General features: G+C 33.5%; 3 protein-coding genes and 1 long non-coding RNA gene across 5 annotated transcripts in view; 1 reads left to right on the forward strand and 3 right to left on the reverse strand.

The window, feature by feature from the left end:
• Positions 1 to 359, reverse strand: part of LOC103502227 (uncharacterized) — a 5,160-nt gene extending 4,801 nt beyond the window's left edge. Inside the window, exon 1 of one of the 2 annotated variants that reach the window (XR_007816130.1) lies at positions 113 to 359. The gene's annotated coding sequence lies outside the window, so the exon portion shown is untranslated. The remainder of the gene's footprint in view (positions 1 to 112) is intronic. The other variant, XM_017047680.2, reaches the window with a different exon arrangement.
• A 15,820-nt stretch (positions 360 to 16,179) lies between these two features.
• Positions 16,180 to 28,971, reverse strand: LOC103502226 (rhodanese-like domain-containing protein 6). Its single transcript, XM_051080266.1, has 9 exons — positions 28,492 to 28,971; positions 28,109 to 28,270; positions 27,924 to 28,029; positions 22,812 to 23,010; positions 22,266 to 22,347; positions 21,901 to 21,983; positions 18,265 to 18,397; positions 17,934 to 18,062; positions 16,180 to 17,143 (listed from the first exon to the last, which is right to left on the reverse strand). The coding sequence occupies exons 1-9, from the start codon at positions 28,648 to 28,650 to the stop codon at positions 16,391 to 16,393; spliced, it is 1,806 nt and encodes a 601-aa protein (XP_050936223.1). The 5' UTR covers positions 28,651 to 28,971; the 3' UTR covers positions 16,180 to 16,390.
• Positions 28,972 to 48,364: 19,393 nt separating this feature from the next.
• On the forward strand, positions 48,365 to 49,014 carry LOC127144364 (uncharacterized). The gene is made up of 3 exons (XR_007816027.1): positions 48,365 to 48,551; positions 48,626 to 48,770; positions 48,857 to 49,014. It is a non-coding gene; the product is annotated as an uncharacterized LOC127144364 (long non-coding RNA).
• Positions 49,015 to 54,119: 5,105 nt separating this feature from the next.
• Positions 54,120 to 58,821, reverse strand: LOC103502225 (oligopeptide transporter 3). Its single transcript, XM_008466089.3, has 6 exons — positions 58,149 to 58,821; positions 57,813 to 57,910; positions 57,114 to 57,683; positions 55,383 to 55,638; positions 55,104 to 55,286; positions 54,120 to 55,009 (listed from the first exon to the last, which is right to left on the reverse strand). Exons 1-6 carry the CDS (start codon positions 58,662 to 58,664, stop codon positions 54,395 to 54,397), a joined length of 2,238 nt encoding a protein of 745 aa, XP_008464311.1. The 5' UTR covers positions 58,665 to 58,821; the 3' UTR covers positions 54,120 to 54,394.
• Positions 58,822 to 72,089: the final 13,268 nt, after the last annotated feature.

A 72,089-nucleotide genomic window follows, 5' to 3' on the forward strand; every position in this document is an offset into this window, starting at 1 on the left:
TGGAGAAATTGTTGCTTTTGGATAAAAGATAATGAAAATTAAAGGGGGGATCAAAACATATTTTGGAGAATGTTGTGCCGTGACCACTGCCTTAAAAGAAAGTTCGACTAACCGTGATGCTAATCATGATGTCGGTTGCTCCCCAAGGTTAACACAGCTTTCCAGTACTGACGTGCACTCATCGAAACAGGGAATAGAGACAAAACCCGTGTTTAAATGGTCAGAACGTGGAAAGGATAGCCAAATAAGAGACAAAATAAGAGAAGGAGAATTGGAAGAACGTTTTTTGTGTGTTGAAACCAAATGAGATCCCTCCAATTTATAGAGAAGTGAAGGAGGTAGAGAGTGGAGGAGAGTGAACGTCGGAAAAGAGAGGAAGAGAGTGACGATCGTACTGTTAAGGCAGGGAGCTAACGTCGGATGCGCATTGAACAAAACAAATGTGTGCACGTTGAACATAAAAATCAGGTCTATCATGACTGTGTAAACGATTTACACATGTCCATGTAAATTACAAAAAGTAATAAGGGATAAAAAGGTAAATTACCAAAATATAGGTAATAAAAAAATACATCCCTTTTCCGCACAAGCGCGGTTATCCGAGCCCGCTCGCCCGAACGAATGACGGCGATGGCATGCATGTGGTGACAAGATTATACTATCACCACCAACTTAGTTTGAAATCCCCTTTGAAGGTTTAAGAATATATGCCCACTTCCCACTTCAAAGATTATTAATGTGGGACAAAATACTCAACTTTGCTATTTGGGCCAAAGCCCATAAGTCATTTCTAACAATCCTCCACAAATGACTATAGCAGCAAAGTTACCGGGTAGGCAAAGAAGAATGAGATTTCGTTGGAATTTGTTATGAGCAGAGAAGAGATATTAAGCTTAGACACCAATATTCGAAGATTTGAATTGATGCGTAGTGAAGTAAGGTAACAACCTTGTTAGAGATGAGTGAATTGTATCTTGAACTCCCTGTAACACTGCTTGAGACCCTCATGACATGCTCTATCCGTAGTTACAGTTTTTGTTTATGCAATATAGATTTGTGCCTTTATGGCCATGCACATAGAATGAACCTCAATCGACGTGAGAGCTCTAGAAAGAGACCTTTAAACTCTTTCTTAGAAGGTGGCCCCATCTTCAATGTCACGTTATATGCTCCATCAAGTTTGCTAAATCAAACCACTAAAAAAGAGCTATGGAGACTTCAACATTATTCATACCAACTATGGACCCAACAAAGGTTTTTGTATCATCCATCAAGTTTATTTAAGGACTGTCCATACAATGGACTATGGACCATCAAGTCTATTGCAACAAACCACCCAATAAAGGGCTATGAATCATCAACTGTATCGCAATAGACCACCCAATTACAAAGTGTTGTGGATCTCCGAAGGGCTTTAAACCCATGTTCACTGAGAAATCTATAACCACTTTCCTTGTTAGTCCTTTGGTTAAAGGATCAGCTAAGTTCTTCTCAGATCAAACGGATTCTAAGGAAATAGTTCCTTCCTTCCACAGTTGTTTTACAATTGCATGCTGAAGACGTATATGTCTACTTTTGCCATTATAAACACTATTCTTGGCAATACATATGGCAGCTTGTGAATCACACTGTAAGGACACAGGCACAAATGCCCCCTACAATTGTACATCTCCTAGTAGGCTTTTGATCCATTTAGCCTCCGGTTCTACCAACTCTAATGCTATAAACTTGGATTCCATAGTGGATCTAGCTATACAAGTCTGTTTTGTAGACTACCAAGATATTGCTTCATCCCCGAGCAAAAATATATACCCACTAGTTGTAACGCCCCAAAAATTTGGATAATTTTTGGAAATTATTTATCTTAGTTTTGTCTAATGAGGTTCCAAATAATGGACGTTATTTTAAAGATTTATTAGTTCTTCCATAGAAATTGAAGTTTAATTAAATAATTTTGAGTGCTTAATTAAATTGGAGAAGTGGGTTTTTAGAGATTTGGAAATTTTATTTATATATGGATTTATATACATATAACTATTATGGAAAATGAAAAGGACAATTATATTTGTTAAAGTTAAATTTGTTAAGGAAAAGTTATGGCATTTTGGAAAGGAAAAGATTAAGATAATTATATTTGATGAAATATAATTATTTTAGGAAATATATTGTATTGTTCGAAGAAGATAAAGAGGTTTATTTGAAGAGTGATATTTTGGAGAAAGATATTAGAGAAAAAGAAAAAGAAATTTAAAATAATAATTATATAATGGAAAATATAATTATTATTATTATGATAAGAGATAGATAGTTGATTGGATAAGGATTTATTGAAGAGAGAGAATATTTGTTTTGAAAAAAAAAAAAGATTTGATGAGTTTTAAACAAAGAGAGAGTGTGAAATATAGTTTGGGATGAAAATAAGGAAAAAGGAAGAGAGATAAAAATAATAATAGTATTATTTATAAAAGCCTCGTTTTCCATGATCTATTCATTCATCTTCTTCATCTTTAAGGAATCATCACAAAACCCTAACCCTAGTCGCCGCCCCCTCCGATCGACTGCCGCTGCCATCGCTCGCGTTTCCTTTTTCCATAATCGACTATTGTAAAGCTCCACCCGAAACAGGTGCTGTTACCGTCGCTGAAGCTCTCCGTCGTAAAAGTTGCTATCGATCGAGCCGTTAAAGCCTCCTCAGTGCATCGTTGCTCACCGATGCATAGCTTCGTCGTCGTCGAAGCGTCTTTTGGTCCGCATCAGTCGTCCAAATCGCGCTGGCTACCCGAGCCGCTTCTTCGTGAACCGCACAAACCAAGCCACACGTAGGCGAGCAAGTCGAATACCCGATCCGCGAGCCACTCTTCGCATCAGAGCCGTGCCGCGAGCCAAACCCTCCTTGTAAGCCACCGACCAGAGCCACCACTCCCTTCAGCCGCGTGCGCCAGCCGAGCCTTTAGTCGAGCCGTCCAGCAATTTCTTTTACGCTTATTTTGACCTATTTTGGCCTATTTTGGTAAGTTTTAATGGGTTTTAGGTAATACCCATTAAATAGAAATTTTGGACCCTAATGAACTTAATTTGGATTTAATTTAGATTTTTCCCCTTTATGGTTCAGTTGGATAACACTTTGAAAAACAATAGTATGTGGAATTCTGCCAATAAGATTTCAACCTTAACTTTGGGATTTGTCTAGCGGGAAGCTTCGACTTGCTGGATAGGGAATAAACGTTTAACAAATCTCGAGGTAAGAGACTCTACTACTGGACCATCGAACTAAATCTAAGAGACTGCATAAATTTATGGTTATGAATTGATGGTAGCTAAAATGCATAATGCGATGCCATAGATCATGACTGAAGTTAAGTTGATGGCGATGACTGATGATATGTTGTTAATGATGACATGTTTATGATTATTTTGATACATGATATGTTAATCACATGCTTAAGGACGTTACAATTATTATTCATGTTATGTTATGATGCTTATGATGTTGTCACATGCTTTTGGTTCATGGTGTATTTGTTAACTTTAGTGGGGTCACTCGCACGACTAGATGTGTTCTTACGGGATCACTCGCACGATTAGGGATGTACTTGTGGATCACGTGCATGGTTAGGAGACAGTTATGTTGTGTATACGGGGTCACTCGCACAACTAGGATCACTCGCAGGATTTAGGGGTGTTCGTATGGTCTTACTCACTCAGGTGTGCTCCGTTGGACACACAACGTTATGTTTATGTTTCTAATGGAAAGTTAACAGACCACCTAGCAGAATCAGTAGCGGATCCCTTACTAAGTATACTTATATACTCACTCTTTCTTATGTTTAATATTTCAGGCTAAGGTAAAGAACTTAAGAAGTTGGCGAGCGACAACGAAGGATCCGTGGCATGCTATATGGGGATACAGTTTAGCTTCTGCATAAATATATGTCTTTCAATAAATTTTAAATTTTAACCATTTTACTTAAGATTTTGTCCTGTTTATCTGTTTTTAGTTCTTTAAAAATTGTTAGAACCCGTGGATCATGTTTTCAAATTATTTTTGTTAATTTTGAAAACCTTATGTTTTTTTTAACATCTTGATATTAATTTTATAAAGATTTTAGTTAACCTCTTTTCAAAAAGTGTCTTTTGACGTTCATCTCTTGAGTAATGACCTTAACTTAAAAGTTCGGGTCGTTACACTAGTAGAGTTAACCTCATCATTGTCTGTGATCTAGTTTGCATCACAATATCCTTCTAGTACAATAGGAAATTTATTAAAGTGCAAACAGTGATTTAACATCCCTTTAAGATATCTCAATAGATGGTGTAAAGCATCCCAATAGTATCTATCAGAATTATGTGTATATCTACTTAATCTACTGATAACATATTGCAATATCAGGTCTAGTATAATTAATTAAATACATAACACTGCCTATGATCTTTGCATATTCAGGTTCGGACACACTATCTCTTTTATTCTTCTTAAGATGTTTACTAGCATCATAGAGAGTTCTTACTAGAGAAACATCAAATGAATCAAATTTCTTTAGTATTTTCTCCACGTAGTGAGATTGACACAAGGATAGACCGATTTTGTTTTTCCTGATTTTAACACTAAGAATTATGTCTGCTTCTCCTAGGTCTTTCCTTTCAAAGTGTGATGAAAGGAACAACTTAGTATCATTTATCAACTCCATGTTTGTTCCAAAAATTAACATATCATCAACATATATACATATTAATATGCAATCAACTCCAAACAACTTTGAATAAACACACGTATCTGAGAAATTTACTTTAAATCCCTTGTTTATCAAAGTATTATTAAACATTTCATACCACTGTTTAAGAGCTTACTTGAGACCATATAGAGATTTTTTAAGTTTACACACTTTGTTTTCTTAGCCAGGAATTTTAAACCCTTATGGTTATGTCATATTAATTGCTTATTCTAAATCACCATTTAGAAAGGCAGTTTTTACGTCAATTTGGTGAATAAGAAGACCATTTATGGCAGCTAATGCAATTAAGATCCTAATTGTGGTTATCTTAGTTACATGGGAATATGTGTCAAAGTAGTAAATACCTTACTTTTGATTATACCCTGCCACTACTAATCTAGCCTTGTATCTTTCTATTGACCCATTTGGTTTTGTTTTTCTTTTGAAGATCCACTTACACCTAATTGTCTTGCTTCCCTTTGGAAGGTCCACTAAGTTTCATGTTTGATTCATGACTAGTGAATCCAGTTCACTTTTAATGACATCTTTCCTTATACTTGACTCCACAGAGTTCAGGGTTTCTTGGTAAGTTTTAGAATCCTCATCTATTAAAAACAAGTCAATTTCATTGCGCCTTTCAACTATAAAGTTGCTTAGGAAGTCTGGACCAAAACTTTTCTCAGTTCTCTGTCTTTTACTTTTCCTAGGTTCTAATTCACATCCTAAGTTTGAAGTATTAGCAGTTTCAAAAACAGGTGTTTCACTAACAATTAAGGGGTTTTCAGGATCATGCATACTTCTAAATAGGTAGGGAATAGACAGATATTGCTTTAACGGAAACACATGCTCAAAGAATTCTGCATCCATATATTCATTTATAATTTTATCATTGAAGCACATAAACCTATATGCAACACTATTTTGAGCATAGCCAATAAATGCACAATTAAAGGTTTTAGAATCTATCATAGATTTCTTCAATGCAAGAAATGGTACCTTAGCCAAACATCCTCAGACCTTCAAATAGAAGAGATTTGGTGTATGTCCTTTCCAGAGTTCATAGGGAGTTTTGTCTAGCCTTTTCTAGGGAATCCTATTAAGAACAAAACATGTAGACAACACAACTTCCCCCACATATTATCAGATAGACTAGAGCTTAACAACATGGCATTCTTCATTTCTTTATGAGTTCTATTCTTCCGTTCTACTATGTCATTTTATTGTGGTGAGTAAGGAGCAATAAATTCATGAATAATACCATTTGACTCACAAAAATCTAAGAGTTTTATCAGAATAATCACCACCTCTATCTGATCTTAATCTTTTCATCCTTTTTCCTAACTAATTTTCAAATTCTGCTTTAAATTTTAAAAACATACTACCAGCTTCATCTTTTGTTTTTATTAAGTAAATCTTAGTAAATTTAGAAAAATCATCAATAAAAGATACATTATTTTTACCACCTCTACAAGTAGTGTTTTTAAAATCAGCCAGATCAGAGTGAATTAATTCTAATAGATCAGTACTTCTAGATTTGACTGGTTTGAAAGATTTCTTATAGAACTTACTTTCTACACAAATAGAGCATTTACCAATTTCATGCGATTTAGAAGTATTAATAAGTCTTAAGTCTTCAAGCTTCCTAATTGATGCAAAGTTCACATGTCCTAGTCTACCATGCCATAAATTAACAGATTCAACTATGTAGGCGGAACTAGAAACATTTGTATTCATGGAAACAGTGTTAAGTACAAATAGACCATTGGACAGATACCCCTTACCAACAAATTCTCCGTTTTTGGTAAGAACAACCTTGTCACCTTCCAGTACAATCTTAAGTCCTGCTCGATTTAATAGACTCTCAGACACCAGGTTCCTACGTGGGAAGGGATATATAGAACATTATTAAGAGATAGAGTTTTTCTAGAAGTTAACTTTAAAATAACCTTTCCTTTCCCGATTACTCTTGCAGTGGCTGAGTTCCCTATGAATATGCATTCTCCATCTATAGTATCTTTGTAATCATGAAGAAGTTCTCGATTGGTGCAGAAGTGTCTCGAGGCTCCAGTATCGAGAATCTAATCAGTATTGTTTACTATCAGGTTGACCTCCACAATAGCTGCTATGACCTCATCGTCTTGTTCTGCTAGATTGGCTTGAGGTGTTGGTTTCTGGTTTGGTATCCCTTTCCTTTGGTTACACTGGTATGATTTGTGTCTTTCTTTTCCACATACATAATAAACTAGCTTCTTCTTCTTGATTTGTCCCCTAAGAGCCTTGAACTGTCTTTTCTCTGAGTTTTTCTCCTTATGTCCTTTATCCTGCTTGATCATGTCTCTATTTACAATAGAAGATTCAACTAAGTTAGCATTAACTAAATTTAAATTTTTGGAGGCTAACTTATCTTTCAGTCTGTTGGCTTCTTCTCTACGCATGTGACTGATCAGTTCCTAAAGTTTCAGATCCTTCTTCTTATGCTTAAGGTGATTACGGTAGTCATTCCATGATGGAGGAAACTTTTCCAACGGGCCATTTGCTCGAAGTACTTCAGACATCTTCATGCCTTTAGATAGAACGTTCACCACTAGGTTCTCTACTCATGTATTTGTTCCACAACTGGCTTGTTGTCTGTCATTTGGAACTGCAGCCACTTTCCAACAACATATTTTCTGTCCAGCATCATCTCCTCTTTATCGAGATTCTAGGGTGCTCTAGATGTCCTTGGCAGATTTTTGAACTACGAACAGGTCAAACATTAGGTCTGACATGTGGTTCAACAGATGCCCACAAATAGTCTTGTTGTCCTTTGCATACTTATCAAGATCGATCATTAAGTCTTTCTTCACTTGGCCAATGGCAATAGCAGAAGGTCCTGTGGATGATTCTGAATCAGAAGGTGCTAGAGTGGTAGCTAGAGGACCAGACGACAGATTAGTGGTAAAGACGTAGTCGACTTCTAGTTGTTAAAAAAAAAAGATTAGCAATTTTTGGGACCAACGGCGATAGTTCGTTCCGTCAAGTGGCTCTAGCTTGGACAGGTCGATTAGAATTTTGTTGGACGTCTTGATCGACATGCTTGCTTTTAGTTGTTGGAAATTGGAGATTATTGATTAAGATAATTGTTGTACCGTGACAAACCACTACCCTGAAAGCAAGTTCGACTGATCGTGGTGCTAATCGTGATGTTGATTGCTCTCCAAGGTTAATACAACTTTTCAGTATTGACGTGCACTCGTCGAAACAGGGAATAGAGACAAAAACCGCGTGTAAATGGTTATAACGTGGAGAGGAAAGCCAAATTACAGACAAAATAAGAGAAGAGGAATTGGAAGAACGTTTTTTGTGTGTTAAAACCAAATGAGATCTCTCCAATTTATAGAGAAGTGAAGGAGGTAGAGAGTGGAGGAGAGTGAACGTTGGAAATGAGAGGAGGAGAATGACGATCGTAATGTTAAGGCAGGGAGCGAACGTCGGATGTTCGTTAAACAAAACAAATGTAGGCACATTGAACATAAAAATCAGGTTGGTCATGATTGTGTAAACGATTTACACGTGTCCATGTAAATTATAAAAAGTAATATGCGATAAAAAGGTAAATTACCAAAGTATAGGTAATAAAAAAATACATCCCTTTTTTGCACAAACGCGGTTACCCGAGCCGGCCTATTCGAACCGATAGACGCTGGTGACGCTCGTGTGGTGACAGGGTTATACTATCACCACCAACTTAGATTGAAATCCCTTTTGAAGGTTTATGCCCGCTTCCCACTTCAAAGATTATCAATGTGGGACAAAATACTCAACTTTGCTATTTGGGCCAAAGTCCATAGGTTATTTCTAACAATTGTGTACCAAAAATAAGTAACAAAGTTGGAAGTATTTCAAATATTGAACTTAGGAAACAATTATAGTAAGTTTTTTATTATTGAACAAAAACTTTCTCAAGAAAACTTGTAAAACTTGGAGAAATTGTTGCTTTTGAATAAAAGATAATGAAAATTAAAGGAGGAATCAAAACATATTTTGGAGAATGCAATCTTTCTTGCTTTTTCAACATTGACTCAAACATAAACACAAAAATATTTACATCGTTAGAACAATTTTAAAAAAAGGAAAAAGCTCAAAAGCCCGCTCACAATATGGAATAGAAAAAATACACCATTCAATCACACACACATGAAAAAATGATTAAAAACAATTTTGTACCTGATAGACATCCTATTATCTTACAATATTATAGAATGAGTAAGAAAAAGAAAGCACATGTGAAGGGAGTGAGGGAGAGAAAAAGGGGACCACAATGAGCTAAAGTTAGTTAGAAATATGTTGTATAAGAGGACAAATGAAAAGGAAGGAAGGGTGTGCATATTTTTGGTTAAGTGAAGAGTTTGCAACATTCCTTGAAAGAAAGGAAGGCAGAGGGTTATGGTTCATTTCAATTGTTCTTGAGTTTCCTATTACTTGTTTGTTCCTTATTTGATTGTTCTGAGTTCTTACTTTACTTTGAATTGTAATCGTAAGCAACATTTTGTTGTTCTGCGAAAAGTAGTCCTTATTGTTTTGTATCTCTCAGTTTGATATCAATATATACGAATACATTCTGATGTTCTATCAAATTGTTATCTGAGCATCAAATCTGGAAAAACATAGGGAAATGGCTAAGAAGGTCGAAGAAGCTTTGAGGTCCTTAGCAGAGGAGATTGATCTGCTGAAGGTTCAAATAAAGGCAAACCAACAGTTGTTGTTAAAGTGCGTTGAAATGATGCCAAAGGAAGAAACAATGATGAGAGAAACAGAAGCTTCGCTAATGAAATATATTGAAAACGTGATAGTGAGAAATCTACGCGACGCGAGAAACGACGAGAGAAATAGAAGATTCATTCAGCCAAATAAAGATGAGTGAGAATAAGGTAGAGCAAGGTAAAGCATTGGTACTTGAAATAATTGAGGGATTAAAGATGAGTAAGAAGAATATTGAGAAGTTAGAGGATTAAATCGAGAAACAATAGATATCGGTAATGAAGGGCATAATCGACGGAGGAAGGACATCAACAAAAAGAAACTAGAATGAAGGATGAACGAAGAAAATAGAAATTGAAGAGAAGGTGAGCGATCAAAACAAGTTCAAGTTACCAGTGTTGGGTGGCAAGGCTTTCGATTCGTGTTTTCTTCGAACTAAACAAAATTTCCAAAAGTACAAACTAACTGATTATGCAAACTCCTTCCAGTACAATACAAAGTTGTACTTACACGCATGAATGGTCTCGTATCCCAAGCCCAAGTCACGCAGTTTTCATTTTGTTTCATAGAAAGAACTAGGGATAATAGTACTATACATTGGAAACACACGTTTTAACAGTTCTAATAACATGTCAAAGGATTTACTGCTCCAACCTTTGAGAACCTTAACATGCATCAATGTAACCAAAAAGTTCATGTATGAAGTTTCTAAACAGCCAAGGTATAGGTCACAATGTGCTTGGTTTAATAACTCTTGAAATATATTCGTCGTCTCCTTTTCTATACCACTATTAAACGACATGTCATTCTCCAAACCTTCTTCTACCGTATCTTCTTCATGTTCAACAAAAGTTTGTAAATCGTGCAGCATACCCAATATTTCACTATCTTCAGGAAACAAATTACTACTGGTTTCTTCATGGAAGGGGTCACTGCTAGTTCCTTCATGGAAAGGGTTACTGCTAGTTCCTTCATGGAAATGATCAGTACTAGTTCCTTCATCAAATCTTTCTATACATCTATACAAGTTCGCTGCCTCTCCATGATACACCTAATCTGTATAGGAGGGACATATTCCAATCGTTAATAAATGTCTCTCCACACCCACTAATGAGTCCCAATTCGAGTTCATATATCTCTTGCATATGGACACCTTATACGTTCATACTCATCGAAGTGATACTTTGCAACTTCTAAAAATTGGAAAACTCCCTCTCTATACTCAACCAATAACTTATTCCTAAGTTTCATCCAACCCTTGTCCATCGTTAAAGATCTAGAACATAAATACATGTAATTAGTCTTATATTCCTCCTCTCAAATGCTAACTTTACTCCATGAATAAGCCACACCTCACAAGTATTCAATATTCCAACTTTCACTATATCTAAGTTTAAACTAAAAAATCTATCTAACACTTCCAACTAACAAGCGTTAGAAGCTACCTAACACTTCGAATAAATTATCATGCACCAAGGGCTACCATAATTTTAACTATATAAAGGCTACCTTGCTTCTATTAAACAAATCATATTCACAAATAATAAACTATAGGCTACCATAACTGCAGGATAGCCACAACAAATCAATAAAATATTTCAAATTCATCAATTTCATCAATTTAAAAATTTTAATACAATTAAATCTCTTTATAACAATCACAATTATAGTTTCATTAATTATTATTACAATTTCAATAATTTAAACCATAATATATTACAATTTTCAAAATTCCATTCACACATATAATTTAATTCTTAAACAATTCAAGATACATTTTAATTCAAAAACTCTAACAATTTCAATATACAATCTATATATACAATTTAATTTAAATCCAGAAACATTTACTTATTCATGCAACAAATTTAATAATAAACATACATACAATATACAATCTACAATCTACAATCTACAGATTATACATACAATCTAATCTAAAATATACAATATATATATTAATATATATTTTTTTAGAAACAAAAAAAATACAACATTTTTACAGGTAAAGATGACGAACTAAGTGGACGACGAAATAAGTAGACGACGATAGGAGGATGGACGGCGACAGGCAAGGACTCAAAGAACAGCAGCGACGGTCGACGACGGACGGCTCAAACTCGGTCTCTCTTTCGTTGTTCTCTTTTCTCTTTTCTTTTGTCTATGTTCTGTGTTACATGAACATATAACTATAATAATAGGAGTTCTCTTGACGCATCCAAAAAACGTGATGAGAACCCCCTAATTGCGAGGCCATAAGTGACTGCATCGTTTTTTCTCCATGTAAGGCCAATGCAGTCATTTATGACGTCGTGAAAACGTTTTCAAAATCAGTCAAAACGTTACAATTTCTCATGACATTACCAACCTCTACGTCGGCGAAAGGTTAACCTATAACGGCGTGCTCATCTTTAGCGTCGTGGAAAGGTTGTCATAATTATTTAAAAGTTCAACCCTTGCCAACGTAGTCAATGCAATGTTGTCATAAACGAACCAACTGTCGATGCTATGCATGTACACGTCGCGGTTCATATCAATTTTAATAATATTTTCCACTTTTCCCGACGCCGTGCTCTTCCACTTCGACCGTTGTTGGGGCAACGCTGACGCGCGTGTACATGCATGGCGTCGCGAAAAAATTATATTATTATTTAAATGAAATGTTTCTGCGACGTTTTCGTGCATGACGTCGTGGAAGGCTTATGCTCTCTCGACGTCATCACGTCAACGTCAGCATAGCTTACCAATGTCAACACCTCCTTTACTGCATCATGATCAAAAACATCTTCTTATGATGTCCTTTATTCCAACGTCTATTTTCGCATCAGGTTATCTCCAATTTCTTACGGTGTGATATTTTCATTATATTATAAATGTCACACGTCTTCTACAAAATTACCATCCTAACTAATAAGAAGATGTGAAGACAACAGGTGTCAAACCTTTTATGACACTTGCATTGTTATTTTCTTACCGGATAACTCAACGTATTTATTAACGACAACAATAGCTATCAACATAAATTATATCTGGTCTCATAACATAACCCTTAAATCATTGATCTTCCAATATCTATATTATACAACAAACCCATCTTCTCTTTTATACCAACAAATATCACATTTTGATTCTGCCCATCTCTCAGTATTACAAGATTATGTTTACATACATACAGAAGTCTATGAAACTTGAACTATATGAAGTGATAAAGGCAGTGGCAGACTCTGGCTTCAGTATACGCCCAGAACTCCGTGGCTACATAGGGAGGGGAACAAAAAAAGAATGAATATTGAATGAGTTGGGTTATCCAGGGAGTGGTAAGTTTATGCACATAGGTTTTCTCTTTCTAAAACATCATTTATTAAATCACATTGGCAATTTACAATTAAAAGCCTTCAACATTGCTTTGAAACACACATAGCGCATTTGCCTCATTCTAATTCAAACTTAGGCAAAACATAAAGACAATTACAAGCATTCGTATTTGAGTTTAATGTAATACGTATCCGACTCTGAGTTAAGCTGTCTATTAGGATAACAAATCCTCCAAATATCTCCATAATGGTATGATATTGTCCACTTTGGATATATACCCTCATGACTTTGCTTTGGTATCATTCCAAGAGGCCTCATACCAATGGAGATAGTTGTCCTCACTTATATATCCAAGATCATCTCCTTATCTAATCGATGTTGGATTTTGGTCGGATTCACACCCTAGAACTAGTTTCCTCCTCGACTTAAGCCATATTTCAACCCCTGAGTGGAGATTCCCCGACCATAATCACAACAAAATACTACACAAACAATTCCCAAAACATTTTTAGATCCCATACTAGTCTTTGAAACCATTTTCTAACGAACATCTTAAGCACCTTTCATTTTTATTTCCATAACTCAATTCCACATACTTTACCTACACTACAAGAAAATGAAGATCATTCCACGCACAAAAATATCGGGAGATATATGAAAGTGTTAAGAAATGATCTCCTCGCACATAAATGCCCATCAAGAATAGGGATGTGTCGGGAGAGCATCTCCCAACGCACAACATTGTTGCATCGGGAGATCATAGAGAACTCATGACGTCGTATATGGACGGCTCGAGAGATAACTTAGAGACTTTACACAGAAATATATATATATATATATATATATATATATATATATATATATATATATATATATATATATATATATATATATATCAATACTAGACTTTAATTCAGCCAACTACAAATAAACACAGAACAATAAAGAAAATAGTCCTTTACTTACTTAAATTACGTACATAACAATAGAATGAATTCTCAAATTATAGTTTTTAATTGGTAGAGTCGAAAGGAAAAGATCATTTAGAGCTCATGATCAATTCCTATATAAACAAAACATACCTTTTTAGTCTTCTAAATTAAAGATGCCAGAAAACTCGTTGTTTTGACTCTAAAAAATAATGATAGAAAATCAATTACTAATGCAAATCAAGTATCTATGACATATGGGTACCATTACACATGATCTTTTATGTTCTTTGTATTGTTACTATATATAAAAGAAAGAAGATACAAAATTTAAAACCATAGAGAAACTTCAAGATGGTAAAGATTTTGTTTTCTTTCGGTTATTTTGATGGGTTTTGTTGATGAGTTTTGTTTTGCTATATTATTTATTTGAGTTACTCTTATGGGTTCTATTGATGAGTTTTGTTTTGCTATGTTTATTTTAGTTCCTTTGATAGGCTTTATTATATGTTTTACTCTCATGTGGTTACATATATCATTTCTTTATTTTTTGGATTTGATGTCTCGATGGTATTCAGAACATGATTTTAAAGTTGAACTTGGATCGAAATAGAACGGGTTTAGGTTGGTATTTTATACTTTTGTTTAAAAATGATGCTTCATGCTTCAAAGACTTGTTAGAAATTTTTGTTATGCAAACTTGTGATAGATAGTGTTGGAACTTAAATTTGTTGCAAAAAATCGTTGTAATTGACCCAAATTAACATTTACCAATAATTTAATCTGTTCTTAAAACTTGGCATTTACAGTGTCATTGTATAAAATAAATAATGACAAACAATGTGTTGCAAAAGTGGACATTTAGTAACATACTTATGTCAATAAAAGTACTCATTTAGCAGTGCGCATTCAATATGTTTTTGAAACCCTTAGCTATACGGCTCCAATGACAGTCGTCCTAGTAATGCAGAGTTAGACGATCCTAATACTCTGTGGCATTTTTATTTTTTATTTTTATTTTTATTTTGTGTTTTTAGCTTTAGCAACACGTTTATATTGTAGAAAGAGACTAATGCGTGAAGAGAGAGAGATGCATTTATCTTTCTTTTTGCCATCACAAGTTTCAAATGTGAAGGAAGTTAGAAAAACTCAGAAGTTTCAAATGTGAAGGAAGTTAGAAAAACCCTAAATACATTTTATAGTGCGTCCAAATAAACAGTGGACCGAACTGAACCGAACCAATCTGGATTTTTTGTTTTTGCTCAAAATCAACTCACACTGAACTCAACTGGTTAAGTGGTTTGGGTTAGTTTTTTACGTTCCTAGTTTTTAATTTAGTTTCTATTTAGTCTCTAGGTTTCAAAATGTTACACATCTGGTTTGATTTAAATTTGGTCTCTAGGTTTAACCATTGACATTTAAGTTTTGTTTCAATATGATTCTTCTAGATTTCAACATTTATATTTTTAACTTCAATTTTTTACTAAATACTTACTTTTTGTCTTTAGTGTTAATATAGATTAATAAATTTAAAAATAATTAAACAAATTATAATACAGTAAATACTATTTTTCAAAACTTTTAAAATTAAGTTTAAAATTTTAGATGATAATAAATTTGAATTAATTAATAAATATGATATCAATGTTTAGAAGTGAGTATTTAACAAAAAAAAAACAAAAAAAGTTAAAGGTTAAAAGAGTAAAATCTTGAAATCTATAAACCAAATTGAATTTAGATTCAAATTTTAAGGATAAAATCGTAACATTTTGATACTTGGGAACTAAATTGAGACCAAAATCAAAACTTAAAAGCTATATATGTACCATTTTGAAACCTAAGGATGAAATAGAGACCTTTAGGTAATTTGTGTAATTGAGTTTATTCTAATAGGCTATTAGTGTTGAATCCCCTAAAGAAAAAGTCCCCAAAACTGAAGCTAAAAACTCGATAAATGTTTTGCACAATTATATAATTAATTAAAACATTTAATTTTAACAATAAATTTCTTGCACAATTATGCAACTAATTAAAATTTTAATTCTTAAAATTATATGTTTTAATTGTTAAATTTCTACAAATTTATACATTTGAAAGTCTTAATTTTAACAATAGTATAGATTTGTGTATTTGATCCATGTACAACAATATAAATTTGAATATATGATTTTAAGTATAGTTTCATGGTCCAATTTCTACCATTAAAAGTTTAAAAATATAATCGTAACTAACCGGTGATTTTTCTAATTTACCCTTTGTTTATAAAATTAATATTTTTTAAAAAAATTAAAAATAATGTATGTATTATAGAGAAAGGTAAAAGAAAAAGTTTTATAGATCTGACTAATGGGCATGATTATGAAAATTTAGAACAAAAACTATGGCATAACCCCATAAAATCAGCAGATACCCTGGTATAGTGTAATTTCAAAAGGAGATTATGTAACTTATGGTCAAATAACCAGAAACTTACAGCTTGTGGATGAAGTAAAACAACAAACTCTGTAAGCCCTTCATTCTTTTAATGTCAAAAACTTATAGGTACACGAGAAATTTAATAAGTTAGTAAAACAAGTCTACAATGAGCTACAACTATGAAGCAAAAGAAGTCCCATTACAATCCAAGAGTGAACCAACCTTGTATGATCAAGTTCCTGCAACAACCTCGGTTGTAGGTCACACTCGTGAATCCAATCAAAGAAAACGCTGAAGGAACTCTTTTATCTTATCAATGTAGGGAGGTCGGGTAGGAATCATGTGACCAAGGTCATGTTCGATAATAACAGAACAACCTGCATCGAAACAAGAAGCAAGGTTTCTGCTTGTTTTGTTAGCAATCTGCCTATCGTTTCCCCCACCACTACCAAATATGTGAAGTGAGGGGCAGTTGATCAGTCCACGGTCCAATTCAGGCATTTGAAGAGGAAAACCAGAGCACAACACTGCAAATCGAAATTCTACTGCACCCTTTAGACTCGGTTTTTTCGAACAAACTGCGGCAGCCATTGCTGCTCCTTGTGAAAAACCCAAGATCCCATCAAATGGTCCTTTCTCAGAAAATACGGTCTTCAAATATGCCAATGATTTTTCAAACCCAGTGGTTTGTTTCTGGTACTGGAGTGGATCAAATGGGGCATCTGCAACTTCCCAGTTAGTTTCAGTCCTTTTGCCTGCATTGTCTGATACTAACCAAGCGAACTTCTTCTTGCAACTCTCTAATGGCGGAGGACGATGGGGCTGTACTGAAGATGTCACACAAGTTTCCCAAGGGTCACTGTCCCGAGGATGGTAAATGAATGATAACTCATGAGGTGCATCAACATACACGAACTCCACCATGGTTTTGAGTTTCTTTGCTAATGATGCAGTTCTTCCTTTAAAGCCTGAGGCATTCTGTCTAAATCCATGCAAACACAGGACTCTCAGTTTTCTAGGGTGACCTACAACCTGAATAAGAGTATGAATTGCAGATCAATTAAAGAATGAAGAATGATTTCACTTCCAACTCTTACGCTCAAAATGGAAAGGCAAGGCAGTACTTTAAATTCCATATTGGATTGCTGAATATCAGAAATATGATTTGATAGAAAACATGAACAGCACATTGAGGATTTTGTAATAAAGCAATTTGATAGAAAAATTTCCGGATCAAAACCTTACTTTCCTTCGGTCTCTTTACTTAGACTTCGGCGAAGGGGCGGACGAAATTGTCCGAACCCTTGTTTTTTAGTTAGGTTTAAGTCTGACGAGAATAATATTCTACAACGAGCAATTCATTTATTTTTAAACTGACCCATTTACTATCTATTATTTGATTGACTAATCGCTCATGAAGACTTGAAGAGCTAACAGATTCTGGTTGGGGCTTAGTGTGCAAAGACAGTAACAATTGCATCTTTTGGCCCTCATCTTCGTGTTCATTGTCTAAGAGTGAGGTAAAAGTGCTTTGGTAAAAATAAATAAATGACTAAACATTTAAAGTGCCTTGAAAGACACTGACAAAATGTTTTTCGAGTGCTCGAGTTAGAAAGATTTCAAAAGTACTTTTCAGAGGGATCAAAATGCTTTTAGCTATAAACAGTTATTCTAGAAGAATTCTCATACAAACTTTGAATCAAGGAGTTGATTCTTGTGATGATATTAACTGAACAGTGTACTGATCATTTAAATAATATCATAAAATATTAGGCCCATATATTCCTTGCGCAAGCAAGAAGTCATAGAAGAATTAACGGACCTTACTCCATGGAACAAGTTCACTTTGCAACAAGACTACTTCGGATTTTGAGCTCTGGAATTGTGAAATCACCTCACCCTCCTTGCCATGCTTCCTACACAGCTCACAAACATATAGGGTCTCCTTTTCCTGAGCCGCAATAACAGGATGCAGAAGCAGGATACCACAAATCACAAGAAAGCTAAAGGTGATAAAAAAAATGATATGATAACGGGACGGGAGAAACAAATTTTGGAATTCAAGTTGTCACTAAAAAAATCACTGCATAATAGAACAGGGAACAGCAAGCCAGATAAGAATGAGTATAGAGAGATTAACTATTATGGCAGACCTGGCAATTATCACACACCAACACGAGCATTCGACAATATTTACACCGACAGCGAGAAGAATAATCATCAAATGGGTTTCCACAAATAAGGCACGTCCCTATAATATCTGGAGTTGAGCTCCCAACTGCTATCCTATTAACCACAGAATTGAATATTAGAAAATTTCACCTCAAATTGCAACATCATCTATTTCCCCAGTTTCCCATGAAGATGCTCACCATTTACTCTTAGAATATTCAACGATTTCAAAAGTTGGAATTTACTGGAGGAGTCAAATTACGTTCATACAACATTGTTTGGTTCAATACTTCAATGAATTAATATAATAGAAAATAACGATAAGAGACAACACAAAGAACTACATGAAAATTCTAGTATAGGGAGAAAAACCACGGTAGAGAATTTCTTTTTATTTTCTTATTCAACTGATAACACAAGGGGAACTTAATAAGCAATGAGAGCCAAATAAAAAAAGAAAGAATAATTAGAGTAACATAAAATACAAAACTACCCTTGGGCTTTCAACACATAACAAACAAGCCCACTAATTCTAACACTCCCCCTCAAGTTGGGATGTAAATGTCAAGAAGACCTAACTTGCTAAAGGAAGAATCAAAACTCGCCCCTGAATGAGAATATCAACAATCTGTTGGCTTAAGGGAAACCATTGTCCAATCTTTCTTTAATAGGGTGTCTATCAATCTCCACATGTTTGATTCTATCATGTTGAACGGGTCGTTAGTGACGCTAATAGCGGCCTTATTATCGTAGAACGATTTCATAGGCACCTCATAATCCTGACGAAGATCAGATAAAATCTTCTGGAGCCAAATTTCATCACATCCCCAAACTTATAGCCTTGTACTCAACTTCAGCACTGCTTCAGGCTACAACCCCTTGCCTTACACTTTTCCAAGTAACGAGATTGCCCCACACAGAAGTACAATACCCAGAGATGAATTTTTTATCAACAAACCCTACCCAACTAAAATCAGTATAGGCCTCAATACACCTTTTGTCTGTCTTCCTGAACATCAACCCGTTACTAGGAGTAGTTTTCAAATACCTCAGAATTCTGTTAACTGCCTCCATGTGTTTTTCATAAGGAGTCTGCATGAACTGATTAACGGTACTCACAGCATAGAGGATATTAGATCTAGTGTGAGATAAGTAGATCAACTTCCCCACCAGGCCTTGATATCTTTCTCAATCGATAGAAACTTTATCAACAAAGCTTCCTAACTTAGCATTGAACTCGATAGGCATATCAGCTAGTCGGCATCCCATTATCCCTGTTTTTGTCAACAAATCAAGGGTGTACTTTCTCTGAGAAACAGAAATGTCTTCTTTACATCTAGCTACCTCCATCCAAAGAAGTTTTTTAAATTTCCCAAGTCTTTGATCTCAAACTCATCCCCCATTTTCCTTTTCTGTTGGATGATCTCAACTGTGTCATCCCCCAGATAGCACAATGTCATCAATGTAGACAATCAACATGACTATTTTCCCAGCCTCAAAGACTTTCATGGATAAAGTGTGATTAGAGTGCCCCCTGAATATACCCTTGGAACTTGACAAAGGTGGTACACCTGTCAAACCAAACTCTCGGTGACTGTTTCAACCCGTACAAGGATTTTCGAAGTTTGCAAACCCAATTGTCAAACTAAGCTTCAAAGCTTGGAGGGCTCATATACACTGCTTCTTCTAAATTTTCATTTAAGAACACGTTCTTAACATCTAGTTGATATAGGGGTCATCTTTATTCACAACAACAAACAACAAGACTCTAACAGTGTTAAACTTTGTGGTCGGAGAAAAAGTCTCAAAGTAGTCAACCCCACAGGTCTGAGTTAACCATTTTGCAACTAACCTGGCCTTGTGTCTGTTTAGAGTTTCATCTGCTTTGTACTTGAAAGCAAACACTCATTTACATCCCACACTTTTATGCCTCTTATGAAGAGCACGGATCTCCCGAGTCTTGTTCTTTTTAAGGGCTCTCATCCCTTCCATAACTACAATTTTCCACTTAGAGCACTTTAAGGCAAGATGGATATTCTAGGGTATTGTGGTGGAAACAAGGCTAGCAGTGAATGCCCTGAACTGAGGTGATAGGTTCTCGTAAGAGACATAGTTACAAATGGAATGCTTTGAGCAGGTTCTAGTACCTTTCCTCAATGCAATAGGTATGTTAAGGGACGGACCATACACATCAAGATTACCTAAATGATCGTATTCAGCCTCATCACCAACAGTTTTTGCAATGACCTCAGTCTCATCAACACTACCCTTTTCACCCATATCTTCAGGAACAATTGTATTGAACCTATCATTCTCACCCATTTTATTGTCAACATGAGAGTCAATAGAATTAGTCATATCTTGATCTCATGGTGGTTCAAAATCAGAAACAGAGCCGACTGAGCAATAGGGGACCCAATTTCCTTCTTATTCCTTCTATAGTAGGTGATCCAAGGAACTTTATAGGTAGGTAGGACCGTGTTATGAGAATTGGGGTCAGGTAGGGTGACAAGAGTAGGAGTAGAACTATTAGACTCTAAGAGGACCACATAGTTAGACTTTTCGCTCATACTCTCCTCCTGATGTAGGCCAACGAAAAAGCAAGGACGATCCTCAAGAAAAGTAACATCCATGGAGACAAAGTACTTACGAGAAGTAGGATGGAAACATTTATAACCCCTTTGATGGGGAGGGTATCCAATGAACACGTACACCTAAGCCATAGAGGTGAACATAATTTGGTGAAGGCCATGGCTATGAATGTAGGTCGTGCACCCGAACGCTCGAAGGGGAACATCAGGAATGAGATGAATAGAGGGATAAAACTCCTTAAGACATTCTAAGAGGGTCTAGAGTTGAAGGATACGATAGGGCATCCGATTGATAAGATGGGCGGCAGTAAGAAGAGCATTGCCCTACAGATAGGAGGGAAGAAAAGAAGACAACATAAGAGATGGAGCTACTTCCATAGGGTGACGGTTGGGCTTGCGGCGGTGGTTTGGCAAGACAGATAGGTAGCACAAGGTGGTTACAGATCAGAGTGTGAATAGAAAACGATGGTGCAGACATGATCGACGCGTGGACTGACGAGGATGGCACAGACGTGATTGGTGGTGGAGGGACTGCATTGATCAACGTCATCTGGAGGCGGCAAAATATGTCTTCCATGGCAGCAACAATTTCTCGTCCACAGCGACAGCACGACAGTGGGGAGGCCAACGGTTGTTCCTACAGTCTCCTCTGTTCGGGTATCATCTAGAGTTTTGTTGTTATTCCTCTCTGATATCATATTGAAAATAACAACAAGAGACAACACAAATAATTATGTGGAAACGTAGTACAAGGAGAAAAACCACAGGAGAAAATTTCTTATTATTTTCTTATTCAACTGATAATACAAGGGGAAAACTTAATAAGCAATGAGAGCCTAATCAAAATGGAAAGAATAATTAGGGTAACAATTACAAAACTACCCTTGGGCTTTCAACACGCTACAAGCCCACTAATCCTAACAAATATATATCATGTCTAATGTCTCCCTTCTCAAAATCTTATTTAAACTTTAAACTATCACATCCTAATCAGTACATGTTGATGTGAAAGCATCAAGATTTCACCTGTGATCAAACACAAAATTCTTTCCTGCAAAAAACCCGCCATCAGGAAATTGTTCCAAATAACGTTGTATTCCACCATATAACTGCAGCGAAAAGCACCCCATCACCAACATATAAAATGATTGATGTGATAAAACTAACACCAAATAAAGCTATACGCATGAACCATGAATTCACCAAAGCATTGCTTAAATCTTTAGAAACTAGATAAAAAGAACATTTTAGCCTATCCTTCATTTGTTAATATCCATAGGTCCGAAATTGGGGAAAGTGAAAATATACCCATAAATCCCAAGATAAATTATAAATGACATCAATATATATTTGAAAGATATAAAATCCATAAATATTTCCTATGATAGCACCTGAAAGACATTCTGAAATCCAGATCCTTTGGACTTAATATATGCTGAAGCCATCTCACATCTGATTCCTCCAGTGCAATACCTATTAGATAGGTGGAAGAAGATGAAACTCAAATCATAATACATGATTCTAAAATTCTGCCTTTTGAGCTATTGAACAAATCTAGTACTGTTAGTATGGACGAAAAAAGGTGGGCAACAAAGAAACAGTTTGTACAGGGACCATCTTGATTACTATTTACACAACCTAAAAATATACAATAAGTCAATAACAAAATTTGATAATATTCTCCCGAAATGGTAGTTCTAAACTTGAAAAATAAAAACCAAGCACTTTTTGCTCCACACACACACTCATATCCAAATATGCAGCCAAATGAGTGCTAAACTAAATGCCCAAAGTACAAGTAAGCCAAAATGTAAGATTAAACCACCGTAAGCTGCACGCCAAACATAAGCAATTGGTGACACTATTGTTGAGCCATGTCAAGAACAATAAGAAAAAGGCATCCAAATTTTGGTAACATATAGTTTGAGACAACTAACATAAGAATTTGTTTTCCTCGCAACTTTTCAGAATTATCATCAATCCAAGATGGCAAATCACTATACTGCCTAATTTCTGGATCCAATGTTTCAACATTTGGTGTTTGGAACTTCCCAACTCTAGTCTCATATAAATTCCTTGCATCAAGTAGAACAACATCTTTGTTATGTTCCGGTGTCTCTTCATCCGAAAGTAGCCCTGCAAAGTACGAGAAGAGTAGTTAAAAGAACTTTATTTCAAATCATTCCAGCCCCAGTTCCGCATAAAAGTCATCCCCCATTGTTAAAAGTCAGTAAAGTAACACATATAACAAATAGAGAGAAAAGGTATATGGAAAACTTTTCTTATTACTTTCACTTATTGTATTTACACATTTCAAGTTCCTTTTATAGAAGAACTTGTTAGTTTGTTTAACTAATTCACAGCTGGAAAATACAAACAGATTCAAACAGAATGTATCTGATATATTGTTGTAACTGTTTAACTGTTTTACTGTTGATACTCCCACTCAAGTTGGATGATGAATGTCAATGATTCCCAACTTGCATATTAGCTTAGACAAAATAGATGTAGGCAATGCTTTAGTGAACATGTCTGCGAGATATAGACTTGATTTGATAGGAAGAACCTTAAGGAATCCATCAGCTATCTTGTCTCGGACAAAATGACAATCGATTTCTATGTGTTTTGTTCTCTCATGGAATATTGGATTAGAGGCAATGGCAATAGCAGCTTGATTGTCACAAAACACAATAGTGGGCATTAGGATCTTGATCTAAAGATCTTTTAGGAGCTGAGAAATCCACATTAACTCACTCGTAACTGAAGCTAGTGCTCTGTACTCTGCTTCTCCAGAAGATCTGGAAACTGTGGCTTGTTTCTTTGATTTCCATGATATGATACATTCCCCTAGGAATATGCAGAAACCAGTACTGGACCTTCTTGTATGAGGACATGACCCCCAATCAGAATCCACAAAAGCCTTTAAGTGAAAGGAAGTGATAGGACTAATTAGAATGCCTTGTCCAGGAGAGTGATGAGCGGCATTTAAGTGATCTTTAGTAGGGCTTTGGATGAATTGGCTTAGCCGATGGACAGCAAAGCATATGTCTGGCCGAGATATTTGTAAATATATAAGATTACCAATCAATCTTCTATAACAAGTGTTATCATCTTCTTTTAGAAGCTCTCCTCCATTCTTTGATAGTTTTAAATTGGGATCCATGGGAGTTGTAGCTGGTTTAGCTTCAAGAAATCCAGTATCAGTATTTGGAGGCAATATTTTCTTTGAGAAATCATGATCCCTAGTTGAGATCTGGATAATTCTAATCCCATAAAATATTTCGCTTGGCCTAAGTCCTTGAGTTCAAAATGTCCTTTAAGGACTTCTTTGACTGGGCTGATTATTTTAGGGGATGGTCCGGTTAGTAATATGTCACCCACATTTACTAACAATGCTACAAAATCATGTCCATGTCCTCGGGTAAGAGAGAGTAATCAAACTTGGATTGATGGAAGCAATGTGAGGATAAAGTTGCTGCAAACTTGAGAAACCGTTGGCTTGGGGCTTGCTTTAGTCCGTATTTTGATTTGTTAAGTTTGCAAGCTAGTTTCTCACCTTTCCGTGGTACTTGTGAGGTTCGGTAGCCCAATGGCAAAGACATATGCACTTCCTCAAACAAATCACCATTTAGGAAGGCATTATTAATGTCCATTTGAGTAAGTGACCAATTGTAGGATGCAATGAGGGCTAAGAAGACTTTAACAGTGACAATTTTGGCGACAGGTGAGAAGGTGTCTAAGAAGTCTATTCCTTCTTGTTGTTTGTAGCCTTTTGCTACAAGTCTCGCTTTATATCTGTCAACTGTTCCATCTTGTTTATACTTAACTTTGTAGACCCATTTACTACCTACGGTATGATGATTCTTTAGAAGGGAGACAATAGTCCATGTATTAGTTCTTTCCATGGCTTCTATTTCCTCTGCCATAGCTTTCTTCCAATTTTGGTGATTCACAGTTTGGTGGAAATAAGGGGCTCATAGATGGAGGTGACATTTAGGATGTATTTCTTGTGGTTTTGGTTGTAACTGTTATATGAGAGGTATTTGTCAAGAGGAAAGGGGGATTTTCTGTGGGATGTGAGATTACAGTGAAAGACTTTTAGGTAAAAGGGTGGGCAATGTGGTCTTGATGACCTTCTTGGGGCTGTGGGAATGGTTGTTTGGATGGGATTATTGGTTTCTTCTGAGGTTTCAATATGAGGTTGTGAATCATCAATACCGTAGCTATCCTCACATAGGCTTTCTAAGGATTTCCAGTAATACCTTTGTTTTCCAAGTGATCAAATAGTTGGCTTGGTATGACGAACTAATCAATGAAATCATGTGAAATGTGCTTGTTGTCTTCTTTGATCGATTGAAATGGGAATCTTTCTTCAAAGAATAAGACATCCCTGAAGATAAAATTTCATTTTAGTCATATCATATAACTTGTAGCCTTTTATACCTGATGGATATCCCATGAAGACACAAGGTCTTGCTCTTGGATCAAATTTGGACATGTCGAGTGTTGGTGTAGAAGCATAGGCAAGGCATCCAAATGTTTTTATGAACCCATAGTCAACAGTTTTGTTAAACAGAACAACATGTGGAGTGTCGTTGGAGAGTAAAACCATTGGTGTTCTGTTGATTAAGTATGCTGTAGTTAGTACACATTCTCCCCAAAAAAGTGAGAAAAACATTAGATTGAAACATTAGGGCTCTTGCAACGTTGAGGAGGTGTTGGTGTTTTCTTTCAACCACTAAATTCTGTTGAGGAGTGTATGCAAAGGAAAACTGATGAGTAGTTCCTGTTTTGGCAAAGAATTCTCTGAAGTTCAACTCAAGGGCATTATCAGAACGAAAACTTTTGATTTTCTTTGAGAATTGAGTCTCAACAAGTTTGAAGAAATTGGGAATAACTTGTAGAATATCACTTTTGTTTTTCAATAGATGTATCCATGTGTACCTTGATTTATCATCAACAATGGTGGCAAAGTAGGTATGACTAGCATGTGTTTGGGTTTTAAAGGGACCCCATATATCATAGTGCACTAGGTCAAAAATATTCTCAGCAACATTATTTAAGGCAGGAAATGAAAGACGCTTCTGTTTAGCTAAGGGACAAATATGACACACTTGTTTACAATTTGAGAAATCAAAAGTCTTTATTAGTTTTGACAAATCTTTTATTCTACTAATAGAGGGGTGTCCCCATATGGTTGTGCCATGTAGTTGCATAAGCTTTACATGAAAAGACAGCAGATTTAATAGAGCAGTCTTTATTCTTTTCATCATTTACTTTCAGTAAGTATAAGTTACTTATTAGCTCGGCCCTCCCAATCGTTTTCGAAACTGACTTGTCCTGAATCATACAGTTGGTGTTAGTAAAGGATATAGAATATCTTCCATCCTTAAGTAGAGCACTCACTGATAGCAGGTTGTATTTGAACTCGAGAATGTATATAACATCCTTCAATATCAGTTGTTTTGCTATTAGAATGTCACCTACATACTCAACCTTTAAACGAACTTTAGTTGGCGGTATAACCGACATATTCTGAATGCTGTGTAGTTGTTTAAACATAGATTTATCATGGCATATGTGAGAGGAGGCTCTAGAATCTATGATCCAACAAGAATTGATGAGTGAATTAGAAAGATAAGTACATGCTACGTGAGTAGTTTCTGTCTTAGAGATCTCATCAATTTGTTGAGAATTCATGTGTGTCTGCAGCATATTTAAGAGCTGTGAGTATTGGTCATTATTAAGACTAGCGAAGAAGGCCGACTAATTGCCTTTTGTAGCTTTTGATGGCTTTTCATTGTAGGTTTGCATAGAATTTTTTCGGCCTTTGTAGATGGACTGATTTATTATTTGCTAGTCTATGTCCTGGTGAATAGCCATGTAGTCTATAACATTTATCAACAATATGGCCTCTGTATCCACAGTTAGTGCACACTGACCGGGTATCTTTCTTCATAAATTTCTCAGCAATAAACTTTTTCTCAGTGTTTGCCATCAGAGTTATATTCTCAATTGTAGATATAGATCCAATAGATCTCTACCTTTCTTCTTGAATAATAAGAGAGAATACCTTGTTTATTGCTAGTAGAGGGTCAATCAATAGAATTTGTGCTCTGCTTCGTGCATATGACTCATTCAAGCCTGTAAGGAATGTCATTACAAATTATGCATTCAAGAATTCTATCATCTTCTTTGATCCTTGACAAGTGCATTCATCCATCGGTATTCAACAAGTTCCTGCCATATAGTAGTGATTTTTGCATAATATACTTCCACCGGAAGATTTCCTTGGGTAGTAGTCACGAGATCTTTTCTCAACTGGTATATATGTGGCCCATTAGACTGACGGTACCTCTCTTTCAAATCATCCCATATCTCTTTGACGCTCCCGCTGTAAACTAAGCTGGCAGCAATTTCCTTTGAGATTGAGTTGATAATCCATGAGGCTATTACGTCATTATTACATCTCCATGCTGATAGTAAGCTTCCCTCTGATGGTTTTTCAATTGTTCTAGTAATAAAACCAATCTTATTCTTCCCTCATAATGCAAGTTCCATTGCTCTGCTACATGAAGAGTAGTTACTTGATCCTGCAAGTGGTGTAGATACCAAATTGGTGGTTGGGATGATTGAATGATGAAGGGTGAAGGGGTTCATCTGGGCGTCAAGTTCCGAAGATGTGATCGGAACTGAGTTAGGAACTGAATTGAAATTGCCAGCCGTTGAACTCTCTGGTGTCGTCATGATAAGACTGCACGAGGTTAATGGCGTTCGGGTGGGGTTTTTAACTTTCTCTCTTGCAGAAACTCTCTGATACCATAACAAATAGAGAGAAAAGGTATATGGAAAGCTTTTCTTATTACTTTCACTTATTGTATTTACACATTTCAAGTTTCTTTTATAAAAGAACTTGTTAGTTTGTTTAACTAATACATGGCTGGAAAATACAAAAAGATTCAAACAGAATGTAATTGATATATTGTTGTAACTGTTTAACTATTTGACTGTTGATAACGTACAACAAAAAAGGAAGAGAATAATCTAACCAGCACTCTCAAGAACAGAATGAAATTCAGCTGCAGAGAGATGGGTCCCAGCTTCTGAAATTTCAGGTAACTTCGATAGAGGATTTGAACAAAGGGTGACTAACTCCTGCGAAATATGCAAGTTTTAACATTAAAATTGCTGAAACTTTAGGGTTTAAAAATTGAAAGAAAGGGTCATCTTTTACTTGAACAACTCGAACTGACAGAGAAGTGAATCCGCATTCTCTCGCTACAATGTCATTCGAGGGCTGGTGACATGATGCAAGCTTGAAATCAGTCCCATCAAACAAACTATTCAACTTCATTACAGCGATATGACTCTTCAACGAGGATAACTTCCCACAAACCTAATGGAGAAAAAGAAAAAGCTCAGAACACCGCAGTAAATTGAAAAAAATTAAGAATCATCACAAAGGATACAAATAAGCAAATGGGATAAAAAAAAATGAAAACCCCATATAAACAACCACTCCAGTTGATTCTACTGCTCAAAATACCAGTCCTAAATATCATTCTTAGAAACAAAATAGAGAAAGGGAAACGAAATAGGTAGTTAAGAGAAGGCTACAGTGACATTGACGCCCTGAGAAGCGAGGCGGACACGGCCAACAAGGGCGAGGGAGGTGCAATTGGACTGGTAGAAGGAGACAAGATCGTCGAGGTTGGGTATGTTAGCGTACTTGTAGTACAAAAGAACGCCATGGTCATCGTCTTCATTATTAGCCATTGCAAAGCGAGGGGCAACGCTACCTACAGAGTTTTGATCGTTTTTCGGGCAATTATGGTTTAAAATACCATTTTAAAGGCTCAAAATACCAAATAAATCAAATAAAAATGTGAAATCTACATGTCATGATGTCATCCGATGAAATTAGAGCATTATATTGATTTAGGTTTTTCTTTTCTTTTCCCTCCGATCCTCATTTCTTCTCATCTCCTCCACGTCGTTGTCTACTTCATCTCTGAATTTCTCCAACATGGAGCGAATCAAGATGGATGAGAGTGACACCAACCGTGTGAGTGAGAGAGATTGAGTGAGGCTGAGCAAGAGCAACACCAATCGTGTGAGACTAAAGTTGATAACTTGTATAAATACTAGTTAATGTAGCCTTTTAGGTAAAATAATTGAGCCTTGATGCATCAGATGGGAAGAATACACGTCGAAAAGTAGAAGAATTGATTAAGTTGCATATCACGAATTGCAAAAGAACTTTATCCTATTTTATCACATTTTATTTGTCTTATCCCAGGATTTTAGGGGAAAAGAAGTGTAGCCTAGCGATTGAACATCAGACAAGGAGACGAGTCCAACCATCAAGGTGACGATCATATATAACAAGCTAGGCAATTTAATGCTTGCGACACTGATACAGCTTTATCAAAGGAATTAATGAAGTGTAGAATGGTTCTGTCACATCATCCCTCGCCTATAAATTGGAGCATCCACTTTAGAATCAAGTGTGCGAAAATTGGATCCCGAAGAGTAAGCTCAATCTTTCATCCATTCCTTCTTTCTTAAAGTTTTAGGTGAAATTCTAGAACAAAAGAGAGAGATTTTCCTTCATCACCACACACAAAAATCAGAGCCAAGGTGTGAGGTCTCAATCACATACCACCAACGCAATAAAGACCCTACCATAGGGATGCAAAACGAAAAGATTTCTAATACTAGAACGCATTCACAAAAGAATTGTTTGTGAGGCTCTGATTCAGAGAAAGGAAGTCCTATCGAAAAGGGTCCTTGCTAGGAAGTTATGTCGGATAGGAATAAGTATGGGACATTCTGCTAAAAAGGATGCGAAAAGAGAAAATACACGCGAAGAGGAACAGTTAAGTTTAAATTTTATCGCATTAAGGTAAGCGACGCGATAAGAATAATTGGCAAACAAGAAGCTTGCACTGGATGCCAAGAGTTAGGCATTTAGCATGGCAAAGCGAGAAAAAGTACCTACTCTCAAGAGAATGAGGCGAGGAAGTAAGTGTCCTGTCAAGCTGACTTGACAACTCGTCGGGGGAAAGTAAATGTCTGTTGTTTCCCAAGAAGGTAAAGGAAAGTCAGACGATTAAAGAGTTTGACTTCTCAAAGGAATGTCCAATCGCCACTAACAGTTAGCCTACGTGTCGAGTTTGGGTTGGCTGCATGGCACGATGAAACAATAAGGTGATATGTGTAAAGCATGGAAGTGGCCCTTGAGTGTGGAAAATCACTATAAATAGGACCAAAAGCTAAAGGAAAAAAGTTGTTCAAAAGAGAATTCTCAGACAAAGATGGCAAGGGGAAGTTCTGAATGTTGAACCGTCGGTTGAAGGAATCGCTAGGAGAGAAGAGGAACCTAAAGCTGGAAAAGAAGGAGTTGAGGCTAAGTATTTTTGTGAGTGATCCTTATAAATGAATAATTATTTGTGAGTGATAAAACAAGATTCCAATGTGATTTCTAAGTTGTTATTTATGGTTAAATGTTCTCTATGCTTGAATACGAATTATGAATAAATGTTTTGTGAGTGATTCTTCATAAATAGTTAATGTTGTGTTTGTAAGCTTGAAATGTGAATGATGTATTCTTTTGAAGATTATTGAAGGTATTATGTCGTTGATGCTTATTACATGATATTGTTGCTATTGCGATTTTATGTAAGGAAAGTAAGCTAGGAAGCTAACCCTTCGGTTTGTAATGATGGAATAGTGCAAGAATGTGAGATTTATTGCAAGACTCTAGTAGAAATCCCATGTATCTTGCGTGATGCTGGTTAATTGTGAATCCCAGATTTCAGCGAGGGGAGAATCCCAGGTCTAGGCGAAATGGTGATGAGATGCTCGTTGAATGTGAATTCCAGGTCTGAGAAGATTGAATGTGAGAAAACATGGGTGAAAATCTTAGGTAACTTGCGTGACGCTGGTTGAGTGTGAATTCCAAGTCCAAGCAAGGGAAGAATCCTGGGTCTCAGTGATGAGCATGATTTGCGAAATGATCTAAGCACATGGTGTTTGTGGTGCTTGTTGTACTGATGGTTGAAATGCTTGTGGCTTGATACGATGAGATTTATACGATGCAGCTTGACCTTATTATTAATTGATTTTGTTGTATTTTCTCCTGAAAGGTTTCTCAACCTCATTACTCACTAAGTTTGTTTGACTTACTTTTTCAGATTTTCCCTCCCCAGGTTGTTAGGCATTAAAGCCAAGCGAATGATGGATTTTAGGTGTTATAGCCTAGTTAAGGAGGAAAGGTAGAGTTACCATGTAGCCTTATGCGGCATGGAAGTCGTGTGATCTTATTTCGTGTTTAAGAAGCTGAGTGGTAAGAGCATCGCTCCTTAACACCCAAAACTTAGTTCAGTGGGAAGGCCAGTACACACTTAGGCTCGTGAGGCCAAGCCTAGAGAACAAAAGAGTCGAAGAATCGAGGCAAGAAAAGGAAGCCTTGATGGTTGTTTTCTAAGTTGGAGTTGTTGGGTGACCAAGGTGAAGAAGGAAAGGAGGACCTTACACCTTTAGATGCCCTAAATTAAAGAAGTAATTGAAGCGACGAAGAAAGAAAATGGGTCTTATACTCATGAACATCTTGGTGCGAAGAGAAGCCCCTTAGTGGGACAAAGAAGGACAGTGTGGAGATTAGACTAGGATTTATTTTGGGGCTCTTGCAAATATGACAATTATAATATCATAAATTAGGCCCATAGCACATCATTTTTACATTTGCAAAAATAGCAAAATTGAAGCCCAGCCCGCATTTTAAAATTACAAAATTACGAAGTTACCCTTCAGTCATTACTGATACACCAATATATACGGTTGATACACCAATATATACGGCTGATACACCAATATATACCGTCGATACACCTGATTTGATGTACTGCTTGTACACTTTTTTTTACTCTCTAATACTTCACTGATTAGTTTAAAACACTTGATATGTTGTTGATACACTCAATCAATTAAATACACTTGAAGCACTAAAAATGATACACTTTATATATCGTTGATACACTTTTTATTGTTTCTTGATACACTCAATAGATTTAATACACTTAATCACTTGCTAAACTTTATTGATACATATTATTAGTTTGATACACTTGATATGTTGTTGATACAGTTGCTCAACTGTTGATATACTCAATCAATTAAATACACTTTGATGCACTAAGAATGATACACTTTATATATCATTGATACATGTTATATATCGTTGATACACTTGTTATTATTTGCTGATACACTTGATAGATTTAATACACTTAATCACTTGCTAAACTTCGTTGATACATATTATTAGTTTGAAACACTTGATATGTTGTTGATACACTTGCTCAACTATTGATACACTTGCTCAACTATTGATACACTTAATCAATTAAATACACTTGATGCGCTAACAATGATACACTTTATATATCGTTGTTACACTTGTTTGTTTGCTAATACATTTGATAGATGTAATACACTTAATCACTTGCAAAACTTCATTAATACATATTATTAGTTTGAAACACTTGATATGTTGTTGATACACTCAATTAATTAAATACATCTGATGCACTAAGCATGATACACTTTATGTATTGTTGATACAATTGTTATGGTATGTTTACAATCTTAATAACATGTTGAACATCATTATCGCCTATAGTCAACAAATTAAAACTGAAAGTTCAATACACGACTTAACCTGAATTTCAGTATGAATCAAGTTCACAAAAGAATCAAATGATGATATCGCTCCATCAACCAAAACACAATTTGTTTTGTAATCTACGTACTAATGTTGCTCATCTCATTGACCACTTTGAAAAACAATTTTTGCCAATTTAACCATAACTACAATGAACTGCAACAATTTTGGAAAAATAAAAAACACGTAGTAAGTATATCAGTCAACTAATACATATAATACAAGTATATTATACCGTTGATATAAAAAACTGATACAAATTAAAAAAAAAAACCGAACGTTACTAAATAAAACCAAACTGATCTACAAAGTTCCTTTCGATAAAATATATTATGAACAAATAAAAGAGATGAGGAAGAATTAATCGTAGCCTTAATTTTAATAAATAATATATGAGCAATTTATAGAAATAATATTAGAGCTTCAAAAAAGGGGAAGAAATACATACATAATTCTTGTTTTCCCTGAAGAAAAAATGAGGAGAATATGAGAAGAAGACGAGGAGAAGATGATTAAAAAAAAAAAGAGAAGCCGACGAAGAGGGAGAAATCTAAAAGAACAAAACTGAAGAGAGAAGAGAAGGACAGTGGAGAAGAGGCAGAAGAAGACGAGGAGAAGAGAAGTAGGTGAATAAGAGAAATGGTGAAGAAGAACGATAGAGAAAAGAAGAAGAAAACGAAAAATGAAGGAGAACAGTAAAGAAAAATGAAAGAGGAAGAGAAAACACCAAAGAAGTGCAATTTTGGAATAATAAAAAGAATAAAATAAGAAATATCAACCAAAATTAAAAAGTTGCTATATTTGCAAAATTGAAAATGTTAGTGCTAATATTTCTAAATTGGATTTTTATTGTGCCACCCAATACAATTTCCCATTTATTTTATGCAGAGCAAAGTCCAAGGTTATACTTGTAAATTGTGAACTTTGTAAAAGTGCTAAGTTAATAAAGAGAAGAAGTTTAATTTATTAAACCGTTGTGTACATCTTTGTGCTTATCAACTATAAGCTATTGAGTTTAAGTGATAAGAGCTAGGCGACGAATCTAAGTTAAAGAGTTGTCTTTCCGCGACATAAAATTAAGAAGATCTCTAAGGCTCAATGGAAAAGATTTGTGAAAAGAGACAAGGGAAGAAGTTATTCTGCTTACTAGGGGTTCAGCATGTCATCTCGTAGAGAGATACGCAATGGATGTCTAGGCTGCACGCCTTCATCTGGTCACATGGTGTGACATTTGGGGCTGGACTTAAGAGGTGGTATCAGGGCAATCATATTTTGATGCTTGATTCATTTCTATGTATTTCATTTTATATTTCTTTTGTATTAAGTTGTAAAATTGAATCTATAGTTAAGAGGCCTAAAGTTTTAGTTATGATATTAATACATTTCCTCTACCATTCTTTCATATCTCTTTGGTTGTTCACTTTCAATACATTTAATTAGTTGTTGAACATTGTAATGTGTTATTAATACTAGAGAATCTGGATGCATGTATTATAAATTCTGCTTAACTAAACGCGGACATCAAAGCCTTGTTTTATTCGAGAGAAAAGACAATTGCATTGACAGTAATCACTTGACACGTGACAACCCGTATTTAACTAAGTGGACGAGGAAGTGATTGTAGAGATGCAATCTCATCATCAAATTGATCCTTAATACAAGTTGCACATATGGTACATGTGTGCAACAAAAGCACTGAAAGGATGCTCGCATTAAAATAAGATAAATTACTTATCATGCATACAAATAGATTAGATACAGTCATAGCTTAACTTTAAATATTTGAATCCCAAAAGGCGAGCAAGTAGGCGAAGGCGTTGAGATGACACCTGTCTTAATTCAGAAGTTAATAGATGCTTTGTATCGCCTTAAAGTGTTAATACAAAATACACCGCAATTAATTAGTTAAATATTCTTAATTTCATCCCACGTCTGCTAGATGAGTTCGCAATTCATTACATTTCATCGTCATGTCCCTCTTGCACCGCCAATTGCACCTTGGTGTATATAATTAGGAAAAACATATTGTGCATACTTACATTGTATAAAGTATACCACATAGGGTTAGTTGCACGATAAACTCAATTAGAATAACAATTCCCTAAGTTCGACCCTAGACTTACCACGAAACCTCTCTTTGTTTACACTTGGACAATAAAGAGGAAAACTTGTACTATATGCATAATATTAAGAAATCAGCAACGCATAGATAGAACATGCATCTTTTATCACATCATCTTGGCCTAGTCGTCTCTTAAGTCGCTCAATTAGAGCTTAGCATGACATATCTTCGAAGCATTGTTAATAATGAAAATGCATAACAAGCAAGTTTTTTGGCGCCATTTTCGGGGAATTAGTGATTTTCCTTTTTGAATTTAATATGTGCGTTAATCTTATGCAGAAGTTCTGTTTTAGTTGAATCACGCATTTTAGCCGAAGAGTGAGCGAACAAGTTTATGAGTGAAGGTGAACAACCAGGATTAAGACTTGGACCTGAAGTTAAACGAACTTTTTGGAGAAATAGGAGATAGAAGAGACAAGCAAACATAATGAAAAATAAACCGAACAATAAAGGAGTACCTCTAAATAGAGCTGCCCAAGAACCCAATCCTACTTACTTAGCCCATGACTTGGATAGATCTATACGGTCTTACACCTTGCCTAACCTTTATGACCTTAATTCTGGTATTGCTTACATCGAGTTCGACGAGAATTCACTTTCTAAAATCAAACCTATCATGTGCAGATGATTCAGAATGTAGGACAATTTGGTGGTAGAAAGGCCCTAGGAAGAATTATAAGATTTCTTTTATTTCTAGAGATGATTTGAGTACAATTGAGTGTTGAAGTAAAAAACATGAAGTGAATGATGAAAATTGGGGGAAATAAGGTATTTATACAAAAATATGAAGGAAAAATAAGGCTGAAGCTTGAACACAGATCTTGAAGGCAGAAAAATGCGCGTCAGATAGAGGTTTTTCGATTTTTTTAAATATTTACGAAAATACCATCATAGAATATCGAAGAAAATAAAAATACCATCATAGAATATCGAAGAAAATTTATTTCGTAGGTGTAGAAACTCAAATGCGTGTGCTAGAGGTTGGACTGAAAACAAAAACGACGACGTTTTAGGAAAAAAATGCAAAAGAAAAGAAGTGTGCGGCTTGGATCCAAACCGGTGATATGGAGGTTGTTAATGGACGTGCATGCCTTTTCTTGCGTATAGTTTGAAATATTTACAACTTTGTCATTGAACTTCAATTTGTTTGTTTTCTGTAGTTTGGACTCTGTTTAAGGCAAATTTTTTTCGTTGAGTTTGTAGCGGAGCCTAGTTTCATAATCTGTATAAGGATATGAAGAAAATGAATATATGCATGCTGTGGTAAGGAAATTAGAGATGAAATAGTTGGGCTATTATAGACCCAAACAAAATATCACCTACTTAAGCTTTGTTCGTCCCGAGCAAAGAAAAACTACTTCTATTAGTCATTCAAGCAGCAAACATGCAATTCATACAAAAACTCAAGAGTTAAAATCTATTCATTCATGCAAGTAGAGATTGATGCTATTCTTTCTAGTCATTCTAAGCTACCTACTCATGCCTTAACAATAAATCCAAATCGAGACTAAACATCATTCAAATGATCAAAGAGAATGCAAACAATTAATTGAGGTTAAGTTTTCGCTAGATTTATCTGATGATATCATGTTTTAGACAAACTCAAGGCCTAGCTACTTTGACGCTTAGAAGTAATTTGAAAGGATTAAAAGTGTCCTAGGCTTGCTTTCCCTGATCTACTGTGGAGCGGGAAGGATCCCTCCTTAAATTTAAGCCCTCTGTCAAGATTTGAAGTTAGGTAAAGAACTCTAAGATAAGATAGTACTAGTTTTGCTTAAGGCAAAGGGAAGGCTTCGTCCATAGGGTTTCATACCTCACTAACATTGGGTAACCCTAACTGATCATGGAGCAACTTCTACCATTTGACTTACCCGTACTAAACATACTCTTGGTCTTTTTATGAGCTTATTTAATTTTTTACATACAACTCCTAACCTCTCCTTTTATTATAGCTTTTGCTTAGCCACTTTTTTCTTTCTTTGGATTTTCGTTTTTTTTATGGTAGCAAGAATTTTGCTTTGCACCGGGTGGGCTATCCTAATCTACGTTTCTTTACTTAGTTTCCAGCTCGACCGTTCCTTTGAGGTGACAACAAGCAAATTTAAATACTTACCCTTTTCTAAAGGATTATATGTTTGTTATGGTTTGACGAGAAGTTTATTAATGCATGGTTTGACTAGATAAAAATGTTAAGACAAACTCAATGTCAAAAAAGCAAATCTAATCCTATTTGAAGTCAATCTAGGCTAGATTAAGAAACAATATATCATCGACACAATCATAATAAGCAACCTAGAAAACTAGGAAGAAGCATCCATGCGAAGTAATAAGCATGCACTCAAACTATCATTACAATCATACCAAGACAATCAAGCATTCAATAGGATAAATCATGGTATGGATAAGAAAGGGGTATCAAGAAAAAATCACATATTCAACCGTTATATCACAAACATATCCACAAATTTGAGCTTGGTGCTCATGGGTTGAATTCATGAATTTTATGCAAGATCTCAGTAAGCTAAAAAGCTATTATTCTAAGGAAAATATTTTGAAAAAAATTTGATATTTGGTCAAATTTTGAAATCCCCCATGTTTAGACTAAACATGCAAGCTAAGTAAGCAACTACCCTCCCCACTTTAAAATTGCTTTGTCCTTAAAGTTTTTGAAAAGCAAAGTAAAGGGAGAGAGAAAAATAAAAGGGAACAGTGGACTCCCCTAGAAAGATGTCGATATCCTTGACTTTTGTTTGAAGCTTGCATGATTAAAGCTTGAAATCTACTTTTATGTATATTTGACATCATATTTATTCCTGAAAAAACAAAGAATACTTTCTCAGAATTTATTTGAAACAAAACATAAACCTAGAAAGTAATAAATGAATTTAAAATATTGAGAAGTAAAGAAAGTGTCACGCCCCACCCCAAAAGTCACTTTATATGACCCTGTAGAGACGTGATCACATAGACGTTCAACGCAAATATTTCGGTGAGACATCACGTTAAATGCCTAGTGAGCGAAATAAACTCAAACAACAATATTAATACGAGATAAGAACTCATCTTAGAATAACAAATACTTTATTGATATTTAATAAAAGAGTACATTTGATAGGTACAAAAAGAGTTTTCACAAGTAAAATATAAAGTCTAAAAAACAACTTGCTCTACTCGCCTAACTATACATGCTATGCGAGCTGATGGTGGTTACTACCAAGATGATGTGACTTATGTATAGGCATGACGATGATCAAAACGGCAAGTCAAACACTGGATATCCTTTGCTACTTGGGGGAGGGGGAAATAAAATAAAACATTTGAAGGATTAGATCAAAAGAGTCTAGTGAGTGGAGTTTTTATCAACACATTTGATCAACACGCATTGTAAGTTCTTTTCATAATACTCATGTGACTTAAGTAAACATATATTTCGATAGAGATAAGAGTTCAAGTTAAAAACACGTTTCAATGTGCTAGGCGGTTTATACACATAAAATTTTGTTGACCCATATTCATAAAACATATAGGAACTATTTCCTTGCAAATCCTTCATTATAAATCATAAAGTATAGAAAGGCATTTTGCATAATGCTCTTTACAATTCAGAATATCAAATCATTCCATAATAAATTTCAACTTTTGTACCCTCATAAGCTTAAGTGTACCACACTCTTTTGCTGTGTTGAGGTGGTGCGGAGTAGTATCAATGCAACAATAATTATTTCCATCAATTTCACTACGCACAATGCGTCTTCCAATGTCAGAACACACAACATGCAAAGACATCTTATACCAAAACATAAAGAAAGTATAAGACATCTCATACTAGAACACACAAGTATGAGGCATCCTATTTCGTAACACAGGAATAATAGCGCATCCAATCACAAAAAGCAAGTGTAAGGAATCTCATCACAAAGGGCGCCAAAATCATTTCGCTACAACCAGTCAAATTTATTTTCAAATCCAATTCATTTGTAAGTCAAATCTATTTTTAAGATGTTGGGAAACATGATAGAAATCATTTAACTTAAGAATTTACAAGAGAAGTTTATAAAGATTCAAATATAATGGAAATCCGTTGTGTTTGTATCAAATACAAAATTGGTCATATTCATAGTGTTACCAGGATAAGGTACGCAGCCTTATCCCTATACTATAGACCTTTTAGATAGTATCTTGAACACTGATTCCTAAAATATTCAAGACTCACAAGACAGTTAACCAGTTTGGACAACCGACTGGTGAAGCTTCAGTTGATTATCTTCATTTCTAGGTCCACTTGTGAGACAGGTAGTGCCTATGACTTTAAATGCTTGGAGAAAATTGTCAACAAGATACAAGGAAATATTATGGACATCAATTCAAGTAAGTACCTTTTTTTCTTCATTTTGCATAATTTTATTGATTATAGTATGTTTTATTAGTTAAGATACAATGTGAAAGAAGATTGGCAAAAAAGATATTTTTTTCAAAAGATGGGAAGATTGTGGAGAGCTGGAAAATCATGAATGGTGAAACAAATGCAATCAACCTCCAACAATGAAGAGCTTAGTAAAATGAAGCCATCCAATATACAATCTACGCAAGATTGGATGGATTTTGTGAAAGAAAAGAAGAGTGCATGGTTCAAGGTAAGTCAATTCGGCCATTTGTTTTAAAAGACACATATAAGTACAATTTATGTTTGATGATTAATCCATTTGTGTTTGATTAGGCTGAAAGTGCAAAGTTCAAATCAATGAAAAAGAGGCAACTTCCACATACATGTAGCCGTAAAGGTTATGCTAAACTGGCGGAAGATATCTATTCATTATTCTAAAGTAAAATATAATGATGTTCTTAAATCTAATACTATATCTAACTACATTATAATTTTTTAAGAAAAAAATTCTACGGACTCATAATTAGTGCAATGGTCGCATTATGGACTAAAACACATAGAAAGAAAGATGGAACTCCCGTTAACTCAGAAGTTGCAAAAACATTGCTAAAGTTGCAAATCACTCTTTCATTCAATCAACTTAGAGTATGCTTCATATGCTTTATGATGAGTTTTGAGCTGAATGTATTGATGATTTTTTAGCTGAATGTGTTGCTTTATGATGATTTTTTAGCTGAATGTGTTGCCTTATGATGTTAAAGCATTATTTAAAGCATTGTTGTGAATGAAAATGAATGATATGCCATCCTTTTAAAATTTTGGATGTTAAAGCTGAATGTGTTCTAAATGTGTTGCTAAATGTTAAAGCAATTATTCTTTCTAATCACCAATTTGTTGTCTCTTTCTTTCACTTGTTTTTGTATTAATAATATTTTGGCCTAAAATATGACCAGAAACAAGTTGATCATACTTTCTTTAACTCGTAATAGATGAGTTAGACGGTCCAACTGGTTTAGTCAAGTGTTTCGTTTGAAGCCAAATAGAATTGGAAGATAAACTTGATAAGAAGCACATCTTCCAGTTCTGTTTGACTTCAATTCTTCCATATCTGTCTTTAGGCGTCAATAATCCATTTTCTTCTCTGTTATGAATCTCCTTTAAGATGCAAACCACTTCCTATTTTCTACATTGTATTCTACATATAGCATTTTCTTTCTCGATTTTTGCATCATATTAGAACCATTCAGCTGTGGGACCTGAAAAAGAAAAGAAATAGGTGTGTAGGATATGTAGGAACCATTCTTCTCTATTATGAATGTGTTGTTGTGTATATAGAGAGAATTTCTGAAATATTGAATGTGTTGTTATGTATATGAGTCGAATGTGTTGCTGTGTATATATGTCATTCATTCTTAATAGTCTTTCTTATGTTTCTTATGCACTATTTTCTTAGTCTTTCTTAGTATTATATTTGCTGGTACATGACCAGTTGATGTATACACTGCTGGGAGACTGTTTGAAATATTGTGTAATACCCTAATGTTGCTAGCAGTATTGAATGTATTGTTGTGTATATAGAGAGAATGTGTTGTTATGTATATAAAGAGAATGTGTTGCTATGTATATAAAGAGAATGTGTTGATGTGAATATGAGCTGAATGTGATGTTGTGTATATATGCCATCCATTCTTTGTAGTCTTGCATTTCATTCTTATGCGCTATTTTCTTAGTCTTTCTTAGTATTCTATTTGTTGGTACTTTACCAATTGTTGTATACATTATTGGGAGATTGTCTGAAATATTGATGTTAAAACATTATTTAAAGAAAAAAAACAGTTTAGAAGAATATCCTGGAATTTGAATTTAGAAAGAAAAAAACATAATTAAGTAAGTATGAACAGTTTAGAGACCTTTAAAGAGGGGGGGGGGGGAATTGTGGAAAAGGAAACATTTAAAGATGTTTTCATTAGTTGTTAGTTTACGATGTGTTAATGTTTATTATGATTTTTTAGAAACATTAGTAGTTGCCAATGTAAAAATAATTGACTACATTTTTGTATTTACGCATTTATGTAATTTAGGAGCGTATCAATGAAATTGAAAATGAAGGGATAAACACTTCTTTAAAAGATGTGGCAGACGATGCAATAAGTACGGTTCTTGGTCCTGATCGGTTGTCATATTAGGTCATTTAGATTTAGAGTCACTACATCGAACTTTTCTTTATTGTCTAAAAAAGATGACCATTATGCCAAACTTGAAGAAAAGTGTGAGAAGATGGAGGTTGAAATGACTCAAATGAGATCTTTAATATCTCACCTTTTTAAATCACAAGTATGAAGTTTCATTGCATACTTTAATATAGGTTTATATTCTCTAATTGTCTAACTTTATTTCTAATTGTTGAACTTATTGTATACATTATTTTTCTATGTTCTAACTTTAGTGTAATGGAAGCGACCAACTTTCTAATGCTACAAACGATCAAGTGGTTAACAATGTTGCTACGAACCTGATCGGAACTTTACCTCCGGTAAGGTCTTTAATCGTTAATTTCTAATACTTTATTTCTAATTTTTATAACTTGCTCATTATGCTTAATATTGCATTTTATATTGCCTTGTTGGTGTAGAGTATTAATAACAACAATACTCTCTGCAAGTGCACATTGCTAGATTGGGGTGGTACAGGAGAGGTGGTTGCTGAAGGTCGATGGTCCTCAAATGATCCTAAAGTTACTGTTCACCCTGTTCCTCTCGGTCCTCATACTGTTAGAGTTTGGGTGGACTTACCAAAGAAGTCGGATGCATTTTTATGGAGACCTAACTTAGCGATGACATACATTGAGGATGCCCAAGAATGTCATGGCCAAGAATTGTACAAAGCCCTATTACCTTTTTGTAACTAATTGATGGTATAGGTTGATCATCGTGCTAGATTAGATGATATATTAGTGATTATCTTTTGTGTGAATACTTAACCATAGAAATAGCATTTTGTGCAGGGCATTATAAATCTTTTGAGTTGTATTTTGTGCAGGGCAATATGTAAGGATATTTTTTGTTACTTGACTTTTTATGTATGAGACATGAACCATAACATTTGAAATATATTTTCTTCATATAAGTGGGATAATTTTATATTTTAATGTTGGGAATGGAATATTGATATTTAAAAAAGTTTATTATAGATAAACTATGTGAAAATCCTACTTTATTAAAGCTTTTATCTAAAGGTATGATTAAACGTTTAAGCTTGTTAAAAAATGTTATTATAAACAATAAATAACAATTTATACTTGCTATAAAAAGTTTTTTCATAGCTCTAATCAGACGCTATCATAAATAATATACATACAAGAATGCACACTTTTCATAGCTTTCACAAGACACTATAAAAACGTTTTCATAGCTTCAAGAAAACGGTATCATAAATGATACAAATAAAAAATCGCTATTACAAAGTTGTTTTCATAACCTACATAAAATGCTATAAAAATGTACACTTTTTATAGCTTTGGAAAAATGCTATTAAAAATCTAGACTTTTAATAATGTGGGCCGACTTTTTGTTAAACACTATAAAATGTCTACGATAGCATTGTTGGTTAGCTATCATAGACCTTTTTTTCCTGTAGTGTCTTCAATTTCAATTTGGGACATATGTCAACTTCTAATTAGTCCTAAATTTGATGATTTGAGATTTCGTCATGACTTTGATATATGACAGCAATTTACAATTAGTTTGAAATTTTACATCCAACAATTTAATTAAAAGAAAAAAAAAACACAATTTAGAAATTGTTTTTTGTAAATCATATATGTGAATATATATCGATTAATGATGTTATGAAATAACCTAAAACTTATCAAATTAATGCTTGAAGAAAAAGTCAAAAAAAAGGGGTCTTTTAAAAAATATCACAAGCCGTAAAATATTTACACCGTATAGAGCAATTCTAAAAATGAAAAAGTCTCATTGGCCCACAATGAAAAATACCAAAAATGCCCCAATTAACACAAGAGATTAATCGGCCACATGCATGTGTGTAATCATCTTCTACAATCATGTAGATAATGATACACGTCGTGTAGGTAGTATCAACATGATCATGTAGTTTTTTAATGATGAAAAAGATCTTTAAATCTAAAAAATCGTGCTGATCATGCTAAACGATCGTATTGTTATAGCAAGCAATCGTTTATATCATATCTACCTGATAGTGTAGTTCTTTTTTAAACGATGGAAAAAGAGCTTCAAATCTAAACGATCGCCTTGACTAGGCTAAACGATTGTGTTGCTATGGTAAGCGATCATTTAGATCATATCCACACGATCGTGTAGTTCTTTTTAAACGATGAAAAAATAACTTCAAATCGTGTTGCTATGTTAAACGATGGAAAAATAACTCAAGATCGTGTAGTTCATTTTAAATGATGGAAAAATAACTTCAAATCTAAAACGATCATGTTGACCATGGTAAAGGGTTGTGTTGACAATAGTAAACAATCGTTTAGATTATGTCACAGTGATATTTAAACGATCTTGGTATTTTTGAATATTAGGAAGATGAAATAGCTTAAAGAATCTCGCCGAAAATTGTGAAGATGAAATATGAGATTTAAAGAGAACAATCAATCATTTTAAAGAATAAATCGATTTTAAATAGGAGTTGAAGAAATCTAAAAAAAAGATGAAAAAATCAAAATGAAGAAAAAGAAAGATAAGTGACGAATCGACCGTAAATTCAAAGCAAATTTTGGAAATTATGAAAACATTTACTAGTTTAATAAGTTTTTTGCATTTTGTTACACGATCGTAAAAATTTTACCGATTTGTTACATTTATGAAAATTTCTCCATAATTTTAGTAAAACCATCAAACAATTACCTAAATAATTAAAAATAACATAATTTAAGAATTTTAAAAGCTAGATCTCTATCTAAAGCTATTTTTAACTAAGCACCGGTCCATTAAATTTAAGAAGTTTCGTACGTCCTAAATTTCAAATAATCTTTATTTTTTAAACAATAAGCATATAATACAATTAATATTTTTATATAATACAATTAATATTTTTTATGTGTTATGAATATTCTAAATTAAAATCAAATATTATTAGATCTCCATAACCTCCGTAGGTTACAAATTCATCCAATAACCTCCCCATCAATTTTCATAACTTTTTTGTCCCCTATTTATGTTTGGTTTTGTAACCATTATTCTTACAACTCTATAAATAGAGGTTGTAGAGATCATTTGTATACACACCATAATTGAGTTTAATTGTCTTCTCTTCTTCCCCTCTTCTCTATTCTTCTCTTTGGTTGTTTCATTGTTCTTTATTTCATAACACGTTATCAGCACGAGTCTCACCACTTTGGAGATCGTGTAAAAATTGATTTTGATTCATGTTAAAGATCCACTAGAATCTTCTCTATAGTTTTGAGGTATTTAGGATCCTGTTCAAGTACCGTGAGTGTTTTAATTTTGGTGACTTTGTGTATATATGTATTTGGTGTATTCATCATTTATCTTCTCACCACCATGATTCATCTTTTTTGAATTTATACATAAAGTTGAAAGAAGATGAATTTGAACATTTGATAACTAAGTATGCAATATATGTTAATTGTAAAATTGTTTACTAAGGTACATTTGTTATTACTTTTACAATTTGATTTGATCGAATCGAAAAACTTTATTCATATTTTCATATGTTCGACAAAAGTTGCATGTACTGTATCCTCATACTTTGGTAGAATGACTAAATAGAAAAATTTGCAATTACATAGAGTTAATAAAAAAAACAATCTTTGATTGTTGGTTTCAAGTTATGTAGTGATATTTCATGGTAAAACTTTGTGATGTTAAATTTTGGGTGCATGAGATATGTATATCATGACATATGTGTTGGATAAGTATATATTCAAACTTAAATTCTATTTGAAGTATATGTATATATGTGTGGTTACTATTTTAGACCATAGACAATTTTCGTATTTGTCGAGAAATAAAATTTATGTTTGAGAAACTTAAATAATCTTATTTTGAGTGATCCAAAATAGAAAAGATATTGAATATCAAGTATTTATTGACTTTAATTTTTTGGTTAAATCTTATAGATTTGTCAAATATGCTATATCATTTTAGATGTATGTTATAAATGTTCTAATTAAGGTGGTAAATCATGCCTTATTTTTAAATATAATTCTTATATTTGAAATATTTGATTGAGACGTTTTCTAATAAGTTTATATTTTCTATATCTTTAAATATGCTTGTTATATATATAGAAAGTAAAGTTAGAATATTTGTTTTCTTAATTGAATTGCATTTTTCTTAATAAAAATTGTGATAATATTTCTTTTATCTTTCAAATATGAGAATAATTATTCAATATTATCTTTAATTTTATTTGTTTGTCATGCTTATATCGAAACTTATTTGATTGTTGAATATTTAAATTATTCTCATGTGAACATTGTGAATCTTAAAAATTTTATATGTAGTGATTATATATATTGGATTAAATTCTCTTATGACAAAGTTTATGAAAGTTATGTATAATAGTTAATTACTTCTTAAACTCAATGTTGATTTAATGCACCTGAAGTTGCGTAAATCAATTAGTGCTCATTCTTTTTGTCGTGCACCAATAGTTGCACATATCAAAACATCTTTGTTCTTACAATAACAATTTGATAGAAAAAGTTTGAAACATTATATTATATATTGAGCATATGTTTCTATAAAAAAAAAATAGTAAATTTTAATCAAATAATTTAATAGCATTCCCTAAGGTGAATGTTACAATATTTAGTAAGATCGAAATTATGTCAATAGAGAAGAAGGGTTTATTTGATTAGAACCATATGAGAAGTTTATTTTCCAAATATGGTTGGAAAAGAAACAATAGTCGTGTACTTGTCATAGATTAAGAGTCTATTTGAAAAATTAAAATCCTTAACGATGAAAAGGAGAGCGATATATGAAAGCAAACTTTGATAAATTATTTGTATCTCTCGAAGAGATCATAGTTTTTAATTTAACCTTATAAATATGATATTATTTAGATATCACAAATTACTTACAATCTCCTGTAGAGATGATTATTCTTTTTGCCCATTTATATATGGATGAAATATTTGGATTTCCTTTTAATCTCTTGGAGAGAAAAAGAATAATTGATATTTATGTGTTGCATATAGTACATTTATGCATATTATACTTAAAACTAAACAATACATCTTCAAGATTTGATAATCTTGATTGATAGTCTTGATAGTCTTGATATACTTTACTATATATCTTTGTAAATCTATCAAAGAGAAGTTCAATAAATTGGAAAGGTATATGTTGTAATCGATATCATATCTAGAGAGATTGATTATGAGAATAATATATGATATGCATATATTATATAATCTTCTGCGGGTAGTGCATATATAGAAAATTTATCTACTTTTACTTCTCAATTAACACACACATTCGAGTAATTGATATATATGCAACAATGAACTTGAAGTTTATTGATCCAAATATAATTTTATTTGACATGAGAGTCATTTTGGGTCAATAATGAAATTAATGTATGATTGGAAATATACATTGACATCCATTGAAAAACTAGAAGATTCTTTCATGTAATAAATTGTCAAGGGGTCTCTTGTTCTCAAGAGGTTAATTATCAAACTCTCACTAGTGAAAATTGAAATTGAACATCTCATGCTCTTGGAAAGAGATTCATGGTTTATTAATTCTTGTTGGCACATCGTATTGATGGCCATAGATATACTTATTATTTTGATTTAAGAATGTTAGTGAGTTTGCATCCCAAACATTTGATAATTGATTAAGATAAGTGAACGAACATATTGTAGCATATGTTTGAACACTAGAACAAATCTGGCCTTTAATGTCGGTTGGAAAAAATGAAAAAAGAGCTTTAATGTCGTTTTTGAAAATGCGGATGTTTAATGTCGGTTTTAAACCGACATTAAAGCTGGAGCTTTAATGTCGGTTTAAAACCGACATTAAACATCCTTGTTTTGAAAAGCGACATTAAAGCTCCTTTTTAATTTTAATTTTAATTTTTTATTTTATAAAAAATGACTTTCTCTCTCTTACTTTACTCTTTCTCAATCACCCACACGATTTCATCCTTCCAATTTCTTCTTCACTCCTCATTTTCATCTAACAATCTTCCCTTTCTTCTCCGAAGAGTCGCTGGCACCACCACCACCATCGTCCCTCGTGCCCAGCTCGTGCCCGCCACCACCGCCGTCACTCCTCACTTTCTTCAAACACTGATGTTGCTTTGGGGTTTTTTGCTTTGGGGTTGTCGACGAAAAGAATGGTAATTACATCAATATCATTCTTTTTTTTATAGCTTCACGATCCCTCTGGATCAACGAGGGACTGCATTTTGCTTGCAGCATGTGAATCACACGAAACTCTTCCCCAAAGAGTTGTGGGTTTGCCTAGTTTATCTGGAATTACTTTTATTTGACGCGTTTTAGCTTGCTAAACACAGAGATTAAGAGAGATGGTTGATGGGTTCCTCATTTACCCTCTTTTTCGTGATTAATGGAGGTTTATTTGGCAAGCTGGGGTTTGTGCTTTATTGTGAGGTCTTTGGAGGAAAAATAATAGAGCCTTAAGAGATCTGGAGAGGAGTCCTTGGGCTATTTTGTACCTTGTCGGGTTCTATGATTGAAGTTCCTTGCCTTAGTGGGACTTTCCTTTTTTCGTGGCTTATTTTCTAGAATCTCTGTTCTTATATTCTTTCAAAGTTTGGTTCTTAATTAAAAAATATGTTATTTTTTCCCTTTTCATCTAGAACTTTGATATTTAGTAATGAACTTGTTCTATACAATGAATTCCTATGTGAATATTGAAATGCCATCTGGTACATGCTTATGAATTCAATTTAGGGGATTGAATTTTGTAATTTCTTCTCAATGAAATTCTTTTGAATGTTTCTCATTAAAAAAGAATTCAATTTAGAATCAAAGATTGTTTGAATGATTAGTACTTCAGGATTTACTATGTTTATAACTGCCTCTTATGCTCTTCTATATTTTGAAAATAATTTTAGTTTAGGAAATTTACATGTATTGGGTCAGTGCTCATGAAATCTCTCGGATCTGATACGTAGTCTCTTGTCTTCCTCTACCTGGAAATTACCATTTCTATTCTTAATCAATTTTCTGTTTCTCTGGTTTGTTTACGAAGTACTGGCCTTTCATTGTTTTCTGGATTTCTCTTATCATTGGATCTTGTCCCTCAGGTTTTGCAAACGTTCATTGCTCCGTGAGTCACTTGATGATTCATTGATAGACAAAATACCTGGTCGGCAAACTGATCGGAAGACACTTCTTGGGGAATTGAATTGGATTTTCACAGCTGTTACTGATACAATTGCATGGAATGTTCTTCCACATGGTAGCTTTCAGATTTACTCAACAAATGCCGTCCTTTTTCTTTCTCATTATAGCTAATAGGTTTTCTTGGTGCAGATCTATTTCAAAGGTTGTTCAGACAGGATTTGTTAGTTGCCAGTCTGTTCAGAAATTTTTTGCTTGCTGAGCGGATTATGCGGTCTGCAAATTGTTCTCCAATTTCACATCCAATGTTACCTCCAACCCATCAGCATCACATGTGGTAGAGTTTGAGAAACGTTGATTATTAGGTCTGTTAATGTTCAATTGGTTCATTGACTGACCCATCTGTGGTTCTGCTTCTTTCAGGGATGCATGGGACATGGCTGCCGAAATTTGTCTTTCTCAACTTCCAGCATTGGTTGAAGACCCCAACTTGGAGTTTCAGGTCAGTTTTTCTTCACATGTGTTTTTATTGTATCAACGGTCAGATCTTGGTATGTGAAAGTGTCTTTACCTTAAAGGCAACGAGCCTAATTTTATTTACCAGTGAAAGTTATAGAGGGATATCCATTATATTTTATATTACATACAAGGTCAGGCTCTCTAATTGAACTCACAAAATGCTACCCCTATGTTAGTTAATTATATAGGGAGGGCCTGTAGATGCTAAATGATACATCAATATTATTACCTAACATGAATTCAAAATGAAACATGACAATTTGCTAATTCAAACATTTTTCCCTCTGATGTTCTGCCTTTCTGTGGAATAATTTATTATTTCTTTCTAAGTGCTCTTCAGTATTTATTTGTTAGCATTTAGAAATCATTTTAAGCTCCTTAGACATTAACCTTAAAAGGGCGGTCATGTAGCAACTTAAGTAAATTTCCATCCAAAATGAAACCCATAAGAATTGAATAGCAAGCTTCAAAATTTCTTCCTAAAGGAAGTCTAGAAATAGATAGCATTCTAGCCCATTTCTCCCAATTTGAGAGCAAGGAGAAGGATTCAAGGTCAACTTGGGGTATCTATTCTGTAACCTTTCTATTTTGATCACAAAGATAAGCTATGTGAACGAATAATTTCAATATTTTCCTGGACATTTTGCTTCCTATCTTAGTCCAACATGGTTATTTTCTGTCAGCCTTAATTAATAACTCTTGGAGCCCATCAATTTTAATGCTACAGCCTTGTTGACCAAATCTCCCTTCCACTACCTTAATCAAAGGTACTCTAATCGTAGCTTCCATCTGTGATTTTGTATGTAGTTTTTCGACTCTTTCCTTTGAATGTGTCATGAAGAGAGTTGTGTTTCCTGTGAATGGTCTCTATTTTCTTTTTTATTTTATTGATTCTCATATCTAATGCTTATGTTTCTGGATAGAATTACTAATATTTAATTATTCGATCTGTATATTTTTTCTTGTTCTTACTGTGATCTTAATGTCTTACGTGTCTTGGTTTATGTTTAAAGTTGAACACTACCCGAAGTTTCCATTGTCCATCATAATCATATTTATAGGCAAAACTCCTAAACAGTTAAAAACTTATATTGAAGGATTAATGGAAGGAGTTCCAAAGCATCTATGATCAAAGTTACTTACGGAATATTCATCGTGGTTTCGAAAACCACAGTCAACAGAAGCACTTTTGAAACAACAATGTAGTGTCTGATTCTTTTGAAAATCAAGTAATTTTAGAGGGCATAGATGATAATTATAATATAAGTAATTGTTGTTCAGGTTGTCGATTTTTTGTTCCTTAGTACTCTTAGTGTTGATCTTTCTGTGAAGAATGTGGAATATATATATATATATTTTTTCTGACATCCGTGTTCCTTATTGAGAACTTGGTCTTTTGGGGACTTTTTTAGCTGTTATTTCATTCAGAAAGTTCTTTCATGCCGCCTTCTCCACATGAACTCTCTCTAGATGCATTTTATTTTTCTTCACCATTCTTGTGGGCAAACGATTTACAAACCTTTGTGTGGTGACCATGATTCTTCTGGAATGACAGTCTTGCCAGGTTGATTTAGTAAAGGATGGTGGGCATACATATTTCATCCGCTTTCTTGATAGTCTGGAAGCTTTCCCAGAACAGCGGGCAATGGCTGCATTTGTTTTAGCGGTAATTGTTGATGGGCACAGGCGAGGCCAGGAAGCATGCATCGAAGCTAATTTAATCCACGTCTGTTTAAAGCATCTCCAGAGTTCAACACCAAATGATGGACAAACTGAGCCGCTATTTCTTCAATGGCTTTGTCTTTGTCTTGGAAAACTGTGGGAAGACTACATAGATGCTCAAATCATAGGATTGCAGGCTGATGCCCCTGCTGTGTTTAGTTCTTTATTGGCTGAGCCTCAACCAGAGGTTCATAATTTACTTCCTTCATTCTATATTTACATGTGTTGTATATATGAATGGGATTTATGTGCAAGTGCTAATAGCATTTTCATTGTTGGTGGAATCAGACTTGAATAATATGGTTTCCTACGTAATGTGACTTGTAGTTTCAAATTTGTAGTTAATTTCACTTGTTGGATTCAATGTTGGTTTATAAAAAATGGACAATAATACAACAATTAAATAAATATAAATTTCTAAAAATGAACAAAAACAAGCCTTTGATGTCGGTTTTAAACTGACATTATTGGCCTCTTTAATGTCGGTTTTAAACCGACATTAAAGCCAAACCGACATTAAAGGGCTTCAATAACACTATCAAAGATGTCGGTTGAAAACCGACATTAAAGGCCTTTAATGTCGTTTTTAAACCGACATTAAAGAGGCCTTTAATGTCGTTTTTAAACCGACATTAAAGCCCAACCGACATTAAAGGCCTTTAATAACGCTCGCAAAGATGTCGGTTGCCAAGTGACATTAAAGGCCTTTAATGTCGGTTTTAAACCGACATTAAAGGCCAAAATTCTTGTAGTGGAATAGAAAGGTTTCTAAATTTGCATGAGATCATGTTTAAGATGATGAAACAATTAAACCCCGGATCGATGATATATTTACTATGCAATTTGCTAGTTATCATTAATGAGACAATTTTTCCAACATTAGGAGGAGACATTAAGAAAATGTTGGAAAAATAAATTGAATGAAATAAATAAGTATTGTCTTATTTTGATCATCATACAGATTACTTTGAACTAGAAGTTCAAAAGATATCTCATCGGAATAAAATGATATCAAATCAAATGTAGATGCATTTACAAAACATTTATAATTGTAAGAAAGTGACCGAGTTATAGTGGTTACAAAGATACCATCTAAGAATGATATCCTAGTGTGCAACAAGTTGTCAATACTACACGCTTGAAGCGTGATAGGTAAATATAAGTTTCAAAGAGAAAGATCCTTGAATAAGAAATAGTCAATTAATGATCAGTTAAGAATATGGATATTCTAGAAGAAATCCTGAATATGAGTACTCATAAGAATCTTAAAGTAAAAAAGGATGGTAAAGAGATCTCGATAAAATTATATGTCATGACAAGAAATGGAACCATACTTAAATAACTTGACAACATTTTTGCATACAATGTTGCTTACAATATTATTTATGAAAATAAGCAATATATACTAAGACATATTGAACAATGTCGTGATGACACAGAAAAGATTGACTTATGTGGAAAGAAACAACACAATCAAAATAAACTTATGTTTCAAATTGTGAGAACTAGTAGTTTAGACATTTAGAGAATGTTAAACATGCAGAATACAAGTAAGTATTTATTAGAAAAACAAATAGAAAGTGGGACAAGTTCCATAATAATTATCGTTAACAATTGGTATTGGTTATATGAGAGATACATATTCTCCTACGGTGAGATACAATACCATGAGATATCTAACATATCTTACTGTGTATGCAAAACTTAACATACACCTTATGGATGTAGTCATTATACATTTATATGAATCTATTAATAATTCTATCCCTGAAGGATTAAAGGTTCTAAAATCATATGATTCAATAATAAGAGAGTTATAAAATATTCCAGACGAATATCATCATCTTATTACAATTTTGTTGATACGAGGGTATAAAGTTAAATCCTATTTCCATATGCTTTTAAGAGAAATCATAATTTGATGATTTGAGTAGAAACTCCTAAAGAGATTTCAAATACAATAGCATTTCTTTAGAAAGGATTTGAGATTATAGTTTTGTCTTAACTTGCAAATAAAGCATAAAGCAAATGAAATTGGACTAGTTATATCATTGAACTTTTTAGGGTGGTTCATTTACTTGGCCATGTGAAATATATATATATATATATATATATATATATATATATATATATATATTTGGTATCATAAAGATAATGAAGAACTTGAGGTCTTCAAAAACCATAATTTTGAGAAATAAGTGCATTACATCTTTACTAGTTTATACACTACCTGTTGTAATATCTTTAGTAATTTTGTAACATAAAAAATAATATTTCTCCAAAAATATTAAAGTAAAATTAAACTATCTATGTTTAATTTAAGAATTATTAGCTCACAGTTATTTATTTTATTCTAATAGATGTAATTGTGATCTAGTTGATTATGAAGATGCAAGTTATTTATCTAACCCATGTGAGCTAGATCTTACACGAATTACTTAGTACATATAGAAGATATTTTATATTATGGCAGCTTATGAAAATCAAAACAACTACTTTAAATTATGCAGCGATATTGATGTGTACAAAACTAGCCAATAGTGTTCTTATGTGAAGACAAAACATCAAATGATGACATCAATATTCAACAAAATTCTTTAAAAGACAACCTGACAGGCTTATTTACAAAGGCAATTACCAACTCCAACATTTGAAAAACTTAAGCATAACATTGAAATGTGACAACTTGGAGAATTCAAGTGATGTACTTATGAGGGGGAATAAAAATAGTGCATGTTTTTCCCAATGTATCTTCCTAGCAATGTTTTTAATGAGACAATTATTAAAGTATATAAAATGATGTACTCTTTTTCCTTCACTAGGATTTTTTTCCACCGGGTTTTTTCCTAATAAGGTTTTAACAAGTCATTTATTTTATATAATATGGACATGTAGAGGGGGAATGTTATGAATATTCTAAATTAAAATCAAATATTATTAGTTGTTCATAACTTCTTTAGATTACAAACTCATCCAATAACCTCCCATCAATTTTCATAACGTTCTTGTCCCTTATTTATGTTTGGTTTTGTAACCATTATTCTCACAACCTCTATTTTTGTAACCATTATTCTCACAACTCTATAAATAGAAGTTGTAGAGATCATTTGTGTACACACCATAGTTGAGTTTAATTGTCTTCTCTTCTTCCTCCCTTCTCTATTCTCCTCTTTGGTTGTTTCATTGTTATTTATTTCATAACATTAGGAATGTTTTTGTTAATATTCAATAGTTTTCACTTAAATGGTTTTTAAGAGCATAAAATAATTTAAAGTTAAATTATTATAAATTTTAGTAAATACACGGACATTTAGACATGACAATACACTATACATGCATACATTCATATATAACAAAATATTTAGATTCAAAAATTATATTTAATCCAATATTCCATCTTTATCATTTTTTTTCTTCTTATGTACAGTTGAGGGAGAAAAAAAAGGAAGAAAAGAGCTTTTGCTTTTATTTTATGCTTTGCCCATCTAGACTTGCATAGACAAACCAAAAAGATGCAACACAACTTGTATCCCATTTAAAAGCCCTCCCAAATCACTTGAACCTCTCATTACAATCAACTAGCAATTACAAACATCAAAAGGAAAGCAAGAGTCTGAACCTAACTCTGTAACAACATACTTTTATCTGTTTCATCATCCCCCTGCTTCGATGGTCTACAGAATTCCTTGTTCTTTCACAGCCTTGATCAGTTCACTGCTGCTAGAATACAGGACATCCTTTAACTGCGATCCCAGGAGCGGTTGGACACTTTGCCAAAGGACAATGATCTGGTTGTGATCCCCACCATCTCAAATTATGGCCTGCATTCTGCAGTGCAAAGAAAAGCAGCACACCCATGAAAGCTGTCCCTGCATCGAGGGCAGCTGAGAGAACGTAATTGTACTTCTGCCACCAGCGCTTGTGGTATCGGAAGACGAAGTAGTTGAAAATAGTTCCAGTCATGAGCCAGCTTGCTATGTTTGTAGGAGTTGCTGGTGGCATCCCTGCAAAGCCATAGGATATAACTGGTATGTTTATCAGCTTAATCCATTTCTTTTCGGGGAATGCTTTACTCAATGCCCAGATGGGAACCGGAAGGACTGCTCCGATCAGGAATAGCCACACCAAGTTGCGATACAGCCCACCGGGTCCGAACAACCGTCTTGGTCCAATCAGTCCCCAGATAACAGAAGCATCAAATGTGACTCGATATTTTGGACAAGTCCATGGACTTTCAGCATGGAGAGCGTCATCATCACAGATGTTCTCTATACTATCCAGCATCCACCAAGCAACAGCCAGGTTAATCGTCCCAGCAACTAGCGTCCCAACTAACTGAGGAAGAGGAAGTAAAACAACCAGTTAAACTTATTCTGATAAATTCTCAAATGAGAATGGTATGAAAATTGGAAGTTAGCAAAACGATCACCTGAGCAGTGTACATGCATCTTGGTGGAATTTTCATATAATGACCAAGTTTAAGATCAGATAAGAAAGACAAAGCATGAACTGTACTGATCCTCCCATAGATCTTGAAAAGCAGATTTGCAATTGGCTTTCCAGGAAGAATATAACCAATAATGAACTGAGCTATAATATCATATCCAGGTTGCTGCATAAGATTCCATATAGATTGTTTTAGAATATGTTCAAGAGAACCTAAAGAAAGACGAGTGAGAACTACTACTGCTAATTCCCTTCCAATCACCTGGTTAGTTGTTGCTTGAATGACCCCAATTGGAAGGGTAACAATCCAAGCCATAGCAAAGGCAAATAGCATCCCCCACCACGGCAGTTGAACAGTGTCCTTCCACACAAACGACATCAGAAGCGACAGTGCAATGCTCCCAAACAATAAGATCAAGAACCACCATTCTGGCACTTGTTTGTAGCTTTGCATCAGCTTTGCATGAATGTCCAATTTTGCATTCTTGATTGCTGCTCTGCTTTGCTTCCATATGTCCCTAGAAAAATGAAAGAGAATAATCCTCACTTTAGGAACTGAAATCTTGACCTTTTTTCTCATGAAGTTCAGTCTATTAACACCTCTGACTATCATCTAAACCTGGATTTATTCTCAAGATCCACCTTTGTTTGACTTCTGAGCAGATTATGAGACAATTCTTCTATATCATACACAAGGAATTCAAATCTTTTAAAAATTCAAGCATGAGTGTAACTCAAAGAAAAAAACATTATGGCTATAGAACCATATTTACTAATTAGGATTGAGATCCCAGAATAAGAATCATGTCACGTGGCTTTATTCCCCCCAGTTGAAGTATTATTTTATTTTCTGTCCCATTCCAAAATTTAAAATCATTTATAGTTTGAAAAAGAATGATATTCTTCTCATCTTAAGATGATCAGAGAATGACATTCTCATTCTCCATTCTACTAGGACCCACTTTTCTTTTCTTTGCATTTATTTCCTCTCCTCTTACAAATTCATTCCCCCCTTCCAGCAGCCTCCCCCATTCCATTTGTCACTCAGCGGTTCACTTTCCACTCAGACAACCACGTCATCAAATAAAGTTGTTTTTCTAATCTTAGTGGCTATGTTTATTTAATCTCTAATCCTAAACTTTAAAAGGTCTCAAAGGTCTCAATTACAATAAACTGTAAAATGTGATCAAACACGACATAACATGTTGAATAAATATTAGTTGATTTGACACGTCAATTCTAATGGAGTAATATATTGGAATTGTCAATTTAAATGATCCAAATTGTCTATTTTCTTTTTTCATTTTCTATCACATGTGTCAAATCAGCCACCAGACTAAATTACTCAAAGAATTAAAAAAAGACCACTAAACTTTGCTCTATGTTCTAGAAATATAAATACCCCTATTCTTTCTAAGAGTTTATAATATTCTTCTTTAACCTTTCATAAAAGTTCTAAAACTCCTTTGTAGAAAGAAATACATATTAATGTTGAACGCAAATTAGAACTTGAAAGAGTGCGGTAGAGACCTAGTATGAAAATTGAGAGTTGACCACACCCTCACTACAAGTCATTGTCACACTCGTTTCTGATCTCTACTTCCACCCAAAACTCTAACTGAAGTCTACCAAAGAGTTATGAGACGTTTATGAAAAGTCACGGATAACGTCAACTTTTGAGAGAATAGATGCACTTTGGAAACAAAGGGCAAAACTCTTAGATAACTTTTAGTAATTTAGTGTAAATTCAATAAACACATCGGACATTATCACTTCATAAACACAGCAAAATATGAACTAAACAAACACAATATGGCAGAACAAGTTCATGGAACAATAAGTTCAAAGACCACAGCAACCATCAGAACAAGTTCATGAACTAAACTAAACTTAAGAAACTAAACTCAAGTAACTTGACCCAAGAAACAATAAGAAACAATAAAATATGGCAGAATCAAATAAAACATTGACAGTGCAAGGAAAGAGAGCATACCGTCCATGGAACAAGGCGACATGAGTGAGAGTAGCAGTAAACCTGGCAAAACCAGATCCAATGGAGAGGGCAAAAAGGGGACTAAGATAAAGCTTTCCATAGCTATTATAAGCAGCAACATTAAGTTCAAAATCCGGCGTCAAAACCTTTTTTGTATCGTATTTCTGGCCGGTTCTGGTGAAGAGCTGATTAGAGAAGATGGGGAATTTGCGAGCATCGAAGGTGTTGAATTTCCAGTAGCAAACAGGGACGATGATATAAATGAACATCACAAACCCAACTCCAACGTTTAGAATTGAGAACCATGGCGAAACCAGGGGGCTCCCATGGTAGGCTGAAATCCCAGCCCAATCGAAGCTGAAGGCACCGAGCCCAAGCCCACTTTTGCTCGACCCAATTTGCTGAGCCGTGATGCTGTGAGGCCAAACCCAACAAACCCACGAGAAGAATGATAAGATTTGAAGCAAGTAACCTGGAAAGGCATAGTATATAAAGCTTGCTCCCATGAAGATTAGAAAGAATTTCATTCTTGTCATTCCTTTTGATTTGTCCTCCTTCTCATGAAGAGCTCTAAGACAGGGGAAAACAGAACAGTAGTAAATCAGAATATGCATTATAACCGAACAAACAAACAAACGAGTGAAAGCTGCTATGTTTGTTTCTGAGCTCCAAATCTGTACAAAGATGAAGAAACCGTACCTAAAGAGAGAAACCTGAGCCAGATTTGCAGGCCACCACATTTCAACAGGATCCACCAAGTACCTTCTGAGCATTCCAGCCCATCCATACCCCAAAACCTAGACCAAAACCAAAATTTTAAAAAAGATTCAAAACAGGGGAATTTAAGTAAAGGGTCCAGACCTTATCCATCTGGGTACTTTAAAAAATGGAGCTTTTAAATTAGCCTTTTTTTTTTCACCACTTTAGGGAAGAGAAAAGAACAACGAAGAAAACGACAGTAGAAATCAGACCAAACAACCAAAAAGAGGCAAAAAAGCGGAAAATCAGGAAAAAAGAAAAGGGAAAAGCACAAACCTGGGTTGTTAAGACGATGAGAAGGGCCAAGAAGAAATTCAAGCTCTGTTTATAATAAGCTTTCATGACAGTAATGGCGCCGATGGAATAAGCATCACCGCCGCCATAGGAGATGCCGCAGTTGGCAAAAATGGTGATAATAACGTGCTCCTTCATATTGAAAGGGCCAGGATTGAGACTGAACTTCCATCGGAGAAAATGGAAGTCTCTGTTTGGAAGAGTGGAGGCCATGAAGCGGCCAATTGGGAGAACGGCGATCTGCATAAGAATGGCAGAGATGGCAAGCGGCTGAGAACGGTAGGTAAAGAAAGTGTTAAGGAAAATGAGAAGGCAACAAGAAGCCAGGCCGAGAACCCATGATCGGAAAGTCATGACAGGAAGAGATGGGTCATCAGTCTCTGGGACCACCAGAGCCACCTCCTCCACCGGGCAACGGTCCTCAGAGGGCAGTTCACCGCCGCCATTGAACTTATCGGCGGCGGAGGAATCTTGGTTGGGCGGGGTTTTCGAGGACATTGAAAGGGCGTTAATGGGGGAAACAGAGGAGGCTCTGTTTTTGTTGTTCGTCTGTGTGTATTAATCTCTCTCTTTTATCTTTAAACAAAAGGAAGAAAAGAGAAAAGAGAAAAGAGAGAGAAGAAGCAGAGTAGGGAAGTCAAGAGGGTGATTGAGAAATGTCAGAGATGAGATATTGAATATTTATAGGGGAATTTTGGATTTTTCCCCACCCTTAAAATATTTTTTATTTTTAATTTATTCATCTCTTTTAGATTTCATGTCATGATATTTATGCCTTTAAAACTTTTCTTTTCTTTTACCTTTCTTCACCCTTTCTTTCAAATTTGTCCCTAAAACGATAAAGTACCCATTTTGTTCGCTAATGTTTTGGGGTTTGCTCAAGTGCCAATCATCCTTAAATTGTCAGGTCTTCACCAAATTTAAACTTTCTCAATTTTTCTCTATTTATTACCCTCTCCTTTACTTGTCATTATTCAAACCCCAAAAATCCAATCTTTTCTTTAAGTCAGAATAAAATTGAACCAAATAAAATATTCAGAATGTACTTCCGCTCGGTTTAAAATTTTTTTTTTGAATCAAATTGAAATCAAACCGTATCATTTTTAGCTACTATATATTTATTTTTATATTTATATATATAAAAAAAGAGTAAACTTGAATTTAAAACGAACCACTTTTAATTTAAAGAACAAAATCAAATTTAAAACCGAACAAAACCATTTCCACCCCTATTGTCATCTATACTTTACTCAAGTCAGACCCATCATGAAACATACGTACCAAGGAGCATTATGTCAATGCATGTAATATGATAATGGAAGATGTCAAAATTCATATAGTATAAACATTCCTAATCTTCACCTAACACCAATAATGAATTTATTTGAAATGAGGAAAGATGGTAACTTGCATTGGGTCTGGTGCTTCCCAAATACATTTCGGTGTGTAAGTAAAAGAGTGGAAGTTAAGGAAGTTCATAGTAAGATTCAAGTTATCTAATATGGAGTTATGATAATGTATTTATAAGGAGATTGACCCGATAGAGTTTCAAAGTAGCTTTTATGATAATCATATAACTTATTAAGTCAAGAAGTGTGCCATATTTTGCACTTGACTAGGGTCCATCTTGATCCAGGTTCCCTTAGACCGTGAGTCCATTTTGGTCTCAAGTTTAGGGCATGCATGAGACATGCCCCATTACCTATTTTGTTAGGCTCATCCTCAACCTTGCCCAAAGTCAAATATGTTAATTTGGGTTTTGACATGAACTAACCCTCTCCTTTGATTCAAGGGTGTTATCTTTGGCCCAAACTTTGATATTTTCGTGACTTTGTTGTTTACCTTCTTATTTTATGTTGATTATATCTTTTAAGGTCCAAAATCACTTATAGCATTAATCCTCACTCTCATGTTGGGACTATAAGTCTAGGTTCGACTCAAGAGTCCAATTTCTTCTAATTTGTGTTACTTCAATGGTCCTATCAGTTAGCTCTCAACAAGCTCACTCTTCATCAGTGTTTATGTGAGGTGCCTGCAAATGAACTTAACAAACATATAAGATCAATGTTCAGTGACTCTACAATGCCCTTATAGTTAACTACCTTGGCAGGGGTTCTAGGGTGGTTCGTAATTATATTATCTTGGGGATGATCCATGTCACCCTTTCAAATCCCTGCAATGTTATTTCTTCCTCATCTAACAAGGCAAATTTAATTCTATATCATTTAAAATCAGTATTAAATGAGGAGAAACAGTAACGTAAGGGCTTGAAAACATGACCTCTTGGACCACCTACTTTGATGTCATCTTAAATCACTAATAGACCTAAAAGGTCAAGCATGTGGGGTAAAAGAAAATTTAATTATATATCACTAACATAAACTGAGGGGTAAAAGCAACTTTAATCGTATTTCACTAATAGTAACTCCTAAAAAGAAGATGAGTCAACTTTTGCCTTAGCCTCGACCATTTTGAACTTAGACTCGACCTCGACTTTTTTGCACTACCTCAACTACCTATAGTTGTCCAATGATTGGTCGTGTATTGCTTCCTTCCAGTTGTCTTTGACTCATTTATTTTAGCTGCCCCAAATTTCTTTCTTAAGAATCTTGAATGAATATGGTTTCTTTTTTTAAAAGGAGGCATATCCATTGTAGTTGCTACTTTTTGTTTCACATGAAAGCATATTTCTGTTGTTAACGTAGTTATGATTTTGTAATTGGTTAATTTGTCTGTTTATATAAACCTTGTATTACCTCAGTAATGTGAAATATAAAGAAATGCAAAATACAAATATTGTGATCAAAGCTAGGATTGTTTTTGCCTGTTTCGTTCACATTGCCTCCAGTAACTCAAATCCCAACGTCCAAATTCCATATCTGCCAATTCCTTTCTAAATATTTAGAACTCATCTACCACATAAATTCCATCTCTGTCTTGCAAATTATATAGCTGCCATCCAAATTCCACATAGACATATAAATTTCATATCTGCCACACAAATTCAATGACCTTTGTCTTCCAAAATTCCATGATCACTGTCATAACCCAAAGTCGTCCCTCTCTGCAAACATACCAAAGCCCTCACCTTTCAGCAAAATTCCATTATTCTAATCCCACTTTGTCGTCGCCACCTAAATCCCAATCTAATTTTTGTCCTTGGTGCCAAATCTGCTCACTTCTTGCCAGCTACCACACTCTTTGTAGCCACATCTCTAAACATTCACTCTGTTTCATAAAAAATAATAAATAGATAAAACCACTAGTTGTGAGGTATATTTTAATTCATGTGTGTTCTTGTCATGGAGAAACCTCACGTATTTCGGCTATTGACACAATGCTTAATGGTCCTAATCGTATTGCTTTGGCTCATCAATTGATTAGTTTTTTATTGGCAGCAAATTAGGGTGAGTTGTCACAGGTGATATTGTCAAACCTATTAAAGGCACTACTGAGGATGTTACTAAATAATTTGTTGAAAAGACTCAAGGATTGGGACAGTAAAAATTATCAAGTAGTCACTTGGTTAGGTAACACTTCCATTTCGTCTATACATATCTAGTTTGATGCATTCGATATTGCCAAAGAGCTTTGGGATTTTTTGGTTATACGATTCCAGACTATTGGTCTAACTCACTACTATCAGTTGCACACTACTCAATGCCAAAGAGCTTTGTGAATCACCTTGTTATTCCCTGGCCCATTTGGACTCAACTAAACTAGGCTAAGATCAGTTCTGATCATCTAAGACTTATTAAGGTTTTTATGAGACTTCGCCCGGAATATGAGTCCATTTGTTCTGCCATATTACATCACAGTCCCTTGTCATCTCTCGATGTTGCAATCCAAGAAATTTTCTATGAGGAAAAAAGGCTTGGTCTCGTCTCCTCTTTATCTTCTGATGTTGCTCTCGTCACCACTCATCCATGTACTCTAATTGAGTCCCTATTTAATTTGACAATTGGTTAGGATTTAGTTTGACAATCGGTTGTTTATATGTTTATATAAATGTTGCCTTACCTTAGTAATGTGATAAATATATAGAAATACAAAATACAAATATTTTTATTATCCTCTATATATCTCTCTACTCGAGAAAATGTCTACTTTAGTATGATGTTCAATAAGAACTTGAAAAATTATTCTCTTCAAAGGTAGATAAGATGTTAGAAAGTAGCCATCATGGGAAAAAAAACAAAAGAAAAAAAACATAAAAGGTAAAATAACCTACAACATGGTCGAGTTGGTTGTTTTTTTCTGATCAAACTCCTGGGGTCTAACTTGACTGTCTTATCACCTAGGGCTTTAGTCAATTCTCGATTGTGCTCTTCAACCTCATACTTTGAAAGTTTGTTTTAACTGTTCACTATCTTTTGAGGCTCTAATCGATCTCTACTCTTTAATATTGCTCCTCGATCTTAGCACACGACACCTCAACTTTGGCACAGTCTATCTCAACCTCAGTCCAGGTCAACACGACTTAGACTTATACTCTTTAACATAATCTACACCACTAATTAGACTTAGGCTCATCCTTTGATGCTCCAATTGATCTCTCAATCTTTGGTCTTTAGTATTGCTTCTCAACCTTAGCATATGCCACCTCAACTTGGGCATTGTCTATCTCAACCTCTATTCAAGTCACCTTGACCTAGATTTGAAGTCCTTAGCTCAATCTAACACCATTAATCTTAGTTTATTAGTCCTTCCAACTTTTTTTGTTCTCATATTCACATCGCTTTGGTTATACGACAGTCTTGTCGCACCTTCTTTTTATTGATCCCACTAAAGATCACCTCTCATTTTGTTTTTGGACATAAGATCAACCTCTACCAATATCACGTACTAGTGATTGCACTTGAATCATTGCAAAAGACCTCTATTTGTCTATAATTTCAAGTCTTTGAGTTATATCTTGACCATTACGATCTACTTTGTAGGCCCATTTTTATCCTAAGTTGTCCCTTTTGGCTAATATATATCTTGCTATTGTCTTGACTATGTTATTTCTACTTTTGTTTGATTAGGATAATTATACTATTTGGTCCCAAGTCACCCATAAGAATAATCATTTGGATAATTATATACGAGGACCAAATTACTATTAATTAAGTTTTGTTTTTTAAAAAATTAGAATGAAATATATATCATAAGGACCATATTAAGTTTAAGACTTTTAAGGCAATATAATAAAAAAAAATTAAACTATGTCCAAATTATAGGTATCAAATTCATAATTTAATAGTCTACTTGAATATCACTTAATTGGTTAAGTTGATAAAAAAAATCTTAATCTTCCCAATTTGGTTGCTTAGTAACATGGTTGTACATTTACTAAACATAGGTAAAAAAAATAAAATTGGTTATTTGAAACTCTAAAATGTTCGTGGATCAAAATGGAACAAATCTAGAAGTTCTGAAAATAAAATAAATATTTACAAAGTACAATACTAAAATAGAAGAAACTTAAAAGTTAAAAGGTCGAAATATAATTAATTTAACCGTAGTCAAACATATACATAATAATATATATATGTTAAAGTTATTTTATGTCAAAGTGAAGTTAACTAAGATCATAACTCAAGAGATATGGATGATGAGTGTTAGTTGATGATTTAAATGTTATTATTTTCATGAAGCTGAGTAATGAGTTTAACACAATAATTGAAGTGTTAAAATAATACGAAAGGGAAAAGGATCAAAGAAATATAATAATGAAAAGAAAATGAGGGGATAATTTCGTAATAATGAATCGGCCAAGAGTGTGGAATTGACGAAAATGGCCTCATTCATTGACCCAAGTTAGAGAATTGTAGGAAACATAGGTCTTTTCCAGTGGTCGACGGTAGGCTATTTCATGTTGGAAAGTACGCTCTTCATACCACAACCCTATATTTATTTATGATTCCCTTCTTTTTCAACCTTCGTAAAATAAGTTTCTTTTTTTTCTTTTCCCTAAATTTACGTAAATATAATAAATATGTTAAATATTTATGCTTTTATAACTATTTAAGAAAGCTCACTAAATCTTTTTATAATTGGGATAGTTACAAATATAGTAATTAGATTTAAAATAATAAAGTATAAGACAACATTTTAAAAAATTTACAAATATAGCAAAATTTGTTAAAGTCTATCGAACCATGTTAGCCATAACAGTCTATCAATAATACAAGTCTATCACCAATAGATTTTGTTATATACTTAATTATTATTCCTAAAATTTCCATCAATTATAATTACACTTCATAATTTAGGTTTGTTTTTGCGTCACTTATATTTCTTTTTCTTCCTTCTTTGCAATTTCTTTTCTTCTAGATTTCTTCATCTCCTCTTTCACATTTTATTTCTTTTATTTTTAAACAATTTATTCTTATATTTAAATCTCATATTTCATCTTCACCATTTTCGGCAAAAATCTTTGAAGTTACTCCATCCTCTTCATATTCAAGAATATTAAGATCGTTTAAATATCATTTTGACATAGTCTAAACGATTGTTAACATGATTGGTTACCATTGTTAACATGATCGTTTACCATGGTCAACACGATCGTTTAAATTTAAAGCATTTTTTTCGTTTAAAAAGAACTACATAATCGTGTTGATATGATCTAAACAATTGTTTATCATAGTCAACACGATTATTTAGATTTAAAGCTCTTTTTCCATCATTTGAACTACACAATTGTGTGAATATGATCTAAATTATCGCTTACCATAGTTAACACGATCGTTTAAAATTGAAGCATTTTTTCCATCGTTAAAAAGAACTACATGATCGTGTATCATGACCTAAACAATCGTAGAGTACTCATTTAGCATATACACAATCGTTTGGAAGAAGATTACTCATGCACGCGGATGGTCGATTAATAACTTGTTGATTGGGGTATTTTTGATATTTTTCATTGTGGGTCTATGGTATTTTTTCGTTTTCGAAATTGTTCTATTGAGTGTAAATATTATACTGGTTTGTTATATTTTAAAACAAAAATCCTTTATTTTTTATTAACTCAATACTAAAAAATTTGTAACACTCAAAAAATTTAAATTAATTTTGTTACTTAAATATGTTTAAATTAATTGAAATTGGAAGTAAAGAATTTATTTGGTGTAATGTGTTGGTTCAATTAAGTATATATATGAGTGGTATGTATATTTAATTAAAAAATTTAGAATTTGGCGGAGATGTTATTAATTATATAGTTTTTGCTATATAATTAATATGTGGAAAAATGATGATTACATATTGAAATATAATTATTGAGAAAAGAGATGTAATTAACATCATAGATTCTTAGGAAATTTTTATTAATTATTTTAAATTATTTGGGTGTTATTACGAGAATCAGAGGTAAAATTGAATTATTGGGTTAAACTAATTGATGTTGGAATTAATAAAATTTTAAAATAAATGATTTATTGCAAAAGATTTTGTTAATTAAAAGAATTGAGAATTTGAGTTGATTCGAATCTTGAAAAAAAGAAAAGGTTTTGGTGAAATTGAAATTACTCAAGTACGTATATATATATATGGGTATGTATATTTAATTAACCATTTAGATTTTTTGTGGAATATGATATTAATTATTTAGTTTTATATAAATAATTGAGGGATCTTTTAAAAAATATAAAAAACGGCAAAATATTTACACTCTATAGAATAATTCCAAAAACGGAAAAAGCCTAGAGGCCCACCGTGTAGAATACCAAAAATGCCCCGTCAACCATCCCGTCAATAACGCGCGTGTAATATATTTGTGGTCATTTAAATTTGGTTATTGTTTGATACGCGATCATTTAGATATGACTACAATTTATACCCGATCATTCAAATATGACTACAATTTATACGTGATCTCTTAGATATGATTCAATATATACGCGTTCGTTTAGATATTGCTACAATTTATACGTGATTGTTTAGATATAGCTACAATTTATCTTTTCAATTCAATCGTTTAATTTTGTTACATGATCGTTTAATTTTATTACGCTTAAATTTAGTTACACAATCGTTTAGATTTGATTGTTTAGATTTGGGGGCTCAAATCTAAATGATATTTTTTTTTCAAAATTTGGTACACGATGTTTTTAATTCTTTTGGTATACGATCGTTTAGATTTCTTTACACGATCGTTTACTTGTTTTACATAATCGTTTACATTTGGCTATTCCAATCCAACTAATTTTTTTTTTCAAAATTCTTTATACACGATCTTTTATTTTTTTTTATACAACTAAACGATTGTTTACATTTGGCTACTCCAATCTAAATGATTTTTTTTCAAGACTCTTTATATACGATCTTTTGTTTTTTTTACACGATTGTTTATTTTTTTACACGATAGTTTACATTTGGCTACTCCAATCTAAATGATTTTTTTTCAAGATTCTTTATACACGATCTTTTAGATTTTTCTATTTTTTGTACACAATGTAAAAAAAAAAAGACAATGGAAAGAAATCGCAGCGAAAAAAAAGAAGAGGAAAAGTAGAAAGACGATGGAAAAGCGAAAAAAAAAGAAGAGAAAAATATGAAAAACGATGGAAAGATTAAACGACGTAAATAAAGAATTGAAAAATAAGAAAGATGATGGAAAGAAATTGCAGAACAAAAAATAGGAAAGACGAAAGATGAAATCGCAAGAGGAAGACGATCAAAAGTAACAGGAGAAAGACGAATAGCAAAAGAAAGATGGAAGGGCAAACCTGGAATAGTTTGGTGTTTTGTTACATTTTTGTAAGTTTCGCAATAATTAATATGAAAAAGTAAAGTTAATTAAATGATGGAATATATAATGAGAAACTTACATAAATGTAACAAAGCTGTAAACTATTTACGGTTCATGTAACAAAGCAAAAAAAGTTAGTCATTTTTTAAATATTCCAGGTTTGCCCTTTCATATTTCTTTTTTTTCTCACCATTCGTCTTCCTCCTGTTATTTCGTCTTCCCCGTGTTTCTCTGCGATTTTGTCTTTCTTTTTTTGTCTTTTTCTTTTCTGCGATTTCTTTCCATCATCTTTCTTATTTTTCAATTCTTTATTTATGTCGTTTAATCTTTCAATCGTTTTTCTTCTTTTTCTCTTCATTTTTTTCGCTTCGATTTCATTCCATAGTCTTTCTACTTTTCCTCTTCTTTTTTCGCTGCGATTTCTTTTCATCGTCTGTTTTTCTTTTTACGTGTTTACATTTGGATAACCAAATCTAAATGGTTGTGTATAAGACTATGTACAACAAAATAGAAAAATCTAAAAGATCGTGTATAAAGAATCTTGAAAAAAATTATTTAGATTGGAGTAGCCAAATGTAAACGATTGTGTAAAAAAAATAAATGATTGTGTTTAAAGAATCTTTAAAAAAATCATTTAGATTGGACTAGTCAAATGTAAACGATTGTGCAAAAAAAATAAAATATTGTGTATAAAAAATCTTGAAAAAAATAATTTGGATTGGAGTAGCCAAACGATCGTGTAAAAAAAGTAAACAATCGTGTAAATAAATCAAAATGATCGTGTAAATAAATTTAAACGATCGTGTATCAAAATAATTAAAAAAATCGTGTACCAAATTTTAAAAAAAATTATTTAGATTTGGGTTCCCAAATCTAAACGATCGTGTAAGAAAATTAAACGATAAACGATTGCGTATAAATTGTAGCCATATCTAAACGATCGCGTATAAATTGTAGTCATATCTAAACGATCGTGTTGTAGTCATATTTAAACGATCGCGTTGTAGCCATATATAAACGATCGCGTATATATTGAACCATATCTAAACGATTGCTTATAAATTGTAGTCATATCTAAACGATCGCGTATCAAACAATAACCAAATCTAAATGATCGCAAATATATTACGCGCGCGTTATTGACGGCGTGGTTGATAGGGCATTTTTTATATTTTACACAGTGGGCCTCTGGGGTTTTCCATTTTTTGGATTGTTCTATAGAGTGTAAATATTTTGGCGCTTTTTTATATTTTTTAAAAGACCCCATATATAATTATAATTGTTAAAAAATAAAATGAGTTAATGCGAAGATAGATAGTTGACGTTGATTGGTAGGGAAGAGATAAAAAATTGATTGAAAAAGAGTACGTGGATAAAAAACACATATATGTATTTGCTTTATATTGGAGTCTTTTAAAAAATACAAAAAAAAAAACGGCAAAATATTTACAATCTATAGAACAATTCCAAAAATAGAAAAAGCCCAAAAGCTCATCGTGTAAAATACAAAAAATGCTTCGTCAACCATGTTGTCAATAACGCGCGCGTAATATATTTGCATCGTTTAGATATGGCTACAATTTATACGCGATCGTTTAGATATGACTATAATTTATCTTTTCAATTTCATCGTTTAATTTTGTTACACGATCGTTTAATTTGGTTACATTTTCATTTATATTTATTTGTAGGGACCCAAATCTAAATGATTTTTTTTTCAAAATTTAGTACACGATTTTTTAAATTCTTTTGATACACGATCGTTTACTTTTTTTTACACGATCGTTTACGTTTGGCTATTTCAATCCAAATGATTTTTTAAAGATTCTTTATACACGATCTTTTATTTTTTTTACACGATCGTTTACATTTGACTACTCCAATCTAAATGATTTTTTTTCAAGATTCTTTATATACAATCTTTTATTTTTTTTACATGATCGTTTACTTCTTTTACACGATTGTTTATATTTGGCTACTCCAATCTAAATGATTTTTTTTCAAGATTCTTTATACACGATCTTTTATGTTTTTTTACACGATTGTTTATTTTTTTACACGATAGTTTACATTTGGCTACTCCAATATAAATGGTTTTTTCAAGATTTTTTATACACGATCTTTTAGATTTTGCTATTTTTTGTACACAACGTAAAAAAAGGAAAAGAAGAAAGAAGATGGAAAGAAATTGCAGCAAAAAAAAGGAAAGAGGGAAAGAAGAAAAACGATGAAAAGATTAAACGACGTAAATAAATAATTGAAAAATAAGAAAGATGATAGAAAGAAATTGTAGAAAAAAAAGGAAAGAAGAAAGACGAAATCACATGAGGAAGACGAAATAGCAGGAGGAAGACGAAATAGCAGGAGGAAGACGAATCGCAAAAGAAATATGGAAAGGCAAACCTGGAATATTTAAAAAATGGCTAACTTTATGGGTTTTGTTATATGGGTCGTAAATCGTTTTGTGTTTTGTTACATTTATGTAAGTCTCTCTCTCTCTCTCTCTCTCTCTCTCTCTCTCTCTCTCTCTCTCTCTCTCTCTCTCTCTCTCTCTCTCTCTCTCTCTCTCTCTCTCTCTCTCTCTCTCTCTCTCTCTCTCTCTCGCTCTCTCTCTCTCGCTCTCTCTCCCTCGCTCCCTCCCTCCCTCCCTCCCTCCCTCCCTCCCTCCCTCCCTCCCTCTCTCTCTCTCTCCCCCTCTCCCTCCCTCCCATGTTTCATGTCATGTTTATGATGGTTGTTACATGCTTTTGAACTGTAGTGTCTGTTAACTTTGGTTGTTATGATGTGTACCTATATGTACGATGTCCCTAAGGATCATAATCACCTTATTCAACTCCATGACTGAGTGTGTTCGACGGAACCACCAATCTGTCGGTCTTCATGTATGGTCCGACTGGATCACTCAGAGCCCGATTTGTTGCATGCTCCTTCGAGATGATCATCAGACTTGGAATGTTCCTCCGAGTTCACTAAATTAATGTGTGTTCTATCGAGCATGCGATATTTTATCATACCTTCTAATGAGAGTTAACAAATCACTTAGTAGGACCAGTAGTGGGACTGAGTATATATTTATACTCACTATTTTCCTATGTTTAATATTTCAAACAAAGGTAGAGGAAATTGAAGGCTGGCGAGCGAAAGGAAAGGTCTGTGACATGCCATATGGGGACCTAGTTTTGCTTTCGCTTTTCATTATTCATTATTCATTATTCATTATTTGATTTAAAACATTTTATTTGAATTTTGCTTTATTTATTTTTGTTTTTCTTAAAATTAGTTAAAACCAATTGGACATGCTTTCATGGTATTTTTACTGATTTCACCAAATTATGTTTTATGAACAACTGTTTGAAATTATTTTAATAAATATTTAGTTTTCCTATTTTCAAGAAAATGTTTATCTTTTAAGATATTTCTTCAACTTACATGGTTCAATACTCCAAATTATCATATTCAACTGAAAATTAAAATGAACAAAATTCAACTGACATACGTGTACTTTTAATCGTTTCAATGTTTGAGCTACTCTCGTGCCAACATTAATTTCTTTTTAAGAATTAAAAATCAAGTTTTAAATGGGATTCAAGCAACCAATAAATAAATTTTAATTTTAATTTTAACTTATATATATATATATATATATATATATATATATATATATATATAAATCATATATAAGAGTAATGGCACACATTTGTACAAAGGAAAGAAGATATTATATACACAAAAATGTGCACCGGCAGTTAGCTTGACATCCAATAATGAATATACACAATACACAATATGTGCAAAAAGTGGGTGGAGGATCCAACTTAAATCAAAATTGATACATTACATATAATTTTGATATAAGAATTCCTTCAAATGTTTTACATTGTAAATGATTATTGTTACTACTTTTGTATTTCTAACTTCTTCAATATGCCTATTCATTTATGACTTCTAATAATGGATGTGAATGAACATTTTTAAATAATTATGCAACCCTTTATTACAAATTAAATTGACATCCTCAAATTGCAATCCATTCTCTAATTTTTCAATAGTAAAATATTCTTTACGTGGTTAGAATTACTTATTTTGAACTTATAATATAGGAAGATAAAACGTAATGGATAGAACAAACATTAATTTACACTTAAACAAACTTTCTATAAACAAATTATAAAAAAAAACAAACAAATTGGAGGAGGCATTTATTTAAATAAACAAAAGCAAAAAGTTGGTTTAATAATCATATTTTTAGTTTTTGGTTTTTGAAAATTAAGACTACATAAATTTCACTTTCATTCATTATTTCTAGATTTTGTTGGTTACATTTTAGAAGTATTTTGAAAACGAAGTCAATGGTTTAAAACTAAAAAAAATAGTGTTTCTGATTTTTACTAAAATTATTGAAAAATGATGCATAGCATTAACATGAAAAGAAATATGTTTGCATGTTTCATTTCGATATATATATATATAGAAAGTTTAGAATGGTGTAAACAAAACTAAAATTTAAGAAAAGTTAAAAGTAACACATAGACATATAGCTTCATTTTTGACCCAAAATAACATTTACGGGTAAGATTACGTGAAATTATATAATTATGAGTAGTCATATCTCATAAACCGAAAAGAAAAGAAAATAACAAAAACAACTTGATATTATAAATATTAATATAATATAAAAATGTTCATTATCCATTTGTGTGGTTAGTGGTTATTGCCACAACATGATTTTTTAGTGATTATGTAATGCTACATCTTACTTGTCAAATTGTGTATAAATAGTGATATTTGATGGAATTGTAAGTTGTAAGAATTTCATGAAAGAGGGAGAAAGTCGAGAAATTTTAAGATTTTCTAATTTTATTAATTTATTATATATTAATATATTATTATTTTAATTTTATATTTTCTCCGTTTGTATTCCCAATAGTTGAGTTGCTTTCGAAGTCCCTTCAAAATTATTTTGAGTTATTTTTTATTATTCTTTTAAAAATTGCATTTGATGACAAATTTCTTTTAGAAAAGAATATATAGCACATTTTTTTTACATATTGCAAATATGTCAAATATAAAAAGTAATTAGATATATCAGATGACTATTAGATGATTATCTACTTTTAAATTTGTTATTTTTACAATTGAAAAGAAAAAGGAGTAGTAACATAATTTTATTTATTATTTAATTTTTG

The sequence above is a fragment of the Cucumis melo genome, chromosome 12 (assembly GCF_025177605.1).
Source record: "Cucumis melo cultivar AY chromosome 12, USDA_Cmelo_AY_1.0, whole genome shotgun sequence".
Classification (NCBI taxonomy): Eukaryota; Viridiplantae; Streptophyta; class Magnoliopsida; order Cucurbitales; family Cucurbitaceae; genus Cucumis; species Cucumis melo.

Coding starts and splice junctions, on each gene's coding strand:
- LOC103502226 (XM_051080266.1), bottom strand. CDS start 28,650: ATGGCTAATAATGAAGACGATGACCATGGCGTTCTTTTGTACTACAAG. Junction 23,011..27,923: donor TTCTGTTCTTGAGAGTGCTG/GTTAGATTATTC, acceptor CGTACTTTGCAG/GGCTACTTTCGGATGAAGAG. Junction 21,984..22,265: donor GATTTCAGAATGTCTTTCAG/GTGCTATCATAG, acceptor TTTTCGCTGCAG/TTATATGGTGGAATACAACG.
- LOC103502225 (XM_008466089.3), bottom strand. CDS start 58,664: ATGTCCTCGAAAACCCCGCCCAACCAAGATTCCTCCGCCGCCGATAAG. Junction 55,639..57,113: donor GTCGCCTTGTTCCATGGACG/GTATGCTCTCTT, acceptor TCATTTTTCTAG/GGACATATGGAAGCAAAGCA. Junction 55,287..55,382: donor TTCAAGCAACAACTAACCAG/GTGATTGGAAGG, acceptor AATCTTATGCAG/CAACCTGGATATGATATTAT.